The 67,995-nt window shown below is 28.7% G+C and overlaps 2 protein-coding genes across 9 annotated transcripts in view; both read right to left on the bottom strand.

The window, feature by feature from the left end:
- Window positions 1-13,970, bottom strand: part of LOC107444977 (autophagy-related 17) — a 56,463-nt gene extending 42,493 nt beyond the window's left edge. For 4 of the 8 annotated variants that reach the window (XM_071178943.1, XM_043049131.2, XM_043049136.2 and 1 more), the window contains exons 1-5: window positions 12,832-13,210; window positions 10,977-11,084; window positions 7,974-8,182; window positions 6,362-6,447; window positions 3,658-3,773 (exon numbers count right to left, since the gene is read on the bottom strand). In XM_071178943.1, coding sequence (XP_071035044.1) covers window positions 3,658-3,773; window positions 6,362-6,447; window positions 7,974-8,182; window positions 10,977-11,044 — 479 coding nt within the window. In that variant the 5' untranslated portion in view covers window positions 11,045-11,084; window positions 12,832-13,210. Of the gene's footprint in view, window positions 1-3,657; window positions 3,774-6,361; window positions 6,448-7,973; window positions 8,183-10,976; window positions 11,085-12,831; window positions 13,218-13,592; window positions 13,673-13,938 lie in introns of those variants that run through there. The other 4 variants (XM_043049135.2, XM_071178944.1, XM_043049132.2 and 1 more) reach the window with 3 other exon arrangements.
- A 12,872-nt stretch (window positions 13,971-26,842) lies between these two features.
- On the bottom strand, window positions 26,843-58,618 carry LOC107444979 (CYFIP-related Rac1 interactor B). The gene is made up of 10 exons (XM_016059272.4): window positions 58,173-58,618; window positions 40,217-40,301; window positions 38,495-38,616; window positions 36,946-37,051; window positions 34,419-34,555; window positions 33,561-33,635; window positions 31,772-31,974; window positions 30,579-30,705; window positions 28,131-28,201; window positions 26,843-27,002 (listed from the first exon to the last, which is right to left on the bottom strand). The coding sequence occupies exons 2-10, from the start codon at window positions 40,284-40,286 to the stop codon at window positions 26,939-26,941; spliced, it is 975 nt and encodes a 324-aa protein (XP_015914758.1). The 5' UTR covers window positions 40,287-40,301; window positions 58,173-58,618; the 3' UTR covers window positions 26,843-26,938.
- Between the last annotated feature and the right edge of the window lie 9,377 nt (window positions 58,619-67,995).

The following is a 67,995-nucleotide window of genomic DNA, read 5'->3' as shown; positions in this document are numbered from 1 at the left end:
AGCTTTTTTATGTGTAAAAATCAGTCGGAACTGTCTTCGATATTTTAATGTTGGTGCGGTCTTTGAGCTGCATAAGAATACTAAGAGGTTTCGACCTCAGCTCGCTTCGTTCCCCAACCTCAAGAACCTTAATTACTCGCACATAAAAATGTTCTCACTAGCTAAATTTTTTTTAATAAAAATTATCTCGCGTTTCGAGGAAATTAAAAATAAGACCTAACTAGGACCCAATCTTCAACAACAAATTCAGAAAAGTTCAACTTCATGGGCCTACATCTGTGTGTATTTAAAAATAAAAGGCAAAAAATCTTTTTTTGATAAGCAAAATAATTTATTTAATCATTTCTGCTCTGAAGTTCGAAACAATACAAAGTACAAACATTCAGCTCGCAGATGAGAAATATGACTTTGCTTTTCTTTGTAACAGCATCAATAATTGTTTCAAACTCGATTGAGAATAGTTTTGATAGTAATTTAGTGAACAAATGAATATTTTGATTTGGACCACGTATGAAACAGTATTTTAAAGTATTTATATTATGAACAGTATTTATTTACAAATATTTTTAACTAATTTTTTTTCCTTTATAGTAGCCGTAACATCTGTTGTAAAGTTAAAAAAAAACAAAGATAAAAAGATAGATTTGCACTAAATGCTCGTAAATATTTTCTTTTCTCCCAGCTCGCCTTAGTTGCTGAGCTTACTTTACTTGCACAGTGAAACCTGTTAAGTTGACCATCTCTATAAGTTAATCACCTATCTAAGATTTTGATGATCAAGTGCAAAACTGGTAAAAACAATTTATTATCATTTTTATAAGATTTTATTCTCTTATAAAACCATCAAATTGTAGTTCCACTTCTGATCAGTTTACGATAGTTTCACTGTAGTAGCTTTAATAATTTTCTAAACTCCTTTTATAACACACAGCATATACATTACCGTGTTTATCATTTAAAGTAATTATCTTTCCTAGTTATTTCGCAATTACTATAAATGTTTCGAAAGGTTTAAAATGTTGACATTTTCGAATTCAAAAAATTGTCGTTATTCAGTTTTCCTGATCCCTAAGTGCATTATGTTTCAATTAACTTAGTCATTTTTATTCATAATTTCATTGTTATAGTTAATTATTATTTGAAATTTCATAGTATATATTTTTGTTTTAAAAACAAAATCCATCTTTTGCGTTTCATCGTCATCATTGGGTGGGTCTTGGCCTTCTATGAAATATTTCTTCATGTCGTTCTCCTTGAGGCCAATTCTGATTATCATTTGCGTTTGGTAATACGAATTTTATTTTAATATGATAACTATCCAAAACTTAATTTTTATTTGTTTCATTTATTTATTGCATATTTGGTAAAATGAGGTGAAAAATAATAACTGTAACCATAGCAATACATATTATAGCTTCCTTTAAAAAAAATAATTGCATCATTTGCAACGGGCAAATCTAAGCTCTAGAGAGATATAAAAATTTTCCTATTTTTCGTGCAACTGTGAATAGATCGTGATTTACAAAAGTGAAATGAATTCACTAAAAAGCATTTAACAGTACGATATTTTTTGGAAACTCATTGTCATTCACAACAACTATTTTCATTCATCAGGTAAAATGACTTTGGATTTAATTTTTCTGAGTTTCAAAGCGAGTAACGTGTTCTCCGGAAGATAAACGATTAATAATAGTTGGAGTTAAAAAACATTTTCCCCATCATACTCTCCGTGCATTTTTCCATATATATCTTTGCGATTTCCTGAGTCTACGATTTGAAACATAAACATGGAAAAATTATAGACTCGATCAGTAAAACATATCAAGAATCCAAAACTGAAGCAACAACGTTTTCAACAACAACAACAAAAATGTCCTTTTTAAAAATGGTAAAGAAGCTGCAAACTTTCAGAATCATTTTATAATGGGAAGGGAAAAAATTAAAATATATATATATATCTCAGTAAGGAAAAAAAGTAGCCCATATTTAAGATTTGTAGCGTTCGAAAAATAATAAGTAGCCCAAAAAGTAGCAAGTAGCGAAAATTCAATTTTCAGTAGCGGGGACTTTTAAAAGTAGCCCAATCCGCTACTTGTAGCCCAATCTGGCAACACTGCCACTATTACGAGCTCAACTGGTAGGTGAAATTAAATACTTGAAACCATCAAAGTTGTTGACCTCAGAATCTTAAATCAGAACTTAATAGTTTAAATATTCCCTTATAAACTATCTTATATAAATTACTACTTTTTATTGTATTTATACAATTATTTGATCTAACCTAATTCGAGTATAGGGATTTCAGATTTGAAATTAGCTTTGTTTCTAAAGCTATGCTTTTTTTTAATGACATTTTTAGCCTATTTTTTGACCAAATGTACAAGTTTAAAAAAATTCTATACATAAAAACGCTACATAAACAAGAAGTTGTGTAGATATTGCGCCAAACTTCTAGGGGAGTTAATATGCACATAATGAAGATTAAAATTGGATGGGAATACATGCCCGGCAATGTCCTGGTACGCCGCAAGGAAGACTTCTCAATTATGACCTGTTCAGAAGCACCCCAAGAAACAGTTATTGGAGAGAGTTTTATAATTATTTGGAGCAATAACTTTAATGAAGGTTTTTTTTTAAAGACTTATGATGGATATTGTATGGGAGAAATTTTCCAATTCATTGTCATGAAATAAGAGGCTTAACTGCTAAATGAAAATTAAATCAAAAGCGTAAAAATATAAAATCAGAACAAATTACCGTTTGTGCTACTATTGTTGGTTTTAATAGCAATAAAAAAAAATTTTATTGATGAATATTTGTTGTAAGTATTCTGATTGAATTGCAGCATCTCTAATCTTATCTTATTTAGTGGCTTGGAATCCACTTTAGTGTAAAATGATTGAATGCGTTGACGCCCAGTGGCTAAGTGGTAGCGCTTTGTGCTCTTGTGTCACAGGTCCATGGTTCAATCCTCGGGTCCTCAGTGGGTTGATAAAATGAGAACCAAGCAAGCTTGGGAACTAAACACTAGGGGTTCCGCGTTTGGCTGACCACCTAATCAGAACATCTGGTCTTGCACTCTAAAGCCCAAGGTCAAGAAAACTGAGATGGACCAACACCTCCTAGAAGAAAGAAGGCCTCAGCACGGATCAATTTAGTAGTCCGATGTCACGAAGTTAACTGCGCAGTAGATGAAAAATAAGAAAGATGTCATTACGTTCGGGGTACTAAGCTGCACAGTGGTTGGAAATACAAAATATGTCATTACGTTTGGACTACTAAAGGATATTTATGGCAACCCATGCTGAGACCTGCTTGTTTCTAGGAGGTGTTAGATGGACACAGTAGGTCATGGTCCTCTTTGGGCTGCCGCGCCACTGAGTTTCATTGTCGATTGAATGCAGTGTTTTATAAATTATTCAGTATTTATATAAAAATAAAAAATAACTGTGGAATAGCAATGCAAAATGGCTATGCAAAATTATTAGCTTAATAAATGATACTGATTATTGCTAAATAGGAAACATCCCAAATAACTTCAAGTTTAAATACATACAGTTACATAATTATAGATTTCTTAACTATTTCAATAATTTCAAGTAATATCATTCAACAAATTTTGAGATAAGAAGATTTTTAAAAATAAAAAGATCATACTCTTTAACGTCTTCTAAGTTTGCTATGACTGCTGCCCAGCCTTGTTGTTGAAGATGCTGACTGTGAACTAATTCCTCGCATTCTTCTCTTCCTTTACTAGCCGATTCAGCAAAACGCTATGAATTAATGAATTTGTTTTGTAAGTGAATCATACAATTTTTATTACTAAATCAATTCTCCTCACTCATCTTTCTCTCCTTAGCTTAAACCAAAATATGCCATTCACATAAAAACTGAACTTTGATGAGATTAGCGAAATAAAATAAAAAATCTTATATCATAAGCCTCATTCCTAACGGAAGACACTTTATAATGAAAGTAGATTAATACATGAAAGTAGAATTAATACAATTTTCTAATGAAAGCAGATTAATACAATTTCTTTTTTTAGTTTTAAAGATGCAAATTCCTTCGCAGCAAAATAACTTGGGCCCTCATTGGGTCAATATTCATGAATCTTGGCTCAATAAAGATTCAAAGGGCTGTTATTTTTCCGATATTGGCTCTATATCGAATTTTCCAATACACCCGATATTTTACAGCCACTTTACCAATATCTGTCTTGTCAGATTCACCCCATATTTTATATCCATTATTTAGCCAATATAAGTTCTATATAGACCATTCTAGGACTAATGTTTTATAATTTTATAACCGTCATTTCACCCAATTTTATGGGTTTACGACTACTAATATACAACTCCGTAGTCCTACAATTTTGAACCCAATCCAGAAGACAAGGGAACTCCTGGATCGAGTATTGGGAGAAATTTGCCTTCCTGGAGGACTTTTTGATGGAGCTAACCCACAATTGCATTGCATGGAGAGGAAGACCACGAGAACCTACCACAGTAAGGCTGACGGCAAAGGGGCTCTAACCCATGATACGTCTACCACTGAGGATATTTCACGTCAGCACTGTGGTCCGTGCAAGCCGGATGCGGAATTTGTATCGACAGGGATTCGAACTCGGTTCGCCTAATTGGAAGACGAACACTCGATCCCCTGAGCCATCGCTGCTATGGGACCAATGTTAAAAAAAAAAATTCTAGACATCCCAATATTGATCCCTCGGAGCATGTTCTTATAGGGCCCATGTTGAGTCAATTTTGTGCCCAACTTAGGCCAAGGTAAAATTGTTGCTACAGTTGATACAGATACTGAGGGACTATAATTATCAGGTATACTTAGAAACAGACATTTTAAGCTACTAAAGAATTGTAAACAAAAAATTTCTTATCAATAAAAAAATTCTTTAAGACAAAAATCTAATTAAATAAAATTGTTTTGTGTTATTGTAATGTAATTGTTTTGTTGTTATATATACTTCACATTATAGCCATTATTAATAGCCATGTACAATGTATAGCCATGTACAATTCATAAAAACTTATATAATATTGGATCTAAATATGTGACTGGAGCACAGCATTTTAAAAATATGTTTCTAAAGAAATTTAAAAAAAATGTTACTAATATTTCAGTATAAAATTATGTTTTAGAATCACATACTTATTTTTACAAAAATAAGAAGAAGTATTTGAAAATAAGTTTTAAAAAAAAGCTGAACTTTATTATACTCATTATTTTAACCTTCTTTATCAAAACTATTCTACACAAATTTGATTTTCATTAATAAAAATGAGAACAATATCAAATATAATCAGGAGAAACGTAGGTGTAAAGCATTTTCAGATATTTTTAATAAAATAACTTAAAATAATGAAAACCAAATTGGCTTAAGTTTCAAATATATCATTAAATTGATGCCTTCTGATTTCAAACTAATTTTCTATTTATTTTTACAAGTTTTTTTTCTTTCTTAAAGTGAAAAGTTAACAAACTGACAAAATTTTATCATTCTACTTAGCCATATTTATTATCTCCAAATTAATAAGATATTTAAAAAAAATTTGCCTTGATAGTTCAAACCAAAAAGTCGTACAAAGATTTATGATTTTTGTAAAAATTTTAATGCAACTAAACATTTTATTATTTTAACTTCCTAAGTGTTAAATTTCTTAAACTATGAAACATTTTATTTTTACAAAAAAAAAAAAGTATTATATAACAATTTATTGTATTATAACCACTGATTATTGATCAATGCAACCAACAACAAAAAATTGTTGTAGTCGTATTCTACATCCAAAATAAAGTATTAAATAAGTTAACAAATAACACTGATTTCAGAAGTGAATGTATAAAAAAAAATTTAAATATTGGATAACCAAGAAAAAAAAAATTTATCCAAAGGAACTTTTTACATTAATTTCTAAATACAAAATTACGCTGAGGTTTAGAAATTCTGATTCACTTTCCAAAACCAGATACATTAGTAGATATCTAAAAAAAGTACAATGATAAATTATATTAATTTAAATCAAATTATTTTGGGACAAAAATATTTTTTCCATTAGTTACTAAAATAAAGTGAACAGTGAAAACTTTTTTGCAACTAACAAATTATGTTCCTTATGTTGAATTTTACTTTTTACATTATAATTTAATAGGTAATTTATACTAAATATACTTATGTTTTACAGTACACAGATAAAAAAAGTCGGATATTGTCCAATATAAAGTAAAAAGCATGAGTTTCCGACAAAGGTCCCACATTCATTTAATTTTAAGACAATAACCATATCTTTTCGTTGTAAGTTTATTACCTAATTTATAACTGACAATTTAAAATTATCATTACCTGCGCTAATGCTATACTAACTGTAGCAGTTGCAATAGTGGGCTGCATATTTGCACAATCATTCACATCACTTTCTATGCTCGACTCTAAATATTGAAATAAAAGATAATAATAATTATTTAAAAACGCTTTATAAGTTTACAAAATAAAATTAGCTAATGAGATTTTCAAAAATGGAAAATATTTTCAGAGGCTTTATCATAAAAACTAATTATATTATTAACTAAAAATTATACATGATTAACAATTAATTTAATTACTGATAAAAAGGAAATTTTTTCAAATATCATTGTCCAGCTCAACATAATTGCTTATAAATTATTTTTCAAATAATTCCAAATATAATAAATAACATTTGAATAGTTCCTAAGAAATTGAATTATAAAACTGAGGCTTCCTTAAAATTCAATTCCTCAAAAACTATTCAACCAAGTTCACTCAAATTTTGTATTTTGACAAGTAAAACTACAGACCTTAAAATTATGTAAAAAATTGCGTACTTTGCATACTACACATTTNTCCAGTTCAACATAATTGCTGATAAATTATGCTTCAAGTAATTCCAAATATAATAAATAACATTTGAATAGTTCCTAAGAAATTGAAGTATAAAACTGGGGCTTCTTTAAAATTCAATTCCTCAAAAACTATTCAACCAAGTTCACTCAAATTTTGTATTTTGACAAGTAAAACTACAGACCTTAAAATTATGTAAAAAATTGCGTACTTTGCATACTACACATTTTTTAGACCATTATTAAATAAAATAATAAATAATAATAAACAAATAACAAATATTTACTAACAGTTATATTTTGCATGGAATTATCTTTGGATAAATGAATTTTATAATTTTGTGCAAAAATGTTTAAATTCATCAAAAAAGTTTGCAAGATATGGCGAAATACACAAAAACTTCAATTTACATTAAGAGATCCAAATTTAGGACCACTCTTCTAACCAAACTATTTCAGAGATTGCTATTTTGAGATTTAGAAATTTAAATCCGTTGAAAAAAATATATTTTTATTCAGTGAAAGTACGCTTTTGTGTCTGATTTCGTAACGTAAAATACTGTTTCCACTAATTAATTAGCATACTTGAAATCACCCCCTCAAACCTTTAAAATTGAGTCCTAAAACCTGAAAGTAAGATTATTAGATCAAAAGTTATTCAGGGTGGTCCCTTTTTAACTTTGTGCACTGTACATCTAGAGTTATAGCACAAAATGTGTTACGCTGATGAACTTGCTTAAGATTTGCACTAATCACATTCAAGAAAATAGTTGCATTTGTACCTTGTTTCTTAATTAAACAAACATAAAAATAGTTGCCATCAATCATTACAAAACAAAATATTTTTTGTATTGCACAACTCACAAAATTATTTTTTTCAAAAAAGAGCAATACGCTAGAACTTACGGGGGGGGGGATAGTAACTATATTAGTTTCTTTACTTGTAAACAGGCTTATTTATAACCTAAACATCCTATAACATCCTATTTTATTTAACAATAGAAAAGATAGAAATAAGACATAACCTATTAAAGTAAATTGACTTATTATTAAAAAATATAGATATTGAAAATAAGTATTCAAAGAATGTTAATTACCAGCAGATGTATTTAAATGGGATGAATATGGTTCCATTTCAGTCACACACTTGCTGAATAAGAATATGGGATTGGTGTCAGTCCCAGCACCTTTATAATGTCCGACAATATTATCCGGCATTAGTTCTTCCCCTCCACTGCACAGTAGAACTTGTTTTTCTTGAGGAATTTTTGCACGTCTTGCTATCTCATTTTTTAACTCAAGTACTCTGAAAATGTTAGTCTTGCTTCAAATAACTAAGTTACAATAAACGAAGAGAGACAACATCCTTTTTTTTAACAAAAATATGCTAATACTAATAAGTAAGGCTCACACCAGTAGGGTAACATGGCGACTATTGTCGAAAAATTTTCTACAAATGAAGCTTAAATCATACACATGACAAATTTTTCGTCTGGAAATATGTTTAAAATTTACAAAATAGTAACGAAAATAAGTTTCTTGCATTGAATTCAATACATTTAAAAAAATTTGTTAAACTAATTTCATTGTTCTATGAGTGAAATGGAATTCAAATGTGTGCTATTCAAATGAAATAACAGAAAATGTCTGGTACAATAAATTTTAAATTTAAATAAAATTTTACATGTCATGCTATGTTCCACATTGTACTGACGGTAAAATTTTCCATCAATAAAATAATATTTTTTGTTCTATTAGAATTGACTTTATTGAAAATTTTATTATTTTTAGATAATTAATAGTTTTTTTTTTCCATTTATATATATATATTTGGTTTCAGCATTTTAATCTTTATGTTAAATCTATTTACTGATATTATTTTAGCTTTAGCTTTAATTTTAATAACTACTAATCTTCAATCATTATAGGCTAAGGAACAAAATTAGTTTTAAGGTGTTGCAGATGACAATTAATAATTTTTGATGTGTACCATAACATGAATTATGTAATTCTAAAGTTGATTTTCTTGAAGTTTCTCAACCATATTAATTTTTTGGACCACCTTGGGCTGAATAAGGTGGTCTTATTAAACCACTACATTTTCATTGCTGGTGTGAACCCTACTAATAAGAATTAAAAATACAAAAAAATATACAAAATGATGAAACAAAATTAGTATTTATAAGTAAGGGTGCACAACCTTCCTGAATAAAGAGCAACTTGTACAGCGGGTTGGCCCATGAAAGGTCACATGTCTAAGGATTTAGACATGTTGACAGCAATTATGATATTTATAATATAAGCTCCAGTACTTTAGACACAATTCTTTAGTCGACTTATTAATGTATTTGCATAAAATTAAACTGTTCTAAATATTAAAATTCCTTAAAAACTGAAGAATACCAAACTGATATTTAAAAAAAAAAAATAATACCTTCTGATGAAAATTAGATTTATTGAAAAAAAATAAGTTATGTTCATCCGATATATCATATAAAACAACAAAATATATTTTGCCATTTTTAAAATTATAAAAGATAAAAGATTTTAAAAAATAAATTCCTGATTTATTTATTGCAGACTATTTTCGTGAATTACTGATAGATTTTTATTTCCTTTTTATTAAATTGCAAAAGTTAATGAAACACTATAAGCCAATTTTTTTATTAAGTAATAAATTTTCAAACCAGTTTTATTATATTCTTATTAGCTTTAATTATATTTAGGAAATTTAACTAATTATAATCTAAAGAACATAATCTGATTTCAAAGTTTAAAAAATTTGATCAATTGAAAGAAATGTGAATGTTTTTTTAAGTTAATTATAATTTCTTTTATTTTTTATTTTCTTTTAAAGAAATGTGATATTATTATTTTTTTTCTTTTGAGAATTGTTCATTTCAGTAATTTAAATAAATTATTGAATTAGTGTGTAAAAATTTCTGGCGCGCACACGTAAAATTTATTTTTTACGAAACACAAAAGGAAAAAATATTAAAATTTTTTTAATGCAGTAAAATCTCTAATGAATGACCACTCTCTATTCCACAGTAAAATGGTTCAGGATGAGTTGTTCTTAAAAGGTTGGCTCCATTGACTTTTCAAGAGCGACCACTCTCTGTTCCACACTAAAATGGTCATTAATAGAAGTTGGTCATTCTTTGGGGTTACCTCCATTCACTTCAAAATTTTATCAAAGGTGCATGACTTTTCGCAAACAATTTTAATTTTAGACAGTGTCATTTCCTTGGAGCGGAAAAGCCTCGTATTGACGTCATGAAAACTGGATGGATGAATAAAATTTAGCGTCAATAAAAATGATCCCTACTGATATAATTTTGATTAAAAACAAATTTACCAATTCTGAATAAAAAGAACTATTTTAAATAGATCAACAATTTTTTGTTTCAGTTTGCATTTAATTTCATACGATAAAAATTAATTAGCTTCAAAAAATGAGAAAAGGTTTGTTTGTTTAAGATGCCTAGTTTTTTCTAAAATAACTTTTTTTCTCCAATTTAAATTTGAACTCTAAAAATAAATCATTGATAACATAGTCTTTAATGCACTCTGACTGAAATATGAGATTGTAGATCTCATTCAGACATAGTCAAAAAGAGCTCTCTAAATAAGAACCTCACATAAATATTTTGAATACATTTTATTCTACTTTGTTTTACATTTCTAATATTTTTTATATACGGTGAAACATGCCAAGTTGACCACCCTTGTAAGTTGGGCACCTACATAAGTTGACCTCAATTATCAAGAACGGAATTTTTCCTATATAATATAAAGCAGCAAAACCTTTGTAACTTGACCACCTGTCTNTTCCCTGTCGCTTGAAGGTTTTAATGGTGTGTCCTCAAGGTTTATTTCAACACAAAGTCTATGGAAAAAATTTTGTGACCCCCAAAAGTGACCATAAATAGAGAAGGTCTCTACGTAGAAGTGGTTTTTCCTGGAGGATTCCCTGAATTTTAAGCAACATTTTCGGGGAATTTTTGCAGGTACTTTCTTGGAGAATTATCATATCCTTCCATTGAACAAACATATAATGTAAACATATAAGAATATGAAGAAAAAAACAAAATTTTTACTTTTTTACTGCAAGACTCATCTCAAACTGCATCATTCTTCCAGAGCTTACAATGAAAACGTACAACATCTTGACAGTTGAGGTAAAATACTTTTATAAATTAAATAACCTAAAAAACAATTATACAATAAATAAAAGAGACTAACATGAAAAATTACACTCTAAGCATTATCAATCACCTGCTAAAAGTGAGTCACATAAAATGTCATTTGCAATAATGAACAAATATTTAAGGCTGCAGAATAAGTTGCATCGTTGAAAATGCAGTCAATACAGCAGCACGTGGAAATAATTTGAAATCAAACAACATTTTTCATCTATTTAGATTAATAAGGATAACTAAGTCACACACTTTGCCTTTACAACACCATTGTTTCTAGAAACCATACTTTGATTTAATATTACTAAAATATGCTTTGATTACTTTTTATGTTAAGACATTCTTTTATAGTTCCGGTTGTCAGAAGCTTTTTCCTACTACATCTGTTAACATTCTAAAAATTATTCATATTTTTTATTAAGTAATGTAAAATAGTGAAGAGTAGGTGACTAGTGACTCTAGCAGGATTAGCAAGTTTTTGAAAATTGATGGTCTTATCTGGTTTTAACCACGGTTTAGACCATCATGTCAAAATACCCTTTTTGACACAGTTTTTAACAATTGTCAAAAACCTAAAATTTTAGGGTAAAGAGAATTATTAGCTATTTTAAAAATGAAGTATTTATAAATAAACATACATATAAAATTACAAGTGATCAATCATGTTCTTCAATTATTTTGACATTAGGCAAACTCTCTTTCTGTTTCGACAATTACTGCAAAAAATCAATTTTTGTTGTAGAAAATGTTAAATATTTATGAATAAAAAGGCGTCAAATTGCAATTTATCAATTATTTTGTTTAACTATAGAAAATAAAAAATCAACTTATAAAAGAGTTATATTATATTAATAAAAAAATATGAAGGGCATTTCGAAATAAAATAACTCTTGCATGTAAGAGATCCTGAATAATAAAACAATCCTAAGACATATTTTTCAAATTATGTAAATATAAACATTTCATAATATAAAAAATGCAATATCAAAAAATTTTACAAAAGTATGCATCATTTTCTGCAGCAAGTAAAAACATCAGAGTAATGAAAGAAAATTTAAATAAATTTCTCAACTTACAATATGAGCAAACAAATATAAAACAAAATAACAACTGCAACTTAAAATTTTAACAAAATTAGCAAATGTTTAAAACTATCTCTTTTTTAATATTCAAATTGAAAACAATTTAAAAGAAAATCATTTTACAGAATAATAATAAAATTATGGATATAAATTTGAATAATATTCTATATTATGGTCACTTTGTAACAAAAATATTTCACAACAATAACATTAAAAACAGTTATTGTTTACATTTAAAACTTACAAGCAGTTATTTAAATTTTTAACTTTTAATGACAGAATGCTTTAATGAGTTTAAAGCTTAAGATCAATATAAAAAACAAACTGAGTAGGTAATAGTAAATAAAAGATACTTCAAAGAATATCTAAAAAAAAGTTAAATGGGAATCTTAAAACGTATTTTTAGAATGTTGGTTTTTAAACATTATATAGTATAATTTTCGATTTTTAAACATTTATTTTACTTCATCATATTAGATTTTGTCCTTGTATTCTTCAGTGTTTCCCAGCTGCAGTATACTTAATAAAAACACATAAACAAATATTGGCCCTTAATCTTTAGAAAAGTTAAACAAAAACTTTTGTGTTTTCGCATTACATTAAGCTTTGTTAGATAATACGTCTCTATTGTTTTTATATTAATTACGTTTTATTAAAAAATATCCAAAACATACCAAGCACACTTCCTTTTAATTACATTTAGTCAGACAGGGATCTTCCCGAATTCAATTTAAGATACGCAAATTTCAAAACCACTGTTCGAATTATCATAGCTGCTGTTCCTTAGTAACTATGAATAACAGCAAATGTGAAACACAAAGGAGAAGACATTGAACTTTTTGATCAGGTGAATATTCGAATTATGAAAAATTATATCTATAATTCGTCTTTTAACTTGTAAAAATGCTGAGAAATAGTAATAAGCAATGTTTTATAATTTCATTAATGCTCATCGACCTCCAGGATTCCTTATAAACTTCAACTCATCGATCAGCTGACGCCATTTTGTATGTTTACGAAACTTAACTACCCAAACATTGACGAAACTCTGCGCAGAAGCAGGATTTTCAAGGTTTTGTTTTGTTTATGCAAGAATAAAATATAAAGAAACAACAAAATTTAGCGCGACTTTCAAACTAAGCTGGTTTTATTTAATTTTTTGCATATCTGGAAATTACATAACAGAAGAAAAAACATTTATGTCAGTTCAGATTGAATGTAGATAACGAGTATTATACAAAATAGATGAAATTGCTATAAAAACTAAATTTTAGTCGGCCTAACGCTAGATGCAAATAATAGAAGATTTGCATCTTCGCTAAAATTTGTAAAGCGTAACAAATCTTAAAAGCGTTAAAAATGGAGTGCATAAAAGTTATTTTTTCTTTGGTCACAATAAAGTACACCAATTTTCAGAATTACAGAACATAATTACTTCCATAAAATTCTTTTGCAATATTATATTTAATTTCCTTAAGCAATAGTTAATATTTGGGTTCGTTTTTGTTTATTTCTGCCTTGCTGTGAAACCTAAAGTACAGTCATCGTTACAAAAAGGTAGTAGTACTTTATTTACGTATAAAGTAAATAAATTACGCTATGTACAATGGGCTATTAGCGATGGACTAGAACATTAGACTAGACTAGAAACATTCTATCACAATTTTGATCCTCTGCAAAGGGGGGTGAAAGGCACACTCCCACTTCGGTAGCCCGAGTATCGACGTGCCAAGTCGAGCACTTTACAGTAGAACAATTTAAAGAGGACCGATACCGCATACCCTCGGTCTTTCGCAAGTTGATCAAAAATGGCTATCCACTTTCTCACTGATCGTAACTAGTGATGCTTGACTTCGGTGATCTACTGGGAGCCATATCTTACAATCGGGGACCGAAATAAAATGGAATTTCACGAGATGACATAATCAACTCCTTAACATAATGGGTAAAATCCAAAATCCCGAAAGCGATAAACTTTGAAGGAGCATTCTCACTCAATACGATTCACGCATGCGTGAGCAGTTCGTCTTAGTTTCTAAACGCTTGCACGGGCCTCTAGAGCTATCACATGCAGTGTAAATGATCTTTAATTTAATTTAATTTTTTTGTTTTATTTAAGCAAATTCAATTTCTATGAATGTGTTAGTTGGTTCTCTAAATAGCAGAGCATACATCAACCAACAGGAGAACTTATGGTACGGAGAATTCTTAACTAAACAGGGAAAGAGAAAAAAAAATAGCGGTCATTTTTCTTTTGCTTACTGCACTGTACCATCCAGGTTACCATTGGTACCCGTCACGGATTCAAAAAAATAATAATAATAAGTGTATGCAGGCATTCCCCCTTTCCGCTAAAAAAAATAAGGCATTGAAGCCGTGGAAATTCAAAACTCACTTCTGATGATTCTACAAGAAATTGTTACGACAAAATCATTCTGATTTTACGAAAAATTGTACAGTGCGCCATTAAAAAAATAAGAAAAACGGACTTTTCTAGGTAACTTTTGATCTAATCTAATGTCTAACTAATAATCTTCACGTTCTTGGACTCAATCTTAATGGTTCAAGGAGGTGACCTCAAACATGCTAACTAATTAATGCAGACGATATTTTAAGTTACGAAATCAGACACAAAAACGTACTTTCTTTGATTAAACATACCTTTTTTTTCGACGGATTCGAATTTTTCTCCCAAAATATAGGGAGTAACAGCAATCTGAGAAATAATGTCTTCATATTTTGGTCATGAGAGGGATCCAAAAGTTTGAACCCCTGAAGTAATTTTTTTTTTGTATCTTGCTATACCTTGAGAAATGTTTAACCGAATTAAAAAATCTTTGCATACAATTATAAAATTTGTTTATCCAAAGATGAATCCATACAATAACAAAAAAAATTTTAGTAAATATTTGTTATTCTATTTAGTAATAGTCGAAAAAAATTTAATTGTAAGGTATATAAATTTTTACATAATTTTAAAGTATCTAATTTTGCATTGCAAAATACAAAATTTGAGCGAAATCGGGTGAATATTTCCTGAAAAATTGAATTTTAAAAAAGTCTTAATTTAAAATTCGATTTTTAATTTGAAATATTATTTTGTATTTTGCCATTTAAAAGTACATACTTTAAAATTGTGTAAAAATTTATGTACCTCAGAATTCAAAAGTTTTATGACTGTTTTTAAATGAAATAATAAAAAATAGAAAATATTTACTAAAATTTATTTTCTGCATGGATAAGCTAATTTTATAATTGTGTGAAAAAATGTTCAAGTTGCTAATAGTTCTCGAGATATGGCGAAATACGCAAAAATTAAAATTAACATTAGGGGGTCCAAACTGTGGGGATCAGAAATCCGAATCCACCGAGAAAGAAAAAAAAAAAGGAAGTTTGTTCAGAGAAAGTACGTTTTTGTGTCTGATTTCGTAACTTAAAATATTCTCTGCATTAATTAATTAGCATATTTTCGGTCACCCCCTCGAACCATTAATTTGGAGTCTTCGAACGTGAAGCTCATGAGATCAAAAATTATTCAGGGTGATCACTTTTTTTCTTTTTGGTGCACTGTATACACTTCTTTGTTGTATAAACAATATTATTAAGATACACATTTCGTGATCATTTAGAAAAGTCGCACATGAACATTTATGTAGGGGTGAATCGAATTGCTTATAATATTCCATATTTATGGTCTTCCCTTCCGACAATTCTAAATACTAAATAGTTTAAGGTAGTGTTTCCTAAAGTGTGGTACGCGTACCCCCAGGGATACCGGAAGAGTTTAGCGGGGGTACGAGTTCTTATGCGAAATATCTTGGAACAAACGAAAATTTCAAAATTTTTTGTTTATAAACAAAGATAGCCAAGAAAACTTCCGATTATGTATTTTTCTATTATCTATTTTTTGCAGAGTTAACAGGTAATAATTAGTGGTGTAAACAGCCAGTTGTGATTTTTAACTTTCGTGCAGTTTTTTTTTTTTAATCACACAAAAGCAATATCATACTTTTCACTGATGGAAATAAACTTATTAACAAAACTTGTGCCAAAAAAAAAATAATAATAAATAGATAAATAAAATAAACATATTTTTAAAAAATTACATTCATTTCTTTATTAGTGGTACACAGCGTTACGAAAAATTTAGATAGGGTACACAAAAGTCATAAGTTTGAGAAACACTGGTTTAAGACATTGAAAATAAGCTATTTCTTCTCTTTTTGTAACTTTTATTTATAAATCTGAATGTTCGGCTCACAGAACTTTAAATTTGTTTTCGACATCTCAATTCTGCTCACTAGTTGAAGGAAAACTATTGAGAAATGTATAACAAATTTTATGCATGTCTAATTAGAAAAATATATATATCTATTACATATTTTTTTACAAAAAAATAATTATAAATAGTTAATTCTTGGCTTCTTTTTAAGATTTCATTTCATTACTGTAGCTGAACAGCCGACCCAATTTTTGGGGTTTACGACTGCTTATGTTCAACTCCGTAGCCTTGTAATTTTGAACTCATTCCAGAAGACAAGGAAACTCCTGGATCAAGTAATGAGAGAAATATGCCTTCGTGGACGGTTTTTCGAGGGAACTAACCCGCATTTGCGTTATATGAATAGGAAAACCACGAAATCTTCCCACGGTTAGCCTGACGGAAAGGGGACTCTAACCCATGAATCATGATCCGTCTATCACTGAGGATATTTTACGTCAGCACTGTGGTCGGTGCAAGCCAGATGAGGAATTCGTATCGACCAGCCATCGCTGGGATTCGAACCCGGGTCACCTTATTGCTCTATCCCCAGAGCCATCGCGGCTCTTCTTTTTGAGATTGAAAATTTTCTGCGCACCAAGATATATTGTTTATGTTATAGCTAATACCTGGCTTCTTTTTTGCAAGCTAAAAAATTTTCTGTACACTAACATCCGTTACCTGTAAAGTTATAGACCATTGGTCATTTCCGAAACATGAAGCGAACGCTTTAGAACATTTGCGAAAACTAAGCTTTAAAATACTTAAAAACACCAGAAGAAATTATTTAGAAATCAAATTTTTTCATTTAATTATTTGGTAGAATACGATTATATTTGGTAACTTATAAATAGAATTTACAATTTTTCTTTTATTCTAACTTGAATATACATTAGGAATAACATTGAAATATTAGATGAATATTTCCATTCTCAAAAAGTTAACTTAACATTTTCTTTCACTGAGCTCTTTAGCTAAACAAAAAATTTAATAAAGCAAACCAAGTAAAAATTTAGCATGATAAATTATAACTCAGTTGCTTTACACTCTACACCTTTTGCAGACAAGTCATTCTTATTTTGCTATACGTCCTTCTATTTGACAAAGGTTTATAAACCTAAATTGAGCACACAAGCCTGCAAATGTATGCAATTCCAATAAACCATACAAGTCATTTAAATGAGTTGATTTAAAATAGTCTTCTCTGTGCCCCCCCTCTTTTTATGAAATAATTGAATGAAACTTGAAAGAAAGAAAGAAAAAATTAATATTATTATATATATATACATATGTTTTGCATTTATTTACCTTAACTGCAGTAAGATTATATATGGCAAGAAAAAAGGAAACTAATATTTAAGTTTTAGAAACTAGCCATCAGTCAATTTCAAAATTTTGAGAGTTAGGAGATAAAAGAAATTTTACAAATTTTCGCTGTAAACTTTGTTTCAATCAAAGCTTAACTTAAATCTATCGAATTTAGAATTTGCATTTTGAGAATAACAGAAAAAAATAAAAAATGCTTATTAATTTAATGTTTCTCAGGTCATTTTAAATCTACGATACACTTTTTAAAATTGAATTATTATTTATTTAAAATAAGTACTTTGTAGTTCTGTGGCCGGAATAGCCCCGATTGGTAGGACCTTGGACTCTGGTTCGAATCCCAGTGTATTAAATGGTGACTGGGGCATGCTAAATCTGTCGGGATCACAAAGTAAATTTGTTCATAGGTATTATTTTCTGATTACAAAAACAATGCATCAGTTACAAAATTACTACTGGATATTTTAAACAAAAGAGACACTAATTCCAAACAATGAGAAACAGGTACCTGGAATTTAACTCAATAAATATTTAAAAGGATAAACAAACGAACTTGAATTAATTCAAAATTATTAAAATCAAGCTTACTTGGCATTATAATTAACTTTTCTGGTGATATAGCTGTTCAGTCTTACTTTTGATTAAAATTAACTTTCATAGAAATTGTTATTAAACTAACTTTAATAATCATTTCCATGACCTGATCCCCTGCATTGCATACATTTTAAAGCTCAAAACATTTGGCAATATTATATCATTCATTTAAATAAGCTTAATAATATTAGACATATGCATCAGTCTATAGATATAGCGAGCTACCGACTATTTGGTCTAACGTGACAGATGGGTAGGCCAGATAACTATATAAAAAAAAAAGGATAAGGTAGGAAATTCATTTAAGTAACATTAGAGCAGCACAATAGGCGACGGCATGGGAGGATGAACCTAAGACACGCCACCACAATTTTGATCCTCTGCAGAAGGTACGGCTCCTCTGTTTTGGTAGCCTAACAACCTGTGCACGAAGTCCAGCACTTTACCGTAGAACACTTCAATGAGGACCAATACCAGACACTTTCGGTCCCGATGCAGGCTGATCAAAGTAGTCAAATACCCGCTTACTAACCACAGCCAATGATGCTTCGCTTCAGTGTTCTACTGGGAATTACTACCTCCTCCCATGTAATTAAAAACACATGTTACTCATTTTAAAATATTTAACATGTAATGATGTATAACCATGGGTGCAAGTTTGAAAAAAGGCCAAGACTGAAAATTTTTTAACTGAAATACCTAACATACACAATACCCCCTCGACATATGCAAACTGTCTAAGAAAGCTTTACCATAATACATCAAGTTTAAATACTGTACAAAAAATATTTATTCATCTGTCTTTTGATAAAATAACAACAGGACATAAGAAAGTAGACCAATAACGTAGACCTAAAAAATATTTTTATGGACAGAAAAAAGAAATAATTCCGATTTCCGTCTTCGAGTCAGTCTTGTTTCCGTCTTACTTCCGTCCGCGGACATTTTCGAAAGACGGAAATCCGTCCTGGGGACGGAAGACTTGCACCCATGTGTATAACTCGTGTAAATGCAAAAATAATTGCTACTTTGAAATTTATGACAAAGAACGAGTCGAGCTAAATTTTGCATACAACACTCATATATTTGGGAATTGGCAGCAAACCAATTTTTCATTTTTTTTCTCCTACAACGATTTTTTCAAATGGCCAATTTCAACTTCAATCATTTTTACTTGGTGGGATAGTACATAGAACAGATAGTCACGAGCCAGACACTAGGGGGGGGGGGGCCTACTGTATAAGAAAGCAGTGATATATGTTTTTTATCAGCAAAGTACGAGTTAATCATGTTGAAAGTGAAAATAAAACAGTCAGAAAGCAGGCTTCAAAATAAATTTACTTAGCACTAAATTAAAGCTTTTGTTTCTTCTTTTTGTTTTTTTACATTGAGAAATATATTCACAGTAAATGCTGATTTAAAAATATCTATATACATACCATAATAAGAATCTCATTTTAAAATGGAAAACATGACTGCTCATTTAAACAATGATAGCAATAAATAAAATATTTATGTTTGATATCTTACAGAAAAACAGCATTCAGAAACAACTGAATAGGAATAAACATCCAGTCAACGATTAATAAATTTAAAATTTTAAGGCATGTACAGAAAGTCTAAATTCAAACAACCATATATATATTTTAGATGATACTTAATCTTTACTATATAAGAAATCAAATATTTTAACATCATAATTTAATTAAGTCATTTCAAATCAGGTAACAAGCAATACATTTTTAGTTGAATTTTTTTAAATTTTAAGGGTACACCACAACAAAAATTGCTACATAATACCATCGATTACCAATTTATAATGTTATCTTCAATATCGTGTGTTCTAATTTTTTTTTTAAAAATGTATAGACAAAGTTTTTTTAATATAAATTGTTTTAAAGTAGTATAATATTAGGACCTGTGTAGTTATGATTTTTTTTTATAAGAGATCGCTTTATAGAAATATGTAGTGAAATAATTACACTTCACAATAAATAATTTGAAATATTAAACTCTGACTTTTGCATACATAGAATGTTCTTTGGTCCCACAAAGAAATATCAAAAAGTTTTGGATCAAAGCTAGTAGGTAAAAAATATAATAAAAAAGAGGATATAATTTTTTATTGGATTGTTATTTGCTCAGAGAAAACTTAAGAGTTTCTCTATGGCACTAATTTAAACTAGTGATTGGACAACCAGTTTGGTTTTATTTATTATTTTAAATCTACTACATGCTTGGACTTAGGTTTTTTGTTAATTAAAGAATATAAATTAAATATGAAAAAAATAAATAGAAAGCAAATAAAATAAAAATTTCTTAGCATCTATATTATATTATTATAATTTAATAAATATTTTATTTTCTTCATATTTTTTTCATGCAGAATGTTTTCTTGTGTACATATACGAGTGTGCGTGTGCTATATATACATGCTATACACACACTTATATAATATTTAATATGAAAACAATTCCCAAGGTTTTTTTAAATAGATATGTTTTAAAGGAATACATCGTAAGAAAATAAGTTTTATGTTATTCATTTAAGCTTAAAATTAAAATATAAAAAAACTGTTTAAAAAAGAATAAGACGTATAGATTTTATAATTTTTGACGTGGTGTCCCTTTAAACAACAATAAACAAATTAAAAGTTTTGATTATTGTCACAGAAACGTTACAATGTAAAAAGATTGAAAGAAATTTAGACAATTGTTGAAGAGAAGAAATATTTTAGATGGACAATGGAATAAATAACTTTCAACAGCAACAAAACATAAATATTTCAACATTTTAAAATCTGTAGAAAATCAACTTAAAATTTATAAGTAATTATAAACATTCAAGCAACAACAAAAGTACTTCAGCTACATAACTACAAGTACAGATCCAAAATTGCCCATAAGTCTAATCTTTTCTTCACTTTGTGCAATATTACTGATCTTGATACTGTTCGAAAATATATATAAAAAAAAGTTTTGTTCAAAACAAAAATTGAAAATGTGTGTCAGTGGCCCAATTTAAATCTAAACGTGAGATGACAGTAATGCAAAAGTGACTGTACAAAAACAACAACAATGTATAAGTAAATAAGAAGAAAAAATGAGATAGTAAGTATAAAAAATAAATACAAGAGTATCACAAACACTTTCCATAGTTAAAAGCATAATCATTAAGTAACACTGAACAGTCAGGTAAAACTTATTTTAAGTTTAACATTATTGATTAAAAAACAATCCACGAAAACTGAAGTTAAATGTAAAACAGAATCAAAGAGCACACACATACTAGAAACTATTTAAAATCAAATAATTGTAGCAAGAAAAAAAAACTTGTTACAAAAATAATCAATATTACTGGATTTTCAATTCTTTCATAAGAAAGCTTTATAATTTTATACCCAGAATGGGGCTTACTTTTTTTTAAAATAAAAATTAACATCAAAAATTTTAATGAAATAAATATATATAATTAACAAATTAAATAGATAGCTTATTCCCTTCTTTATTCTAATTAACGAAACAAATAGCAACAAAAAACATAAGTATTTCTTCTTTCCTGATGATGCATGTGAAAATGAAAAATTTGTCATTAGGAGTAAATCAGTTTAGAAGAGATTAAAAATAATATTGGTCAATTTTATCTTAGTCAAACATTTATCATACAGGTATTTTTGTTATATTTTTCTATGTGGGTTTGAAATATTAAATAAAATTATTGCATTAAGAATATTATAATTATATATACATTCTATTTATTTCTTCAATTAAGTACAAGCCATATTTCTTATTAAAAGTAAAAAATAGGTTTATTAATTTTATTCACATAAATAATTTTTAAGTATATAATTTAGGGTGAGTAAGTTAGATAATTTTATAGTTTAATTAACATTTCTTATATTTAAGCTATATTTTTGTTAATAATTTCTTCTATAACCTAAAATTTTCAAAGTATACATAATTGATGGCTATATTTATTTTGATATTCTTTTAATATATGTAATACAAAATTAATTAACAAAAAAATTTTTTTTTTTTTTTTTTTTTTTTTTTTTTTTTTGCAATTTAAAAATCATTTAATCATTAATAAGGCTTAAATTAAATCATTAAAAAAACTTAATTCAAATGAGTTTTAATTTGTTTACGGAAGATCGCTAGTATTTTTTCTCTTGATGTTGATAAAGTATGCATGTTCTTAATTGAAATGCATTTTTTCAAATACATTTCAATTTTCGCCTTTTAAACTATTTTGTAGATCCTTTGGATATCTTACAATTTATAACATTTTTCAATACTGAAATGAAATTGATCCAGAGTTGAAAAATACTTTTATGTTATTATGTTGCTGATTGGTAAAATTGAAAAAAATATATAGAGAGAGACAAAGAGAAAAAATCAGAATCCAGTTTTCTATAAAATAAAAAAGATTTTACTGTAAAATGACATAAGTATCATAGTAATAATTGTCCAAACATTGTCAGCTCTCCTACAATCATCTCATATTTTAGTAGTAAGAGACATTGTTTTTTAATTATAAATATATTAGTTTTGTTTCAAAAACAATATCTCCTATTTCGGAAACATAATGCTGCTACTTTTACACTAAGATACTAGTTTGCTGTTAAACTGACTTTGAAGTTAGTTTAAAAGCAAATAAAAGTACAATGAAATTACTTTATAAAGTAAAATTGCTTTTTGATAATATTTAATTTTTGCATGCAATTATATGACTTTCTATTTCATTTTTAATTATAATATGCTTACTTGCAGAATAATAGACTTGATTTGCATGTTGACTCTTTCATAACTTTAACCTCATAAAATCTGAACTGTTTTACACCTCTCAAGATTATTGAAACTGAATATAAGCATGTCAATAATAAAACAAAGCTTTATAATATGCAACATTTGGATGAGTTCTGTGGAATGGAGCATGCTCTGAATAACTTCAACCTTTAAGATGCTTTTCTGCTTGACAGCAGAGTCTTTAAACAACCCAGTACACTTACTTTCACGTGATATATTTCTTTATTTGGCAATATTTCTTTATTTAGTAGTATTTCTTATTTCAAGATTTTTAAATTATTTTGTAATGTAAATCAAATTGTAAAAATACAGGTGAAAATCTTAAATAATTATAGTTAATATAATTTTTAGAACCTAACATTACATCGATTAACCTGCATAAATTGCACCAGTTAGCTTCTTTAACTTCCAAGGCATACTTTATTTCAATTAAAAAGTACAGTCCTTACAACAATTAATAAAACATTTTCCATAACAAATTTAAATTTATTATTAAATCATTTTATGTATTTAGTCTTTTGTTTACACCCAAGGAAAGAAGTGTAGAATATTTATCTGCCGGCCAGGTGGTTAGCGTGCCTGACTGCGACCCCAATGGCTGCGCGTTCGAATCCCACTCTGGGCATGGATGTTTCAATGTGGCGTGGGTAATGTTGCTCGTCTCCATGACTTATGCTCACAGGTGCCCACTGGATAACGTTAAATGAGCAACACTACCGGCATCTTCTGAGGTGAAGAACAAAAGTTCAATACCTATTGTTATTGGAAAAAAAAGAAGAATATTTCTCTTCAGTGTCAATTGAACTTTTTCACTTTATGAACCACAATGATTTCAAGGATTTGGAGTACACTCCACAGACTCCATGTTACGCAGCTTATCCATTTTTAAAAATTTGCAAACATTATGGAGTACAAATACAACGAGCATTGCATTTTTAATAAATATAGCAATAAAGAAGGTGCATTGGAGGGCAATTAAATTAAGTATTTTGGTAACATTACTTTCATTGGAGGAGAAAGGAAGTTACTGACACTGCACGCAAACAAGTTTTTTGTTCCTCGATGAAATCGATACCTCACAAAAACAAATTAAAAGAAATGTTATATTCTGCATGAACTGAAAGATAAGGCTTTCTGCATTCTAATTTTTCATAAATCCTATCAATCCTTATTGCTGAATCTAAAGGTGGTCCTTACAAAGTTGGAGCGCCCAACCTGTAACGTCATGTAAAAAAAGGGGCAACCACAAACTATTTGTAGTTACAAATTTTGAGGTGGGTTAAATTTCATTTGTGGAATCAAAGTTTGTGCGCAGGCAGCCTAAAACTTTGCCAGAAAGCTTCAACATGCAAACAAGACTATTATTATTTATGAATAAGAAACATTGTGAGCTCTGATATAAGTACATTACATTAGCAGTATGAAGTGAGTCTAATCATTCCAAATAACAAATAAATAAGCTAAGTGGGGAAATTTGTTTATATTTGAAATGGAAAGCTATTCATAGTTTTTTCTTAAGCTGCATAAAAATTATTTCAAAATAGTCCCTTTCCAGAATTCTTAAAATCTTAAGATTTACTGTATGCTGCTCTTTTTTTTTCCTTTATGAATAGTTAAATAAGAATATCAATACAAATAAGTACATTCACAAAAAAGTTATAACATCCATTTTATACAGGCACACATATGTAACTTTTTTTTATGCCGTATTGTAATGAGTTTGAATAATAAAAAATATTCAGTGGTTTTTTTTTATTTTTTAAATGCGCTCATTATGCATTAACGAATGAATGATTTATGAATTTGAACTAGAAATAAAATTTCACCTAAATAAAAGGATGCACACAAATACTTAAAATCTATTGACCCATTGAGTTAACATATTTTAAAGAAAAATGGATACAATTGAACTATCACAGGGAAAAATTGTACTTAGTTAACGAATGTACAATTATTCTGCATTAAATTTAGAAACTGCAAAACAAAATTTTGCTAAAGATAAAGAGTAATAAATAGAACTTATTTTAGAGCACTAAATTATACTTCGTTAATAATCATAAAATAATTTTTTTTTTCTGAACTGGTTAGAAACACTTTTGATTAGTGGCAGCTAATCAACGATGAACTGGAATACTGGTGACATCAAACACTATTTTAGTGGCTGCTTCAATATTTTGTGACATTTATTTTAGATAAAATACATAACTTTAAAGAAATTATAAATCACCAAGTCACGTTGTCAGAGTAGAGAAATAATAAAATAAACAAAATATCTATGCTTGATACTAATTTTGAAGCTATGCTAAAATCTAAGCAAAGTTTTAAATATATGCAAGGTTTAGAAAACATTCTAGTTTTACACAAATAATGTTTTTATATCATAACTTCAAATATTAAACTATTTAATGGGTTTTCCATTCTAGATTATACATTCAACCAATTTTGCTCAAATATGGCAGGAAACATGCTTTTGTCTTTAAAAACCTATTTTTACTACCCAATATTTGAATGCTATGATGTTTGAACATTTAAAGCAATGTAAAAAATTAATAAAAAAAATTCTATTATTTTAGAGTAAAACTGATTATTTTTTTGCATCAATGAATATTCATTTATTTTACAGCTACATTGTCAGTATAGTTAGCAACAGACACTAATTTGGATTTCATAATTTCAAATTTTTTTGTATAGTTTATTAACTCTTTCCCAAACTGTATGCTCTATTTGGTAAAATTTATTTAAAAAAGATTACAAATCACCATGCATGTAAAACTATTTGTTTCTATACACTATTGACTATCGTTTTATAATACTACTGTAACACATTTGTTATTGTAAAACTATTGTTTTTAGCAATCACTAATCGTTTTAATTAACATAAAGACATCTCTAAAGCAATGTCAGTACAGTTACAAGTACAGTTTCACTAAAATCCTATACAATTTCATACCCAAGAGCAGAAAAGTGTTTAATATTTAGAAGTTCAGTATTTTTTGCCTGTGCCATAAAAGTATTTATTTGTTCACTTATTTTTTTGCCACCAACTCTGAGAGAGTTTTACAGTAAATTAGAATAAAAGATACTCAATATAAACCATATGGCACTTATTAGAATATTTTAATTTGTAAATATGTTGTTACCCGTGAATAAGTATTTGATTCGAAAAAAGAAAAATTGTTAGGTAAAAAAAACTTGACTATATGTTAAGCCTTACAATAGAAATAGTAGTTTGTATGCATCCTAGAAGCATGAAAAATGACTTTTTTTAATGAGATGAATGACTAGGACAATGAGATGCACAAACAAGCACAAGCTCAATGTATGCACACAAAAATATACATAAAACTCTTGACGACTCGTGTATTCGCTTGTTTCAGCAAATAACATGGTAAAAATAATGGTAAACAATTATGGTAAAAATAAATTTAAAAGTTAATATTTAAATGAGAAGTACATTTTTTGTCAGAATATGTAGAAAGCAATTGTTCTGCTGAGATTCAAAATTTCGATGCTTAACTCAGTTGAAACATGTGAAGATAAACACACCATGAATTTTTTTTCATACAATATAGCTCACATTCAAAAATATCAATAGAATAAAATCTATATTTCCAGTCAGTGTCACTTATACAAGTTTCAGACAACCATCTTTTTTTTATACTTCACACTTTACGAGTTCCTTAAAGAGAAATTTTCTGTTTGTTTTTTTACCCAAGAAACAAGAGACAAGACACTGGCATGTCACCTTTTAGATACCATAAATGAAACAAATTTTATAAAATAATGAGCAGGTGATCATGCTAACAGACTTTTGATATGCTTGGGTGTAGACTCATCATTTAAATGCCGAGTGGTATATCTGAAAAACAAAGAAACATTTTTTGTTCATCAGATAATTGAACAAACATAACAATATACAATAAAAAATTGTTCTAAATTGTGCAGGAAAAGTTCAGTTATCCAAAAAACTTTATCTAAGCTGAACTATTATACCCCAAGTGACAGATAGAAAAAAGGATAAATTAAATTTTTATAAAGCAGTTGCCTGCAAACTTTTGTTGATAGTACCTTTCACTATCGGGGTTTTTTTTAAAGATGCCATATAAAAGAGTTAATTGGAAATCATAAATTCAAGATACCCAAAAGTTAATTTTAGGCTCATAAATATATTCAAGCAATTCACAATTCATGTAATTATTACAATGTAAGCTATTCTATAGTAAGCATATGCATACAACATAAAAAGCTTCAACTAATCTTTTTATATTATTCCTTTAAGAAAATCTTTTTCTTACTTTATTATTCACAATTTTTGGTTTCAAGTATGCATAAATTAATATTTTAAGTTTCCCCTTAAACGGAACTGTAAGAAACATATTATTCCCTCAATCTATTTAATGAACCAATTGTAATTACGCAGATTTCCCTTTTTCCATGTGAGGTAACAAAAATCATCAGGATTATTTGGCAAGATTTTTTCCCAATTTTTATTCGGGAGCACTTCGATTTTTTGTCACTTGGCTGACTGTTCTCTTCCCAAGCTTAAGACCTGTTTTTATTCTATCTATCGTCAACGACAATACATATATACATATTTACATGCAATATATGTGCTTATATTCAATATAATTTATATAGAACCGTAGTAGCACAGTTTAATGTGCTGATCTGCTGCACAATATGCATGAATTTAAATTTGTTTACAATCCCAACTCAATCAGGCAGAATTTACATTTGTAAAATTTTGCAATATGTAATTAAAAATAATATGCATATGCAATCTACGGCGATTGCCATCGTGCTACAGTTTCTATTACCAGGTATATAATTTATAAAATAACAGCAATTAAATAGCTTTTAATGATTCATATTAAAAAATTGTTTGGCAAACATTTAGATTTTCACTTATTTTAAACTTGCCCAATTATATAAAGCAAAATTTTCAAAGCAACTAACACATATTAAAGAATAAGAAATTAAATCTTACCTTAAAGCATTTAGTAAACCCTCTACAACATTAGGTGGTTGATCTTTCAGTACTTTTATAGACCCTTTGACCTATAAGATATAGAACAAATTAGTTTCTATTTAATTTAATAATTTAGCTTACTAGTTATAAAAAGAGACAAATAACAGCTAATCCAAAACATAATTTTTCAAAGATATTTCTTTTTTTAAGTGAAGAACTTTGTGTCAAATCAGTTTAAAAATATTTCAAAGGGTTCTTCTTTCTTACCATTATTTATGATATTAGTCACTGAATAAATCTTATCTTGATATCTTATTCAGGACATAAATTAACTCAAATAAAATAAATATATATATTTTTTTTTACTAAAGGTTGCTTTTTGGGTTGTTTTTTTTTTGCCACTTAATTTCAAACAACGTTAAGAATTTCTATTTAGAGCTTTTTAAGTGTCTCAACTAATGCAAGATTTTGAGCTTTTTAATCACATTGTATTGTCTAATCTTGTCAACGTAACAAGAAATATTTGAATTGAAAATGTTAACACATAATTTGCAAAATGATATTTTAAATGAAAAATTAAAACTAATTTAGATAAACTATCATAATTAAAATCCTGAAAATTTGAGAGAATACACATCATGACTTGCAATGTTTTAAAAAGTAAGTCTAAGTAAGCATCTTAGAAGATGGCTAAGCTTGAGAAAAAAGGAGAGATAACTAGAACACTCCAGGTTTGTAGACATCATGTTTACTTAAAAGCAAAACTTCTAAGAGGTTAAACAATCAAGTTAATTTGATGATTGTCTAAAAAAATATACAAACAAATAAAAATAAAAAACGGCTTTATTCAACATTGACGTCATATTATGTAAACAATCCATTTTCTAATGACTATCTTAAAATTAGGCAGCTGATCGACAAAGACAAAGCCTCCACTAAAGTTATATTTCAAAAATAGTTACTTTAGTAGCCCCATAGTTTAACAAAAATGTCATTGGAATAAATAGTATCATCAGAAATATATGATAAAAGTCTAAATAGTATCCTCTAATAATCAAACTGGCTCATAAGGTTAAAAAAAATCTAAAGAACGTTCAGATATGTAATTTACGGCTCATACTTGGCAAACTGCTGTCCTGTTTAATTTCAAATTCAGAATTTTTTTTTTTAAATTCCAAACTGCATGCTTTTTGATTATGATTATGTGCCTCAATATACATACAAATATATATGAAAAACTGTTTATTCACGCTGATTTTCTACATAATGCATTTTTTTTTTAGGACTTAGTGGTGATTTTTATATGGGCTTTTTAAATATGGATATTTTATATACAATGCTATAATAAGCTATTTTTTAAATTTGAGTTATCACTTTTTTACGATACCAATGCAATGATTCTATTGCAAACACACAAAGCTTCTTGGATCCCCTTTCACAGTTTTTCGAGACAAAATTTAGGGGGATTAAAAAAAGTAGAAAAATCTCATTTCCAGTGATGCCATGGTGCTTTTCTATTCACTCTAAACTTTTTTTTATTGCAATGAATATAGCTTTAAAAAAATTTTTTATGTGAAATTAACAATTTACTTCCATAAACAATAAAACAAGCCAATATAAAAGTTATGTGAAGACCACTTAAAATTTAATTAAAAATAAATTCATTTAAATGTATTTTGCAAGGATTTGTTTTTAAAATTACAAATAAAGCTAGTAAAAATAAGCAATTGTTCAGGAATTTAAAAAGAAAAGATAGCAGAAAATACTGAGTCATAAAAAAAAAACTGGAAACAAATTTTACTTTCTAGGTTTCTGCTGTCAAAAGAAATATAAAACTACAGAAAATATATAGAAGCAGACATCAATGCAATTCAGCTTTCAAAAATATTATCAATTATAATAATTATTTGAAATATTTAGATAGAATATGTACTGTTTATTATATTTGAAATTTAAACTAACAGTTGAGAGATAAAAGAATAGCTACAAATCTTCAACTGCTAATATGAAAATGGCAGCCATAAGTTCTCAATTACAAAAAATAATCAGCTATTAACTCTGAATATAAATTGTGTGCCAAAGTTAAACCTTATTATGGTGTTATTGCAGTAAGATTCTTACGAGGATAATTAGTGTTCTTCTCCAAAACACTAATTATAGCAATTTAGCGAAGATATGAACGCCTAATTTAGTTCACTTCTTATAATTGAAACATAGATAAATTTTAACTTAATTTTATCTTTCTTTATTACCTTTAAGTTTTGAGTATAAAGAGAAATTAAAAAAATAAATAAATAAATAAAAAAATTGATGAATACATAGAAATTACTCTTTAAAAAATTAGCAATTTTATAGATCTTACTGTTCAGTTCACTGAGATACACTTAAAACACAAATGGTGAATAAGATTTAATAATAATAAGAAGAAAACAATTTGACAGCCAACAACAAAACCTGAATACCTACATCAATATGAGCAGATTTGGCAAAAGCTCCCACTGGATGCACATGATCATAAAGAATTATTAATCCAACCATCACTCTCAACACAAAAAGAATGGTTTCTTCATTTCTAAAGCGACTACAGAACTCCCTACAAAAAATCAACATCTCAATATACATATTTATATAAGCAAAAGATTTTGTCCTTGTTATCTTTCTTATAATACTTTAAAATCACACTGAGTCATAGAAAAGTAACTAATTCACCACAAAAGTAACTAATTCATTTGTCCCAAGCAAAATAATTCATTAAAGATTTATTTATTTATATAGCTGATTCTACAAATTTGGTAATATTTGTTTCTGATATTTACACCGTCCATTTCTTTCTCACAATTTTCTATTACATAATCTCATTCTACATAAAAATAATAAATTCAATTAAAAAAAAGTACACTTTGTTTTCTTAACATTATACAACATATAATTTGGCTTTCTTAACATTATTTAACACAGATTAAATTATAAGAGTTTTCATATTCTTTATCTATATGCATAAAAATATTACTTTTTTTAGGTATTTGACTTTAAACTTTTCTTTTTTTATTTTCAAGAAGGTAAAAAAACGGAGAATGATCCGAACAGCACTATTAAAGAAAAAAGTAAGATATATCAAGAATGATGAAAAAAGTGTCATTAAATGAGCAAATGATACAGCCCCTAAAAAGTAAAAGCAAAAGTGAATAAAGCAGGTGGGAAAAGAAAATTCTCTTACACACAGACAGAAGATAAGTTTTGAGGTATCTTCAGATAATTCAGCATCAAAAAGTGAAGTAGATGAGCAAAATTAAGTTTAAAAAGAGAATACTTTTTCTACCAGCACACCATCTAAGTTATCAATACAGTCAGTGTTATTACAGTACTTGTGAAATTTCATCCAAATTCATAGAAAGGGGACACTCTATTGGTAAAATTACGTAAAGTTATTCTTATTAGTTATATTTGTTTAGTTATTTTTTTCAGTCAAAGACAAAATGTCGAAAGACAACATTGTAGTAAGACTTACAATTAAACCATATAACTTTAAAAGGAAAATACTATATTATCACAAGAAGACTGAATAAATACTTGAACGAACGACACTGAAATTTCAGGTCAAATAAAAACTCCTAAGACAGTAATAACATTTCCTAACCTGTTTTCTATCGTAAATTTACCTGTTTTCTATCATCCTCTGACAAACTTTAACCATAGTTCCTAATGTTTCTGTTGTATTTTCAATGGGTAAGTCTTTGTTTTCAGCAACAAAGCGCATTGTTGCATCGCTTAAAACTTTCAACATTGGAGTGGCATGAGCATAAAACAGTGACATTTTGTTGGCTAATTCATTAGGTACTTCTAGTTCTTCGTCAATTGGCTCCTAGAAACAATGAAAATTTATTGATATAAGATACCTTTCACTCAACAGAGAAATAATTTCTTTAAAAAGTGAATTTTTTTTTATACCAAAAACATTGAAGAATTGTGCATTAAATACCTAGAATTCTGATTACTATTTATACTGAATATAACATCAGTTAAAACACAACAGTCATTTATATCTATTACCTTAGATACAATAAATTTATCTTGCTTTAAATTTTTGAGAAAGTTTTCAAAGAATAAAAAGTGATATTTCATACAAATAAAACTAACTTTTTTCGATTTTGATTTCAAATACCCTATAACAATAATTTTAGAATTGCAGTTAAAAAAAATAAATCCTTTGAAAATAATCATTCATTAGAGTAATAAAATAATTTCTTAAACTTAGTTCTAGGCTAAATCATAAGTTTATCAATCTATAAACATCATTTATTAAATTTTAACTCAAAAGGTTATGCTCCACCCTCAGAAAAACACTAAATAACCCAATTCTGAGCAATATTAACAAATTATAAACAAAATTACTAATAAAATAATAACAAAAGGTCTTAAAACATAGGATATTACAATAAAGTAGAAGTGCACACTGTCCCACACGTTATCAATTAAAATATAATTAATATTCATAATTATATTCTCACTAGACTTCTGAGAACAGTTTAATATACAATATGCAATACAATAATAATATTCTAAAATAGCAAACAAAGGTGATAGTTTCTCTACATCTATATACAGGGTGAGATAACACATCTACACCAGCATATTTGTCATAGAAAGTAAGATCGGAACACAAGCAGTGAGAAATTAAAAGGTAGTTTTACAATGTTACATTTAAAGAATTAACACAAAAATAGGAAAAGTCACTTTAGATAAAGTTTTATTCAAGGCAATAAGATTGATGTACAATAAAATTGCTCAAAAGAACTAGGTATTGCTCGAAAAGATGCTTAAAGAAATTGCTTAAAAGATCTTTTGCAAGCTGTAATACAGGCTTTACACCCACGGCATAGGGAGTGACATACATTTGTAAAAACAGCAAGTAATTTTTTTGAGCAGCTCTTAGAGCAATTCTTTGTTCATCAATTAAATCCATATTTTTCTTTTTGTACATCAAGCATCATCTCACAAATGAAAAATTTTCTGAAGTTCACATTCTTGCGTTAATTCTTTAAATTTTAAATGAGACAGTGGAAAACTATGTTTTAGCTCCTCACTACTTGTGTTGCGATCAAGACAGATATTGCTCATGTAGATGTGTTCCATTATCGAGTAAAATTTTGCCACCCTGTTCAGAATGTCCATCCGATCAATCTTGCTATCCTGTAGAAGTGTGTATGCATAGATAAATTATAAAATATAATACTACTATCTAGCTTTTTAAGTAAAATGAATATGAAAATCAATAAACTTTAGTCAAATTTAAATCGCAGAGTAAAAAGTGCTACAGACAAATGATGAAACATTAAGTCATTAAATTAAGTTGATAGAAGTATTAAAATTTTTAATAGTAAAAAACTAAATGAAAAAAATTATAGTTTTATGAATAGGTATAGAATATTATTGTTAAAAATATTTTACCTGGTTTGCAAGTCGTAACCTACTAACAGTCCTCCTATAGTAACTAAAATCATTTTGTATGGCTGGATTTGTCATCTAAATTAAAAAAGAGGTTTCAGATTCAAACATAAAATAAATAAACCACGTCTCTCAGAAATTCAGTTAATGTCAATGCGTTTTAATATCTACTGTCCAATTGAATAATATTTTGGAAATTTATGTTAGAGATATCTATTCAACTGGAAAAAACATTAAATAAATGCCTATCGAGAAATATCAAATAATTTAAAATCTAAAAATGTATTAAAAAATTTTTTTTATTGCCAAATACAGCAATTATAATTAGATTGAATTTTAAAAATAAGTTTTTGAAATACACACATAAAATATTATAAGAGGGTAATTTAAAAATTGTTGAGCATTATTTTTCAAGTTCAGGTATCCTTTCATTTCATTACAACTAACATATTAAAAAAAATGAGCATAAATGAAGTTATTATACTTTATAAACAAATTAAAAATATTATATTTTAAAAACAAATTATATTTTTATTAACTTATAAGGAAAAAAAAGATAAATTAGATGAAACCACAGGGTCTGGTGGCCAAAGTTAACAGGGGGCAGAGTCTCCAAATAATAAAAAAATGGGAACAACAAACATTAACTTAACACAGCTTGATGCAATCTTATGTAAAATCAATAAAAAAAAACTAGAGTAGATCAGCAGAACAATATTTTAACAGACATTTGCTGCCAAAAAGTTTATCTAACTACTGCAATCAAGAAACTGCAAAAAATTTTAAAAAAGAAATTTTTTTATAATGAAAGAAGCCACTTGAAAATTATGCAAAGATAAACATATACAGAGATAAAATTACCTTCAAGTCATCAAACTTTAGGACAAAATCTAAAATTTCTGCAAATTGTTTGACTAGAGCTTGTTGAGTATGTAAATGCTGAGCAGGAGGTAGGGGACCTGAGCATAATTCCCATAATATACGAGGTACCACATCGTCTAAAAAAACAAAAAGTGTGAATACTTATTTGATTCTGAAGATAAATAACTTTATAACACAATGAAATAGATAAATCTTAATACAGTTTATGATCTACAGTAAGATATTTTTTTTTTAATTCCTTTGAACATGATTAATTTGAAATACTATATTTAAAGCAACATTTCCCCAGAATTCCCAAAAGTACAGTCGGAGCCGGAGAGAATTTTGGAGGAGACAAGAGTTGAACGTTTGCATAACACTGAATCGGATTAGTTAAAAGTTAAGCTATTAGAAAACTCTTTATTTCCACCATAATATTACTTGAATGAATATTATGGGAAATAGTTAAATTAGATCGTATCAAATTGAAATGATTTTTTAACCTATATTTAATTTAACTATTGAAAAAAAAAAAGACACAGAAAATTATTGAAAAAAAAAAGGATATTAATAAGTAAATTATTAATAAGTTATTTTGTAATTTGTAAATTCGAAAACCAAATTTAATAAGCAAAGATGATTATAAAGATATGTTGATAAATTTAACACATCTGTGACAGTCTTATGTTCATGAATATTCATTAAAAAAACTTCTTGTTGTAAGATCTAAGGTAGGCAACATTAAAGAGCACAAAAATATTATTAAAAGCAGACAGCTGTTTCGGATGCTCAAAGGGCAACCTTCATCAGTGCAACAGAAAACACTAAGAGAACAGAGTAAATATATATAGAAAGATGACGTCACAAGAGGGTTTAGAGCAACGGCCAATAGGAGGGAAGGGTGAACGGAAGACGACAAATAGGAAGCAAGGAACAAAGAGGGGGGGGGGCGGTTAGTTAGGTTTTATCATAGATTTCCAAACAGGAGAAATATAAGGAACACTTGATAGGTCATTGACCAACAATTTGGAATTTTTGAAAATATGATAAGACTCGTAAAAATCTAAATCAAATATTGAAGAACAATTTTGAATGACTTTAGAAGAAGAAAAATTAAAATTATGATTAGAGTCCCAACAATGTTGGGCAATAGATGAGCGTTTAAATTCTTGTTTTTTAACATAAGCTTCATGTTCCTTGACACGGCACTTTAAGGCACGCTTAGTTTGGCCAATATATGACAGGTCAATATATATTAGTTTGGCCAATATATATTAGTTTGGCCAATATATGGCAATTAATTTGGTATATACCCCAGCTACTTTGACTGTCAATGGGCTGCTTGAGATTAGAAAATTTTATCTTATTAATGGGACTGAAAATAATATTAAAATCAAACTTCTTTAGGATATTAGCAACTTGCCGACTTATTTTAGGAAAATAGGGTAAAATGACTAAATTGTTAGAAAATTCTTTGGAAGGTTTATCAACATGTGATTGCTTAGTTAAGTTTTTATAAATATTATCAATAATGTTAGGAGAATAACCTCTGCCCTTTGAGCATCCGAAACAGCTGTCTGCTTTTAATAATATTTTTATGCTCTTTAACGTTGTCTACCTTAGTCTGTATTTTAGCACAAAGGTCGCCCACTTGTGTATTTTTGTCGTAAGATGTTTATATAAATACAGGGCACAAATAAGTAGACAGACTACCCTGAATAATTTTTGATCTATGCTCGGATCCTCACGTTCTGGGACCCAATCATAATGGTTTAAGGGCGGGACCTCAAATATGCTAATTAATTAGTGCAGATGATATTTTAAGTTAGGATATCACACAGAAAAACATACTTTGTCTGAATAAACATGCCTTTTTTTCAGCGAATTCAGATTTCTCACACCCTAAATATAAGACGTAGCTGCAATCTGGGAAATATGGTCCCAATTATTTTAGTTCAGACAGCTGTCTGAAGTTTAGGTTCCTTAATGTTAATTTTACTTTCTGCATATTTTGAGAACTTTCAAAACTAATTTTAAAATTTTTTTATCTAATTTTAAAATTTGTTTATACAAGGTTACTTCTATGCTAAAATTAACTTTTTGTAAGTATTTATTATTTAATTTAATAAAAGTTTAAAAAAATTGAAGTATATTTTCACATCATTTTAAAGAATGTCATTTTGCATGGCAAAATGCAAAATTTGAGCAAAATCTGTCAAATAGTTTCTGAGATCTCTAATTTTTAAAAAGTTGTACATTTAAAGGCTTAATTGAGAAATGAGATCTTTAAAATGAGAAAAATATTGTATACCCTTGAACAAAACAGAAAAATATATATAAATTCACAATAAAGATAATGTGATTTTTGTCAGAAATTTTTTTATTCAATTTTGAATGAAAATATTACTGAAATTTTTATTTAACTTATTCAATTTCTAATAAAATAGCACACATTTTTTTTTCAACTTCAAACCCAATAAAAAATTAATATTTTTAAATTACTTACGCAAAAAATAAATAAACTTACCAATTTGTTGAGAGAATTCATAAAATCTTTTTAACTTAGAAACTAAAGGAAGCACAGCTTCCCAAGCTCTTTGTTGGTACAAATCATTTCTTGGATTAGTAATGGCCTAGATAAAAAAATTGGAAAGATTATTTACTTAATTACTGCAACAAATCCATAACTATTAATTATTTTAATAGTATTTAGAATCATATCTATTTAAAAGAATATTTGCATTTTTAAAGAGAAATGTCACTTTATAAGCCAGGAGAGTAGAAAGAAAGTTTTTTAATAGGGAACAGGTTAGCAAAAATCCTTAATTCACACGTGTATGTGCTGTCATGTTTTAATATTCTTCTTGTAAACCTAACACATAGTGTTTCCCCCCCCCCTTCAAAAATAGACCAGTTAAAAATAAAAATTAGTTTCCTTTTTTGGACTGCACAGAACATAGTTTGCATCGTTAACTATTAAAACAAATTTGTCTGTTTATTAAGTTATAAGCATTTTTTTTTAATGTCTTTAATTTCAAGCTTTCTTCACCATTTTTAAAAAACTATGGGTCTGAACTAAAGACATAACAAATTGAATCTAATCTATCATGTTTTATTTGATAAATGTTTTGTTACTTCAAAATTATATTGGAAAAAATAAAGCGTACATAACTTTTAATGGTATATTATCATAATAGCCGAGATAAGAATTTCGTATATCATTTTCCTCATTCGGAGAAGCCCTCTAATTTTGAAAAATTATTTACTTATTTATAACAGCATATATGAAAAGATTTCTACAATATTTTTTTAATGTACAAGATTGTATGAAAATAAAGCATTCACACAACAGCCCTTTGTGGGCATGGAAAGTCAAAGAGGTAAAGACTCCACAATTTTGTGACAATAAAAAAATAAACACTACAGGAAGGATTTATAACTCTCCCTATCATCCCAATTTAGCAAAGCACTAGTTATAAGCTAATTTAATGATACCATTGTAAGTCAAAATGAATGTCCCAGTTTCATAGGTGTACAATGCAACAAATAAATTTATTAATTAAAAATAGGACTCATATGCAGAGGTAATACAAAAAAGCTCGTAATAGTCGCCAATAGATGGTGTTGAAAGTACAATCATGATCAGAGTTTCTGATAAAACTAAACAGGCAGAAAAACAACACTCATAGTAACACATTGTCACAATACTGCATTGGTTGCATACCTACTTGAGACAATGCACTTTTGCCTTGGCCACCATGATCCCCAGATCTTAATCTATGCGATTTTTTCCAATGAAGGCTTGTAAAAGGTTGCTCACGTTTATGTAACGAATCATAGCTCGCGTTTATGTGCCTCCAGGTTTAAATGACCATGACTAATTTGTAAAGCCGTAACCCAGCTGATATCGCTAGCATCGATATAAAAATGTTATACAAAGTTTGGAAAGAATTATATAAATGTAGTATAACAAAAGAGTTTCGCATCGAACATTTGTGAGGAGTAAATTCAAAGCTTTTTCAATGCTACATATAAATCAAAAACATGCTTATAATTATTTAAAATTTAATGCTTACCTCTCTAATTTCATTTACTGCTCCTTTATAAGTTTGGAGTTCTTGTAATATGTCTTTTGAATACTGTAGTACTTCATCTACAATGTCATAAGATTCTCGCTCTATTTCTGTGGGTTGAGCATCTAAAAATAAGATTATAAATCCAAATTCAATCAGCTAAATATAGAGAAAGATAACTTGACATGAGTGTTATCCAAAGAATAACAGTCAAATATTCAAGGTACAACATGGTGTTGTACCTTAAGACAATTTTTAAAAAATCCCCCCACCCAAAAAAAGTGAGGTACATGACAAAATTTGTTCAAACAAAATTATTACTTTTAAATTAGTACTTTCTGCATAAAAAAGTAAACAAATAAAAAGTTTAAATCGGTTCAAGGTATTAAACATCCTCCTACAGTATATATATAGAGAGAGAGATTTTGGGATTAAAAATCATTCATATACCTTGCTTCCTTAAATAAAATAAACAAACAAAATTTTACAGTTCCTCTGTGGAAAACTCAATTTCATTATTTTTTTCCACTGCTTAAAAATTAACTTTAACATCATTAACTTTTAACATCATTAATTTTTTAACCATATTTTCCAAATAAATATTTGTTTCAAACATGTTTTGGTTAATGAAAAATTTCTTTAAGAAATTGAAAAGTCAAAAAATTTAAATTTCTTGATACCTTGAAAGAATATCTCTACACTTTGGAATTTAATATTTTAACATTTTTTTTTCATGTCTAAATTTATTAAATTTAATTAAAAGAGTTATGGCTAGTGATGTAGTTTCTTCATCTATTTTTAGTTCATAAGTTGAGGAATGCAGATAGTGCATGCCTTAACTAAAATGAAATTTTAAAAAAAAGAAAAGCTCACTAGAGCATTTTTAAATTCTGGAACTTTAATTTTGCTATGAAAGATAAACCTCTGTGTTACCATAGTTCATAATCTGCAAAAAAAATCAGCTTCCTGTACAACAAAAACTTACTCAGGGCAACTATGTCAGATGTACAAATTGAAGCTAGAAAAAAAAAAAAAAAAAAAAAAAAAAAAAAAAAAAAAAAAAAAAAACATAATAAAGAAAAGAAAAGGTACCCAAATATTTTTAGGGGAAATATCTAAATTTTAATATCGCGATATATCATTAGAAAATAGCGATATTTCACGATACACATCGTTTATTTTTCAAACCTACGTCAAATTATTGTTTCATTTTTAATATTTTCGTTATCGAAATTAAAATTCCTTAACACTTACTCACGATAATATCGTGTTCGATCATAACAGATAATACTCACGATATTATCGTGGTACACGCTCTTCACGATAATATCGTGTTCAATCATAACAGATAATACTCACGATATTATCGTGGTACACGCTATTCACGATATATCGCCAGAATGTATCTTAAAATAGTATGATCGTCTTGTTCAAAAATATTATTATTAATTCACGACACACTGCCTAGGTCTATTGCACTAGTGAATCTCTGCACTAGAGCATTTATTACTTTTTATATCGAATCTGTTATTTCAATAATTTTTACTTACTAGTAAAGAAATTTATATGATATATTAAAATTGATAATCTAGAACAAAAACATCAAAACTATAACTATTTTTTTTTAAGTTACAGTTTTATTTGTATGTATTTTTTAGAGGAAAATTTTTTTTAAAAAAATTCACTAGTAATTATTAACATAAGAAAAAATATATCAAAACTCACTTTCAAAATCAACAAATACATCATATTTAGGATTATCATCTCTAGATAAAAGCCTTAACAAATTTCCCATGTTATGGATTCAAATCTGGAAAGAAAGAAAAAATACATTTACACATCTACCTTCATGGCAATAATGGAACACTAAATATTTATCAATATTTTTAGTTAAATACTACAAAGAAATTGCACTTTACATATATAGTTGATGAAAGTACAATTAAATAAGCTAATTAAAGATCTCTAAAAAATATAAAAACATTACAGAATCAATTAAAAAATTATCAATACATCTTTACAAAAAAAATTTGTAATTCACAGATAACAAGAAATTTTCGACAACTAATGAAAGCAAAAGGGAATTTAAATTTAGAACAATGGTTGCCAAAAGGTGTTCTCTGGAACGATAGGATTCAGTGTAAAGGTAGCAGGGTTTCCCTGAGTAGACTTTATTTAACCAGAAATTATTTTTGGTAAATTTAAAAACAAAAATGCCTAAATGTTTCTTACCATTTTTATACATAAGTATTTCTCATGGAACTTTACAATTCAAAATAAAACTATTCTAACAGAACTATTCAAATTCAAGAATAAATAATTATTTTTCTAAAACAACTATTCTAACAGTTTAAAACAATTCTAAAAAAAATTTTTTTTAAATATTTTATTTAATTCGACTAAGGTTATATACACACTAAAACAAGTGAACAAAAAGTCGCTGTAGATCTATGAATTCAACTGTCTGATGTAAAACCTCAATTTATAACTGTTATTGGTAAAACAATTTCATTCTTTACAATAAATGTTTCCAAATAATGTTTTTGTTTTTTTTTCAAGCATATTTACAGCTGCTAATGAGCTTTTAGTTTAAAGTATGAGGCGAGGCTCAGCCAAAAAGAAAAAATCGGCCTTGTAGGCTTCGTTCCATAAAGGAAAAAAAAATTAGGAAACGCTGATTTAGAATAAAAATTTATGGTAGTGCTAAAACATTAGTATGGCCATATCGCAACACGAACTTAGGTAATTTTATTTATAAATCCAATGCAACTAAACATCCATCAAATAAATTTAATAACAATTTTGTTTACTGCTTCGAAAGGAAAAACTTGAGAGGGATATTAGATTTACGATAACGAATTGAGAAATTACTTTTGCAGTTTGCCTATAACGAAATAATGCCTTTATTGGGTCAAATATACTTTTCATCCTATCTTAAACTACTGATGTTAAATTTGGAATCGACTGACTAGAAGCTAGAATTTAAAAATAAAACAATAAATTTAAACGAATAAGTCGAGAAAATTTCAAAAATAGTCGGAACTCGATCTGGCGTAGTCAATTATTCTTAATAAATTTTGTAATCATTTGCGAAAAACAAAAGCTTTAACTACAACACTGCACATTAAAATATTAACTTAATAAACGCAAAATAGAATTTAATAGTAAAATTCTGAGCCTCCTCCTTTTTAAAAAGAAAGATCTCAAAAATATGATTATTCTTCCGTTCATCCTACAGTATTTTGGAGAAAATTTTTTTTAACTGATTATGCACTGAAATGTTACATTACGTAGAAATATAAAAAGAATGAAGGCTATATGTCACGCACTCCCAAACACTTCCGCTAAGTGAACAACTCATAAAAGTGAATAAATCACAAATAAAAAAGTTCCGATCCCGAATACATTCGCTACCAGTTGGTATCTTTGAAATAAATGAAACAGCTTATTCTCTCAAAAATTAATTAAATACGTAGTTAACAATTTATGGCATAAGTTAGTAAAGGTTTACTTTTCAGGCCGAGATTCGAATATGAGATTATTAAATTAATCAGTCACTTACAGAAAAATTCGATGTCACAATTTAATCTTAAGGTGACTAATTGAGGAAAAAAAAGATCATTGGGAAAAAAATAAATTTTTTTTTAAATATTTGAGTGAATAGAAAAACGTAAATGGTCGAAACGAAAAATGTTTAATGCTAAAAAGCATTTTTTTTTTTTTTTAGAAATTGGAGATCTGTGCAAGGCGTTTAAAAAAAAGTTTATTTAAGCTCGGCTGGCACAACAGTTGAAAGGCTTCAAATCTATATCTGGATTTCATAGGGTAGTAAAAGTTAAAAAAGTTTTCCGAAACGTAAGACTACTTCTCATTTGAACATTCGAATCTGAAAATGCGTGGGTTCGCCAGTATTTTAGAAGCATATAAGATTTTTAAAAAGGTTTCGCGTAGTAAATTAGGTTAGGGAAAGTAATTAGACATTGATAAATAATACTGCAATTGAATCTTTCTATCAATTTAAGTGATTTGTGTAAAATTAGTTTCAAACCAAATTGGGGAAGAAAAAAAAAAAGAAAGAAAAACACGACTTGAACCTTGAAATCATGATTAATCCTATCCAAATACAAAGAATCCGATTTTTTGGATTTGAATCGGATATTTCATTTCATCAGTTATATCCCTTTTTTAACTATAAAACTTAATATCTCCAAAAGAACAATTATTTGAAAAACATGAAAGTAATTATGTCCATGCTAAACAAACTTTTTAAAAATTGTAAAAATGAAGGACCGATTAATAAAAAACTGAATTTACTCCAAATGTGTATTCCCCATTTCTTTTTTTAAATCTTTATTTCTTGAAATAAATAAAAACAATAAAATCAGTTTTAAAAAAATTTACAAATAACTGATGGGTATAAATCTAAAATATTTTTGACCCAACCCAAAATGAATTAAATCAAAACTCAGCTAATCCTGGATTTCAAATAATTTTTGTAGAATCATAATTTCATTTAGTAGAATCATAAATGAAGAAAAATAAAAACTCATTTATTAAAAACACTATATGAATTAAAAAATTAACCAAATTAAATAATCAAACTATTTTAATAAATAGCTAAACTAAATTAACAATAAATAAATAAAGCTTCCTAATGTGAAAGCGCAAAGCAAAAAAAGAATAATTCGAAACACATCAGTTCTCTTTCATGAGATCTAACATGTACGATTCTAAATAGCGGATTCACACGATCGCAGTTTGTTCATACAAGTGTTAAACGATGTTGCAAACGATATATGATTACAATTATTGGAAATAATAATGGCAACGAGGTTTGTGGAGCATAGCAGTAAAGAAAATGCAGTTTGGTACGAAGTGAAATTTTGATGCTCTTTTAGTCGACAACACGCTAAGCTACAAGTTTAGTCATGTATGGTTGCACGCACTTTAAGTGTCTATCGCAAATAAATAACAATATTGAACGCATTCATGAACCCGGAAGGAAATTCATAGTCAGTTTTGATGTTTTCCCAAATTTTTTTCAATTCAAATTCCACCGGAACAAGAAAGTAATTTTATAACCCATGACAGCATGAAATGCGATTTTTGCAAGCGTCACCTCATTATACTATCAAAAAACTTTTTGTTTTTCTAATTCAGGACTCTAAATAAAACAAATAGTCTTTTTTTTAAGCTTTTGAAATACACAGATTATTTCCTAAATCCTCAAAAGAAATCGAAATCCGCAGATTTAATTCCAATAGTCCTATTAAAATAATTCCTAATCATAACGCTTTGTGCATTGATTTTTATAAGTGGCATATGAACAGAATAAAATAATAAAGGGAAAAAAATATATAATTTCAAAGACTGTACGCATAAATCAATGCTTAGAAGAAATCATGTGTTTTTTGCCATCTATCCATGCGTCCATAAAAAGATTTTAATGACTTACAAAACTTCTTAGGAATCGGATTAGTACGAAATTAGTTTTAAATGATCTTAATATGTTACTTTATTTTTCTCAAGTTTGGGGAAATATCAGAAAATTTGTCAACAGTTTCAGAATTCTTCAAAATAAACGCATTAAAAAAAACAGACACATATGGGAGGGATTTCTTAGGCACGATGGACAATAATCAGACACGTACAACGGACATTTTGCAGTTGTTGGCTTTTGCTTTTTTTTTTTTTAATGAAATCATTCTGTTTTTATATGAAAATGTCTATTAATTAGTCCTAGAGTTCTTTAGATTATCCCCAAGAGGACAGCCTATATACCAGAGATGAGTTGGAACTCGCTTGCCCGTTTGACCTCAAAGAATTTTAATCCGAGACCAAGATGTACGTCGGATTAAGTCCTAATTGGTCTCGTCCCACGACCTTCGATGCCTAAACAAGAAAATTAGTCATTAAAACAGTTTCTATCACTAACCTATAAAACAAAAAAGCGAAGAGAAAAATCTAGAATTGAATGTGAAAGCGAAATGTCGAAGACGAATTGTCAACAACGACAAACATTCAAGTTTTTCAGCGTCTGCAACATTTCCAATAAAAAAACCTCTTTCTAAACCGTAAAATTTAAGAATTTATTGAGTTTATAAATTTATATATGCACGATGCATCGAAAATTACTTTTTACTGTAGAATCTGTGTGATTTGAACGTCGTAAGTTCGTCACACTCACATTTCGCTAAAACTCATTAATAATGAATGATAATTAAAGTTTACCGAATAGAAGAAAGGAGACATAGGGCCCTGAAGAGTTCAAGTTTATCCAAAGCTGTAAAATTTCCAAAATCTTGTGGAAATTAATAACTATGTTAAGTAACTAACGATATTGCAATCTATTAATCATTAGCAAGAACTGTTACCACCTTCTAAAAACTCCAAGTGTTCAGGCCCGGGTTAAGTGCGAAGCTAATGTGGTTGTAGCCCCAGGACCCTATATTTTTTTGGAACCTCTGAAGTTCATGGAGGTAAAATTTATTTTTGTAATTTTCGAAACATTTTTTTAAAAACTTTTTTAAGAGTAATGCCTCAAGATTCTCTTTGAGAATCATTAAAAGTTTTATGTATTTTTAAATGTAAAATTCGCCTGGGATCTCTGAATTTCATAAGAAGTTTTTTTAATATTTCTGAATATAGGTAAATTTCGAATAATTTGGTATAGGTAGGTCGTAGGGCCTCAAGTCACTAATTCAGGGGTGATTGTGAGTCCCAGTCAAAATTCCGGAAAATTTCTTAAGTTTTTTAAAAAAAAAAAAAAAAAAAAAAAAANCTGAAGTTCATGGAGGTAAAATTTATTTTTGTAATTTTCGAAACATTTTTTTAAAAACTTTTTTAAGAGTAATGCCTCAAGATTCTCTTTGAGAATCATTAAAAGTTTTATGTATTTTTAAATGTAAAATTCGCCTGGGATCTCTGAATTTCATAAGAAGTTTTATTTAATATTTCTGAATATGGGAAAATTTCGGATAATTTGGTATAGGTAGGTCGTAGGGTCCCAAGTCACACATTAGCCCCATCGTACCTTAACCCAACCCTGCAAGCGTCTGTAGCTGTAGGAGATGACCCCCCCCCCCCAACACTAGACTAAAAAAATGCCATGATACTTTAACATCTTCCTGTTAATAAACCAACAATTGCTGGATCAAATGATTAGGATCATTTCTGAAAACGAAGCCAATGCAATTAATGTTTTATGACTTTTTACATTTAAACCTACTTCCTATTATCTCATAAAACCACAAAGAAGCAGTACACTAGTAACAAAGAGGTGGGAGATGATAACAGTGATTAAATATACAAGAAAAAAAAGATGACAGAAGAAAAAAAAACAAGTAAACAAAAAAAATCCGTTACGGGTGAGGTAATACTTTGTCCTTAAGGCAACGAACCAACAGGTAATTAGAACTGCTTCAATAGTGTAACTTTAAGGCCTTCGAATATGAACAATACTTCAAAGAGTTAATTAGCAGTTTGGGTGAAATCGAGGCTTTTGTTTGCATCACTCATTGAATCTCAACTGAAAGCTTTTAAACAGTAGCCTTAAATAAGAAGACACGTGATAAGCTTCATTTCAACTACAACAAAAAACGTGAAGAAAATTTTCTTTTTAAAGATTTTTGCAGCTGTCCAGATGCAAAACGTTATCTTCATTTATTTAATGTTTATTCCTATTTATAACACCTTTTTTTTAAAAAATCGTAAATTGCTCCAATGTCTGAACATTAACTATTCAAAGCAAAATAAGAACTCTAACTATTCAAGTCGTTCCTAGCAAAATTATTTAATTATCAAAAATTCAATTATACAGATAGAACTACAAAATTGAAAATCAAATTTTTGGCCCTGATACGCCACTTTAGTTTTGAAATTTAAAATTGCGAAAGTAAATATTGGATTCTAAAACTATATAATAATTGTAAATAATATCAGTCTGAATTTCATAAGTATTTCGAGTATTTTGGAATAGTTGCTTTTCAATTCAAGTACACCTGGATGAAATTGTGTTAATTCCGTGCCCCAGTGTCTTTTGTAATTGAGATTTTTTTATATTATAATTCAGGGGTGGCAAAGCTCTTTAATAGTCGAGCCATTTTTCAAAATTTGAAATTTTTCGCGAGACGCAATTAAATACGTATTTAAAAAGTATGCAAAAAGGTATTAAAAATTTCTTTTTTACCGAAATTTTATTTATTGAAAACATATAAATAAAAGTACAAAATATGTGTATTGAATTTAAATATTAAAAATTAAACACATTTATTTTACTTCTCTTGACAATTCTTTAAAATTTGGTGAATAATTGGTGACAGGACTTCTCAGTAATTCTTTGAGATGCTCGTTAGTTAATACCAGGGGTCTGTCCAGACATTTTGTGAAAGGTCCGTTTTTCGTGAAATTGTGAAAAAATAACTCACGTTCTTTCAACCAGGGTCCGCTTTTATGAATTTGTGCAAATAGTGTCCGTTATTGCAAAAAAAAATTTTTTTCAAGGAGTTTTTAAATTGTATAGATTATGCTCAACACTGTAAAATTGTAATTAAAAAAATTAAATTTGAACTAAAAAATAAACAACAATTGCTCCCTCTAAATTAGAGATGCAACATACAAATATTTGGTATTTAGCCTATACTGCTGAACGCAGAATATTAATTTCGGACGAATAATGGAAGAATCGTCTGCCGAAGACAAAACTTAATTCGTTTACATCCATCTTTCTTGTTTTCTGCCCTGGAAAGGGTTTATTCGATTAACAAAATAAAAATGAAGATAAACAAATTTGTGAAGGGTCCGATTAAAAGAAAAATCATTTTGTGAAGGGTCCGTTTTTAAGTTAAAATATTTTGCGAAGGGTCCGTTAACGGACCCAAATTTCTTCTAAACAGACCCCTGAATACTGATTGGTGTTTGGATCTCACGAATTTTAAAGTGGAATAAAATTATTCACATAAGTACGTTGTTCCGAATATTGAAATAATTAGGCAAGCAGCCTATTATAATTCAGGATACTTCGATTCTGGTACAAATTTCCAAACTTCAGTAATCGACGTCGACTTATATTTTAATTGTAGAGCTTGATCGTCTTGCATCTCTATTAATTCTAATTCTTCAGATGCTTTTTGGGTCATAATTATATTGGAAATGGAAAGCACTAACCCATGTTAATTTCAAATGGGTTCAGAAAAATATTAAAATATAATAGCACAAAAATGAAAAGGGAACTCGGGTACATTTATCGAGACTCGAGAGCCACAAATAATCCTTCAGAGTCGCAGGTTGGCCACCCCTGTTAAATCTGTTCAAAAATTATTGGACAGCGAAGCTTTTATTCATTTTTTTAATATTCTTATAAACTTCTAGACTATGTTAAATCAGCGAAAACTATAAGCCCTGTCATCTCAAATTTTTATAAATTTTGGTAAGGAAGTAACTATATAAACAATAATGAAATCATAAGGCAAGCCGCCGTTAAGAAATAACTTTGTCAAGCTGCCATTTTTTAACATAATACAGTAGAACTCGTTTATAACGAACGAGAAGGAACCACAATATTTGCTCGTTTTAAAGGAGTGCGCGTAAAAAACGGATTCGAGCAAAATATCGCAAAAGTTTAAACATACTCACTAAATTTAAAATAAAATAATTCATGTTCTATTTCTTTATAATACAAACAAGTTAATTTATTTTGAACTGTTTTATTGTCTCTTTGTTGTGTTTATTGTTCTTCGGATAAGAGACTCGTGGCCGGAAAAACATCACTTGCACCTCTGCTTTCGACAAAGGTTCACGTGCTTGCGAGATTTATGACTCATAGAACTTTCGTCTTATTTAATAATCTTCTGAATGTTAAACGAATTATTTTAAGGAATTAGCTAAGCTGGAAAGGTTGATGTAAGAAGCAATTTTATGAATCACAAAAGTACTCCAACAGAATTAAAATTGCATAAAGTATTTTCGATTTGTTAGTTAAATCCGGGTTCATGTTAAATCAGTGCTCGTTTTATCACCAGGGAGAATTAATACATATTTTTGTATCTTCTGTCGAAGTAAAAATAAGAGAAATGTTCAAATAATTTCATTTTAATGTTAGGTTTTATATTACTGTATTTTGGTTAATTGCACAAGAACTATGCTATCATAGTAATTATTAGTTGCCTTTAACTTTAAAAATAGGTTGATTTTGAGATTGTTTGTTTGGAAAAATTGAAACCAACGAAATCTAATTTAGTTGTATTTATAAATATCAAAAATTAATGTAAAATAATTTTTATCTGTCATTACAATGTTTATTATCTCTTTTACACGCCACACAAAATTCTTATTGAAAATTCTGGAAAAAAACGAAGGAAAAAGAAGTTTCTCAACAACAAAAAAAAGCATTTCAGATTAATTTAGTTTCAATTTAATATGCAGGAACTCTCATTCAGGGTGTAAATGATTTTAATCAAATGATTAAAATCATTGATTAAAATCATGATTTAAATCAAATGATTTTTTTAAAAAAATCACTGATTTTAATAAAAAAAAACAATTTTGTTTATAGTCTTGAACATTTTTTGTATATTTTTCTAAGTTTCAAACATAAACAAGTAAGTAGACTGTTCTATATATTTCTCAGATCTCACTCATATAATTCAACATTTCTACTTTCAATGTGACTCATTTGCTTTTAAAAACAGTTTACATATTATATTTATAGTTCATTGAACAGTTTACATATGATTACAGCTATGATAGCAGCATGGAACATTACAAAACAAAAACAACAACATCATCAAATAATTAGAGCTAAATACAATGAGCTTAAAGGTACTGGATTAATTCGGCCAACTGAAGTGCGCTGGAATTCTATGTGTGATTCATTAGAAAGCTACATCAAGAATTGGTCAACTTTCATGCAAGTTTGTGAGGATAATAGGGATGATATCGACACCAATATCAGGTCAAAAGTCATGAATATGGCAATTAAAAGAAATGCAGAAGATATGCTTTTAATGTTAAAACCCATTTCTGTAGCATTAGATAAAATGCAAAAAGATAATTGTAGTTTATCAAATGTTGTCAACATCTGGAAAAATTTAAAGGAAACTCTGAAAGATTCTAATAATAATTGCTGCAAAATGTTTTTTACTAAACGATATGAACAAGCGTTAACACCAGCTCATTTCCTAGCTTACCTCTTGGATCCTAATTCTGAAGTACAATGTTTAACACAAAATGAAAAAGATCAAGCTGTAAACTTTGTTAAAGAAAAGTATGGAGAAACCTCCTTATTAAGTATTTTGCTAAAATTCATTGTACACTCTCCTCCGTTTAATGGAACTTTGCTTGATAAAGAATCTCTAGAATCTTTAAACATCTTGAAATGGTGGAAATCAATTGCGCTTCTAAAGAACTGTGTAGGTCAAAAAGAGTTTGATGCAATACAGTTGTTATGTACTGCAAAAGGAACAATGCAGGGATAGAGAGGATGTTTTCCACTTTTGGACTTGTACATACTAAACTACGGAATCAATTGGGTGTAGAAAAGGCAGCTAAATTAGTCCTTATGTTTAAATCTTTAAATAAAACTAATTAAATGATTGTTTAAATAATTTGATATTGTAGATGTAGAATTAATAATTATCACATATTGTTTGATAAACAATTTCTTTCTTGATTTGTAGTTTGAAATCACTTTGTTATTGTTTATTTCTAATTTCACCTTTTGCTTTTAAATTAAGAAATATTTTGTTGATAATGGTTAGTAATGTTTATTTCCAATGTATACCATAAGTAACAATAGTAATACAATACAACTTTAAATCTTACAACAAAATCTTACAACTTAAAACAAAATTGATTATATTCCATAGAATTGAAATTATAAAAAAATCATGATTAAAATCAAAAAAATCCGATTTTTTTGATTTTTTTAAAAAAATCATGATTTTTATACACCCTGCTCTCATTATATAACGACACCTAAACAATCGACAGACATTAAGAATTACGAAATTATTTGGGCGTTACAAAGGCAACAAAAATTGTAACACTATTCAAGATTATGATAAATAAATTTCTTTTTATATTCACAAAATGAATGTGTTCAAAAAGTTCTTTTTCGAATATTTAAATTTTTAAAACGTGTTTGCAAAAATATATAGCAAACTTTATTTTACATTGGAATTTTTTTTTTTAAACCCTGACAATGATTAATTTTTAAAGAGTTATGCTTCGTTCGCTACGAAATGATTTATTAAAGACATTCTCACCTATGTTAAACGTACTTACTTAATTATCTTTAAATAAGAAAATGTTTCATTTGCAGGCTAGTTTTTTTAACAGATTACACACAAATTAAAGATTTGAATACTAAATTTTGGTTTTAGATGTGAATATGTTCACATTTATATGTGAATTGCTGCTATACTAACCAGACCTGTTTACCCACCCCGCCTGCGGAAGAAAACGCAAAAAGATATTTAAAAAATTGGTTTGCCAACTTCAATAGTTTTGTATACTTTCTATAAAGTTGTTGACCAAAAATTTAACATATTTTTAAAATTGTTACTACATGGAAAAGTATTAAATTTTTAAAAAATAAAAAATGTTTTAAAATAGCAGTAGTGGAACACATCATTCTCTTTATTTTACCAGATTTTTGCAATCTCAGTGATATGACATTATATTAATTTTATACGAAAATTCTGTAGTTTATGTTCAGCAATTAATGATGTTTTGGCTAAGTAAAAAAGAATATTAATGCGACATTTAATTAAAGTTTTGTAAGAGTCTCTTCTGGTTCTGATTGATTCTTCAAATGTATATAAGCTTTAACAAGATATTAGGCTTTTTTGAGACTGAAACTGTTTCAATTTGGTCCAAACAAGTCTACATGTATAAAACATGTGTTCAATCCTGCGGAGATAGCTGGTTTAAGTTCTTTGCCATTTTTCTAATTTCTAGTTTGACTGATAAGTAAACGTTAAAGGCCAACTTACTTTTTTGTCAACTTATAATGGTAAAAAAAAAAAAAAAAAAAAAAAAAAAAAAAAAAAAAAATGAGAGCTACAAGGTTAGAATGAGTATTGAGCATTTTTCTGAAAGAATTGTTTTTCATGTAGTTATGTAATATCTATATCACAGAGTTTAAATAAAATAAACAAAATTAATTTACTAAATACTGAGAAAAATTTTTGACTAGTTCTTATCTAATAAAAACTATATGAAACTGCAAAATGATTTTATTTCTTTTTTAGCTTTTTAAAATAAATTTTATGTTTAATATATCTCTGATTATTAATGCTGTATGCTGCTACAGATTTAGTAATAAAATTATTTCATACTCTTTAAGATATACTGTGTATTTGTCCTGAAAAAAACCACTTGGGTTGGGCTTTTTTCTTCTTCTTTTTTAAAACTTGTCTTTTTTTTCAGCCTTGATACTATTTATGAAAGATTTTTGCAGTTTTTATCTCAAAAGAGTTAGTTTCATTCAAAAGATTTCCCATAGCGATGAGTACACCTTCATATACGATTAAAAATTCTTCGGGTTTTTTTTTAAATTGAAGTTACGATTACAAGGAGATAAAAGTTTACCCAAGACAAGCATAAAAATGAAGAACTAGTTTAAATCTTTTAAGACTTAAAATTGAAATTATAACAGCGTGACCACAATAAAAATATCCCCATTTTTGATAAAATACTATGTAAAAGCATAAATTCCAACTATAAATCTGCCTTTTAAAAAACAAATGGTGCCGGAATAAGAGTGTCATTGATATTCCCAAACACGCTCATAGGTAAGTGGCGTGTAAAGAAGGCAAATGGATAACTGCTTCATGCATCCAGTCAAAGGCTGTACATGATGGCAACTAAGGACACTAAAATTTTAAATATGCTACTTAGATTAATACTGGTATTACTTTTATTAGGAAATTGAAATTTTTCATTTGATTAATACATGACTAAAGTAAAATATGTCTTATAAAAAATGATTTTCAAATCAATTTAATAATGAAGTTTTAGATAGTTAAAATTTAAGTAACTTTTCCTTGAATTTAAGAATTTAATTCAGTGAAAATGATAAATTTTAACAAGAAACAATTTTTAAATAAAAATGAATTAAAGTAAAAAAGTAAAGGTATGAATACACACACACACATATATATAGTCCAATGTTTTTTCTAATATAATAGGTTTCCCAACCCTCTCAGAAATTATAGATCCATTACACTCAACCTTATAAGGGGTCAATATAAGAGGAGCTTGCCTTTGGCATTGATACATCTTTGCACACTATTGTTTCAAGTACAAGGTGGCGGATGCCTGGTAAAATGTTTATTAAAGCGAGAACTACACAACAGCATTTTAAGTCAAAAGATGTTACAAATTAAGTCTAACATTAAAAAGTAAAGTCCACTAAACTATTTCAGGGTTGAGAATCTCATGTCTACCTTGAGTAGAAAAAGGGAACAACTTTGATAGCAGAAACAATTGAATAACATTAATAATGCACAATAATTAGATTGATTATCAAACAGAGATATTGTTGAAGATTAGATTTTAGAATTGGAGATTGAACCACTAGATTAAAAGTAAAGTATACTCTCTGAACTTTTTATTGGTCAGTTGGCTTATTTTGCTGCTGATTAACTTTTCAATTTTACTATAATTAGTATTTCAACTCACATGAAAAAATCATTATGAATTATTTTTTTATGTCACATACATAAAATCTAAAATTTTTATTTATTGTGTGTAATTAAGAAAATAATAATAAATTTTACAATGAAATAAATTTGAAAATAAATTAAATTAATAAAACAATTAAAAAGAACTCAGCTAACAGAGGTAATTTTAGATCACAGGAGTTCTGATAATAAAAATTACATTCTAGATAAGCGAAAAATAAACATTGTGCTTTAAATAAAAAATTAAAAAATAGATTGCATGAATTGTGCACGTCTACAAAAATGAAACACTTTTAATACCCTAAATTAGGGTATTTCAATTAGTAATTCAAGTATTCAAGTGTGCAAACATAACAGTGCTATGTCCCAGAACCAGGGACACTAGAAATGATAAAAGACTATGGATGTAAGAATAATGTAACAGGCAAAATGATTTATAAAAGAGGCAATTCTTAAAAGTTTTTTTAATTTAAAATAACATATGTCTATCCTTATTGATTTTACTTAAATTATTAAGTTGAAAGAGAACATAAAAAACAGTAAAATTTGACTCAGAAAAAAGCTAAAAGAGAAAATTTTCTTATGATTGCTCTTACTATATATCACTTTATCAATTAAAATGATAAAAGAATATTTGTACTATGCTTCACTTTTTTTTTTTTTTAAGGAAACATTAAAAANTTTTTTTTTTTTTTTTTTTTTTTTTTTTTTTTTTAAGGAAACATTAAAAATAATTTGGTTTCGGCAGAGCAGGGGTGATTGTGAGCCCAAGTCAGAATTCTGGAAATTTTCTTGAGTTTAAAAAAAAAAAAAAAAAAACCAGTTTAAATTGAAAAATTAGAAAAAAATTAAAAAATTTAAACAAGTTTTTTTTCCTTTTTCTCAATATTTCTTAGTTTATTTAAAATACATTTAAATTTTTACACATACCTGTACCATTTACACATACCTATGATGACCTGGAGAAGTAATTAAAATTTACAAATATGTCTTTCTTTCTAGAGTTTGTGATTATAGCAACTATGTACTGATAAAAAATGAATATTGATCATGAATATAAGCTTATAAAGTATCTCTCTGGCTCTCCCTTACAAACAAATAAAATAAACTGTGTTTTTAAGTTCCACCTTTGAAAATTTGATTTCCGGAAACTTCTGTGATCAATGATTTTTTGAAACGTCTGGACCTTCGATCTCCGGAAACTTCCGGATCACTGTTAGCGAAAAATCCGGAATTTTTCCGGAGCGCAATCAGCCCTGGCAGAGAAAACGAACGAAATAAAAATATGATAATAGAAATAAAAATTCAAAGATAGTTTTGTCAGTTTAGAATTAAATAATTTGCATTCTTTTACTATTGGTTTAGGTAGTAAAGTCACATTAGAGCCATATAATAGGCTCTTAGAGACTGTCTAGAACTCTTCCGTGATGATTTGAAGACAATAGTGTTGCATATTCAGACTACACTACCATAATGTAGATCATAAGGTTGACAGTTTCAGTAATCATCTAGCCTCTACATCATACTCCAAAATTACACATGTGCTTTTTCAGGCTTTGAAACTGCTGAGTACTACATATTGAAGTTAAATCAGAACCACTAAGATGGAGAAAGCGCAGTCTGATTAGTCAATCAACCCCTTTAGCACAAGCAGTCCAGAGTAAGAGAAGACTACCACATTCACTAGGCAGCTCATTTCAGACGGAAAAAGAAAAATAAGGTCCTACTCCCTATTAGTCCTCAAACTAAACATTAACAATTTTTAAAGAAATTAGAATATAAAAATAGGTATGTAACAAATGTTCGTCCCCAATTTCAATACTTGGTTTTTTTGCCGAATATTTGGTCAAACATTCGATCGAATTAGCAGCGAAATGTTAGGCAACGCATTTTTTGAAAAAGTATTTTTTCAACAAAGTTTCACTTGGGGGGTAATCAAACAGAATTAAGAAAGAATAATCTAAAATCGTATTTCTTATGATATATAATTAGAAATAGTTTTTACACATATTTGTTAAGTTCTAAAACTTGTTAATTTAAGTTCTAAAAGACAAATGGAAAAGGTAAAACCTGGAGAATTAAAACTCTTATACTGAACCCAAGTTTACTACTGCTGATTTTTTTTTAAATTATATTCAAGCAAGTTTATTTTGTCATTTTTTCAACAAATTTTTTTTAAGAATTGATAAAAAATTTTTTGTTTGATTCATTTCTGCTGTTTTTCTTTTCTAATTATAGTGCAGCATTTTAACAGAGCATTTCTTACAGACTTAATTCTTTTATTGTCCCTTTTCTCATGTACAGAAAGACAGATAACAGGTATCCTAGAAAAGGAGTGATTAACAATGTTAAAGTTACATTTCAGAACCAAGGGAATTGTGTTTTTCTGTTATTTTTTTGCATTTTTGATTAACCTTTCTTTTTATCAGCAATATGATACAGAACTTTTTAAAGAGTGTTTCTGATCAAAATAATTCTTTTACGGCCACTTTTCCCCCCCAAAAATACAGCTAAATGAAAAAGTTAAATATTGAGATTTTTGTTTTGGTTACTATCTAGCATTTTCTATTTTAAAAACTTCTATTTTATAAAGGTTTTTAATATGACGCAACAATTAAGGTTTTCCTATTAGACTTCATTCCTCGATTTTTCTTGAAAATATGGTAAATGGAAGACATACATGTGTAGCAATAAAAAAATTTTACAAAAATTAAGATTTTTATTCCTTCTGTTTTGCTTTTTGTATATAATCTTTTTTATGGGAGATTTCATGATAGCACTACATTTTTAAAAGTTAGTTCTGATGGACTATATCGTTTTTAATGCTTTATGAATAATTTTTTTCAGAAAATATTATTTCTAGCATAGAGATTATTAATATTATGTTATTTTTTATTAAATATTATTTTTTAAATTATTTTTAATATTTTTTGTTTTAGGAATTGAGAGAATATGTTTTTTTTTATTCTATGTGCCTTTTTTTTCTTTTCAACTTTACCACATTAGCATTTTTTTTTTTTTTTTTAAATACCGGCTACTTAGTTTATTACTTATCTTAAATATTTCTAATTATCTTAATATCTAATTATCTTAAATATATGTTTTTTCTCTCCTTTACCTCATACCAATAACGTAGCTAAGTTTTGTTTATTTTTCAATAATGACTCAATTTATTTATATATAAAACCAGGGTTGGAGTTTTTGCCGGCAAAAAGGGTTTTTTGCCAGGACAGTGGCAAAAACCTGGTAAAAACCGGCAAGAACCAACTTATCTAAATTGTTGATTAAATATTATTACAAAATACTTGAAACAAATTTAAATCAATCATAAGGAATAATAATTTNCTATATCGTTTTTAATGCTTTATGAATAATTTTTTTCAGAAAATATTATTTTTAGCATAGAGATTATTAATATTATGTTATATTTTATTAAATATTACTTTTTAAATTATTTTTAATATTTTTTGTTTTAAGAATTGAGAGAATATGTTTTTTTTTTATTCTATGTGCCTTTTTTTTTCTTTTCAACTTTCCCACATTAGCATTTTTTTTTTTTTTTTTTAAATAGCGGTTACTTAGTTTATTACTTATCTTAAATATTTCTAATTATCTTAAATATATGTTTTTTTTCTCCTTTACCTCATACCAATAACGTAGCTAAGTTTTGATTATTTTTCAATAATGACTCAATTTATTTATATATAAAACTATTTATACTTATTTATAAATTTATAAAAAATCATTCATAATACTTATTAATGATTTTTAGAAAAAAATGTTGCTATTCGATTGCAGAATATTCGCCATTCAGCAAAATCAATACACCCCATCCCTAATTAAACCCTTATATATATTCAACTGCAAACTTATCTTTATCATGCATAAAATACACAATATTATTTTAAGTAATGGAATTTTAAAATAGTTACCAGCAATCTTTTTTTTAAATGAAAGAATAGAATGTAAGAGATACTAAAGATGTAAAGAAAGAAACAATATGAATAAACTCTCTCCGTAATTCCTTACACAAAACATGTGTCCCAAATATATAATCACTGAGCAATCATTGTGAAAGATTGGTGTTTGATATTCAGTGGTGAAATTAAGCCCATTTAGCTTCGGATTGATCAGCAAAGACAGTAGGAGAAAGCATCCACGGGCATCATGTTCAGAATGCATTTCTACGCCTACTTAATTTTTTTTCTTCCAGATATACAATGCTTAGTTACATCTTGAACTAAACGTTTCAATTTAACATTAAAATATTATTCACATACTTTGCTAAAGAAAAAAAAATGACTGATGAACAATTAAATCTTTTCTCATTGCATCATAAATTAATGACATACAATTTTGAGATAAAACATGCACATAAAAATAGTAAAGTTTTTTTACATTTATTAATCTATAATAATGTTTAGTATACTTTCAAAGGAACTATATAATTACCAATTCTTTTACAACTTATGAAACAGATTTGGAGTTAGATTGAACATGCTAATTCATGTAATAAATGTTGAAAAAAAATTTCCTTAAAATTTTTTAATTGAAGACATTTATTCTAAATACATTTATTACACAGTTAATTTAATTTAATTTCAAACTAATATTTATAAGAACGGGAAAAAAAGAATTTGAGAATAAGTACACATAAAAGTCATTATAGCAAATATTACATATAAATTAGACTAAGTTTAAACGAATTAGTTTAAAAATACAGAAACATCGGATTTTTTCCTATTTAGGAACATTAACAAAAATCCAGTAAATATCGACGAATCATTGATTATCGAAAGATTTATAATGTACTCAATTATATCTAATCAATAATCCCACATAAATATAAGAGAACACTTTTTCGTTTAGATACATCAAATATTCATTAGATGCAGAACTTAAAGAAAGCATTTTTATAAAGTAGAATTATATAATTATTTAACTTGGAACAATTACAATTGCTAAATATGATAGAAACACATGCTTTTAATACATACATGCATATCCAAAATTTTGATACCCAAAGAAGGAAACAGATCTAGTCTTTTAATTATCATAGCGTAAAACTATTAGAAATATCCATTTAATTTGTATATTTCAAACAATGAAATACGGCTCCACGGGCAGATTCATCTATTTCCGAATCCCACAACTCGCACCGCAAAACACATTTTGTTTGACAGAATTCTATCTTCCCTATTTTTCTAACCTAGTAGTAAAAGTTGTAGTTGCTTGCTTTACAGTTCAAATAGGTAACGCTTTTAATTTGGCTTTCGGACATTTCGTTAAAAACTGGTGCTGCTAAATAAATGTGATGCATTCTGCGTCATTTGTGAGAAAAAAGTTCAAGCCCTTGGTGAATATTGTACTGTTTTTGCTCAGATGCTCGTTATGAGTAAATGACCCGAACGATAGGCAGTTTCGAAAAATTCCAGGGATTCGCGATTGAAATGGGTTGCAGGTGGCGTAAAGCAGGACTCTCTACCTATGGCAACACTTCACTTAACAAGTTTTTCCCCCTTATTAGCGCGTGGAAAGTCATAGAGGAAGGAACTACGTTAGTTTCTCTCTTGATTTTCAGATTCGCGATCGCAACACTCGAATACGCCATCTGGGGAGAGACCGGTTTCATGCCTTTAGCCCTTCTCCCTTCCCTCTCCTCCTCTTTTCAGTTGTATAGGAATGTACTACGATATTTTNTTGACAAGTTTTTCCCCATTAGCGCGTGGAAAGTCATAGAGGAAGGAAGTACGTTAGTTTCTCTCTTGATTTTCCGATAGATTAAAATCTTTTAAGTTGGAAAACTACATAAAACATAGTTTTAAAGGAAAGCATCGCGAAAATTTAAAAAAATATTTTTATTAAATAAAGAGGAAAAATATTAAGAAAAAAGAAAATATCGTAGTACATTTCTATACAACTGAAAAGAGGAGGAGGGGGAAGGGAGAGAGGCTAAAGGCATGAAACCTGTCTCTCCCTAGATGGCGTATTAGAGTGTTGCGATCTCCAATAGTGGTTTCGTGAAATTAGGAAGATATTAGAATCGTGCGTCAGCACCAAAAAAAACAAACAGTCATCTTATTGTCTTAAACGAAATTAATTGCATTTCTTTATAAGTATTCTTTGTTCACTTCCTTTACACCCTATTGACGGAGATGATCTGAAGGCATGGAAATACTATTTTGGTCCTCTATAGATCTGCAGAGGATATGGCGCTCTCCTGCATTGATAGCCTGATGACCTGCCAGCGAAGTCGAGAACTTTTCCATTGAACAGTTCAACGAGGACGATATCGCACATCCTCGGTCCCTTAGTAGTCAAAGTGGTTACCCAGCCCTCACTGACCACTGTCAATGATGACAGACTTCGGCATTTTTTTGGGAACCGAGTCTTTCCTATCAATCCACTGTGGGACTCAAATTAATTGAATAAAACAAGAAAGGCTCTAGAATTCTATTTTCCCTCACTGAATTTTCAATTAATCGATAAAACTAGACTAGAGAATGAATTGCTTTATATTTTTTTTATTGTATGCTCTGTTAAAGCTGGATACATAAGTTTTAGCCGAGGTGTCATTATGTAACGACTCGCTCATACCAGCACTCTTTGCGCATTTGTAACTCATATTTCTCCTCAAATCTAAGTGAATCGAATTAATCCTCTTTATTTCTAAGTAAACCGTCCCGCAGACACGGTTGATCGTTAAGACACGGTTCCCGGCAGATCACCGATGTCAAGCATCACTGGCTGCTGTCAGTGTGCGGGTGGGGGACCACTTGGATCAGTCTGCGTAGGGACGGAGGGTGTGCGGTATTGTTCCTCGTTAAACTGTTCAACCGTAAAGTGCTCGACTTTGCGTGCAGGTCGTCGGGTTACCGAAGCGGGGTGCCATCCTCTCCACAGAGGATCAAAATTGTGATGGCGTGTCTTCGGATCATCCTCAGGAATGTTTCCCAGACCGTTGCCAATAGCCCATTTCGCAGCTCTAGTGCGACGTAAATGAAAACCGTCCCGCAGTGGACTGATCGTTAAGACACGGTTCTCGGCGGATCACCGAAGTCAAGCATCGCTGGTTGCGGTCAGTGTGCGGGTGGGGGGGCCACTCGGATCAGTCTGCGTAGGGACCGAGGGTGTGCGGTATTGGTCCTCTTTAAACTGTTCAACTGTAAAGTGTTCGACTTCGCGTGCAGGTCGTCGGGCTACCGAAGAGGGGGTGCCATCCCCACTGCAGAGAATCAAAATTGTGATGGCATGTCTTCGGATCATCCTCAGGGACGTTTCCCAGATCGTCGCCAATAGCCCATTGTGCAGCTCTAGTGCAATAACGTAAATGAACTACAACGACAAAATCGAAGTGAACCACTTCCAAAAGCAGCCAGAAGATACATCTAAGAAACAACGTACAAAAAAAGAGAAGGAAATAATATGATTTCAGTAAGCATCCGCGCGCACTCTCCTCCAGAGAATGGAGCAAGCCCCACTATTTTAAATATAACTGCACCGTTTTTGATTTGGGAACGAAAAATGCGTTCTTTTTATTCACTTTTCCAAGTTACTCCCATCACTGCACTGTTACACCCACTTCATTCGTATTTAGATTATTTACGGTTTACAATTTATGAATCGGAAATCTCAATATTTGTACAATATGTTTGAATCGAGTTTCAAATTCTTCAGCCATGTTTGGAACAAGTCAGATGACATCAAAGACCTGATAGAATAATGCATTATTTTATATCGTACAATATGCGAATATTCAAATTCAGAAGTCCCGCAGTGGACTGATCGTTAAGACACCCCTTATGAAAAAATCGAGGTATAAATGAGATATAAACGAGGTATATTTTAAAGGTATAAAGGAGGTTGTTATTTAAATACGTCGTTAAGGTTGAAAAGAGTGCAAATGAATACCTCAAAATCAACCTCAAATATACCTTAAATATATCTCCAGAGGTATACATGTTTCAACCTGAGGTGTTTAATTTTACATCTGTGGAGAGGTAGATATTTACTACTTTAAAGTGTTTCATTTTCAACCTTAGGCTATTACTTATCAGCCTGAAGTATATTTTTTTACACTTGTGGAAGTATTTTTTCAACAACCTAAGGTGTGTCATTTTACACTTCAGGTTATTATAAATCAACCTCAGGTGTATGTTGTTCGACCTCAGGTAATTATTTTTCAACCTCAGGTATCTAATTTTATGCTTGTAGAGGTATATATTTTTCAACCTAAGGTGGGCCATTTTACACTTCTGGTTGTTATAAATCAACCTGAAGTGTATTTTCAACAATTGGAAAGGTTATTTTTAATTAGCGCCATGTGTTCCATGTTCTACCTTAAGTTATTATTTCGTAACCTCAAGTATATATTTTTGTATTTTTAGAAGTATTAATTTATCAACCAAAGATGTTTTTTTTAGCACTTACGAAGGTGAGGTGTTATACGGACCACCTAGTTTATTAATTTTTAGACTCACTATATAAAAAATATAATATATATATAAAGATATTATATATATTATATGAAGAATAATGTACATTACATTTTTTTCACTAGTAGAGATCATTTATCAACCTGAAATTTTTAATATTAAACCTTCGGCAGTAATTGCTTCTTTTGTTAAGCTATAAAAGAAAGTTTCAAATGCATAATTCTTCTATAATTTTAATAGATTGATTTAAATCATCTTAAAATAACACTTATCCAAATTCTACAGTTAGTAAAAATTATTTATGGGAACTAATACTCATATTTTTAGTAGATAGTTGTATAAGGTGCTTGAATTTTTAAAGCTATAAAACTACAAATTTAAATAATTAGTCAGCTGAAATTCAAATTTCTTTTATTTAAAACTAAAATTTCATTTCCTTTACAAACCAACAAAATTATTTTAAATACTGTTTCCGTCTACATGTTGAAACTTGTAATTATTGGAACCTAAAAGGAAAAAAAAATACGAATTAGTAAGGAAGTTATATTTACAATAATAGTGGCTGGTTTTGAAATATTAAAATATTAGAATTAGTTTTTTTTTATGATTTAAATTAACTGGATGAAATTAACTTTCTTTTTCAGATAAATAGCATTACTCTTCTGCCATTTCAATTCAATCCTCGTAGCTAAAAAGCATGACAGGTATGACAGCCAAAAAATAAAATACACTGAAGACAGTACTACCATTAACAACATTTACAGAAATTCAAATACGTAATTCCAATCTTATTTTGCAATTTTATCATTTTTTATTTTTCTATACATCTGGTAACATTAACTCGTAAGTTTGATGATTAAATTTTCTTTCTTTGTTTTTTTACAAAGCTTTAAACTCAATAAACCAAGTCTATATTTTTAAACATTTTGTGTTGTCAGACTTCATGAATCTAATAGCTTTTTTTAAATTTTTGACATTGATTCTGAAAAGGACTTACGTTATTGTCAATCACATCAGAGTTTCTTAAAAAATAGTTATTTTAATATTTTTTCATCAATGTAATCAAGAATCAAAAATCGATTAATAAATTTAAACTTCAATCGAATAGAACAAATTACAAGCTGATAAGGAGAATTTATTTTAAAATTGTGAGTAATTTTTATGTGAAGAAAATGTCTAAGAGAGAATGATTTGAAATAATACTTTTAAAATAAGTTAAGAATAATATCTTCTATATAACTTATAATACCGAGCAGAATAAAACCAATAGTTAGCTCTTACAAACACTTGTTGAAATATAAATACACATCCCATAGGATGAAATTCTAAAAAATGCGTATTACTTTCAACAATAAATGTTTTTATTTGCAATTGATTTTATTCAATTCAGGATTAAAATTGCATACTATACTGACTTATTTCTAAAAAATTTAAGATTTCCGAACTTCGCAAATTTTTGAAGTAGTGAAACATAAACAGCTGCATAAAAAAACCTTGAAACAAATTGTCATATAAACTTGAATCGTAATTAGCTCAACTCATTAAATCAAGAAAAAACCAGGCAACAGCTTCACTATTATAAATTTATTTTAGAACTAAATTATTTGATTAGTTTCACTTTACAGAAATTAAACTTCCTGAACTTCCGTTGAATTTCAAACAATGCATGCAATATTGCTTTCTAATTATGTGCTTATTATTTATTCCTTATCATAACATTTTTTATGTAAATAACGTTTGCATTTTAAATGAAACAGTCACGCCTCTTGTTTTGATCTATGTTTTACCCCTCTATATGGTCATTTTTTACTACTAATTTATGCTAAAATATTTTTGGGATTATGATTGTCTTATAGAAAGGAATTCATTTAATTTACTTGAGATTTGATTCTTAAGTTCAGTTTAGAGTCTTATAAATGTTAGATGATTCTTTAGTTTATGAAATGATTCTTTAGTTAAGAGTCTTATAAATGCAGACGGTACCATAGCCTCTGACGAATTTTATAAGCATTTATTTGCTATCTAAAATAAATTTATTAAATAACTCGTGATAGATTTTATAAAATGTATCCTTTGAAAAGTAGCCAATAGGAGGTAAATGATACAATCCCTAGTAACCTTAGCATTATTTCTCTCTTTTCTACTTCTCGTGCTTAGTTTTTAACATTGTTGAATCGTCCTCCTCCTAGCAGCTTGTTTCTGAATAGGTCATAATAGGGAAACGACTTAGACAAAGAATATAAATAGGGAAAGAAGGCTAGAATCGATGGACATAATGTAAACCGGTCCCAAGGCTCGGTGCTGTCCTTGTGTATTAAGGAAATAGCAACATTTTGGGGCACAGTTGAAGGGATTTTTGAAACTGGTTTTCTTCCTCTTCTCAACCACAACTAGAGCGTGGAAGAGATCTCTATTTGTTCTGCCTTTTTGAGCTATTTACATGCAGTACTGTCTTAATAATTAAGACATTTCTTTGATAATCAATGCATTTATATCATCCATGTTGATTAAGTCTGCTAAGTTATTTTATTGGGAGTATAAATTAGTTCGGTCCGTTTTCAAAAGATGGCTCTGTCTGTTATGAATGTTTCATAGAGACAGCTGGTTTCGGCGCCTTCAGAGAGGTTAGACATCTGTCAATAATATTCAGTTTATATCGCTTAGTGTTTCATACAAAAACCCTGTTTTTCACTTTGTTGAATGTGTCAAATTTTGTGGTAACAAAGCAGCATTTGTGGGAGGTTTTATGTTTCTGCTTTAATTGGAAGAAAAGTGCAGCTGAAGCGCATCGAATGCTTGTAGAAGTTTATGGTGACAATGCTCCGATGGATAAATCATGTAGGGAATGGTTTCGACGTTTTAAGAATAGTGAATGGTGTTGTATACTATGAGCTGCTACAACCTGGCGACTCCATTACGGGTGATCGGTATAGGCTACAATTGATTCGTTTGAGACGTGCATTACAAGAGAAACGGCCAGAATACGATCGAAGACATCACAAAATTATTCTTCTGCATGATAACGCTCAGCATCACGTCGCAAAAAATTATTTGGAAACTCTCAAGTGGGATATTTTACAGCACCAGCCGTATTCGCCGGACATTTCTCCTTCTGATTACTGGTTGTTCCAATGGATGCAGCACGATTTGACACCGGTTCACTTCTTTCGCAGGAATAGAAAATTGGCTCTTAACTTGGATCGCCTCAAAAGACGAGATATTTTTTCGTGATGGAATTCGAAAATTGCCTCAGAGGTGGGAAAAAGTAGTAGCCAGCGATGAACAATACTTTGATTAATCTGTTCATTCCTTTTATTCTGAAATAAATGCATTTTTGACCACAAAAAAACGGACCGAACTAACTTGTACTCCTAATAACATAGAAAGAAATAATAAAATGGCAGTTGGTGGGAGACAGCGTACTCAAACGTACATGTAGAGTTGTCCAACAAAGGGTTCACAAGGGACTTACATCCTGTTTACCTTTCATGCGCAAGTGCTGGATCGTAATACATATGATACTCTGCTAAATATGAGTATGTTGCTCTCCCTGTAAGTTGTTTTTCTGGTATAGCATGCAATTCCCCGTGTTAGTTTAGTTTTCAAATAGCTCGACTTTTTCCTTTCTATATTCTTTGCCTTAGCCGCGTACAACATCACCTCCAGACAAGAGTTTCTATGCAGTTGTGATGATGCGTCCGAACTTCCTTAGTTCGGTGCAACATTTACGTATTTTCCTATTTTATTTATAACGTTTTTAAATTTGTACTTTTCAACAAAAAATAAAACTAAAAATATCTTTAAAAAAAACTGTTGTTTTAGAAGCGAAATTAATTTCAGAGTTGAAATTTCCACTCTCGAATTAGGCAAGATCAAGTAATTGTACAAAAAGTTAGTTCCTAAGTAATATTTTTTAAGAGAATTTTTTTTAAATGCTATCGAAATCTAATCCACCTTCTTCACATGCGTGAGTTTGTTATGATAAAAACCTTAAATCCGTTCGATTGCCTGATGAAATTTGGAGGTGCTTTCTAACTTTAGCCTTTTAACTTATAGTTTGCCTACAGTAAGAACTCCCCTTACCACAAAGTCTGAGGCCGTCTGCTGCTATGGAAATAAGAATAGCGCATTTCAGGCAGGGTAGCTTCTCTTCATTCTAGGGTTAATAAAATAGACAGAAGAAAAAAATTCCCTTTCTGTCGCCGACCTAAGTCAAAACCTGTCCTAAACAGTAACCCAACACCCCTACTTGAAATAGTTATGCCTCGTTACCATAGTCTCTGCCACGGGACCAGACGAATGACTAGGGTAGTTCATACTTTAGACAAACTATATTTCTATTTTCTCCTGTAACAAACAGGCTTTGCTATTTTTATTCTCCTTTTTCATAAAAGTGATTCATTAAATATTGATAACGATCATTAACTATTAATTTTCCAACTCCCAATAGGCATACATTTTTGACTTACTTTTGATAAAGATTTGAAAAACGTGCATTAAGATTTGTAATCACATGTGGTCTTAATGGAGAATTCGGCTGCGAAATTACGCTGTATATCAATAATTTTCCAATCAAGAAATAATCCTGTAAAGCACTGTTTAAATACAAACTCAACACAGAACATTTTTCGAATCTTAACCTGAAAAATAAATTTAAAGTGTGATTCTAAAAGCATTTGCTTATTGCTTAAAAAAGCAATAGAAAATAGAATAATTATCTTTCAAACCATTTCGAACTTATTTTCTTTTTAAATAGGTAGCATTTTTTGTGATAAGTTATCAAATTGGGAAATTTTTTTTGTTGAAAAAGTTGAATGTTACCCTAAATTATCTTAAAAATTGAAAATAACTATAGAAAGGACTGTAATTTCAAAATTATACTGTGCATCAGTAGTTTGCAATTAACAGATAACTTTCTTTAATATACATGAAATAAAATATATTGTTTAAATTTTTTTATTATTCTTATTAGTTTTAATTTTTAAAAAGGTATGCATTCGTACTTCCTTAAAAGAGATTTAGTTGGTTACTGAAAAAATAAAATACGAGTTAAAAAAATGGTTTCCTCATATCAACGTATGCAAGTTATAATATTTTTTTTACATTTCAACTTTAAATCATTTTTAAATTCTAAATCAGACTTTTTTCTTAAAATTGCATTCCCAGTTTATATTTTCTTCTATTTCTTTGCTTAATTTTTTAAATTACAGTTGAGAATAATGTAATTTTACTATAAAAGGTGTATCACACAACTGTACAATAGTGTTATAATAGTACTATACAATAGTTTACTGTAGAATATTGAGCAATCGTCATTCGGAATTATGAATAATAATTAATTATGCAAAGTTTTCCTGAATAATGAATAAAATACTTTTAAACAAGAAAAAGTGTGCAAAATACTGTAATTGATTATACCTGTAATTAACTACTAATAAAAAAATCGATGGTAATAAAATACTTGTACTCATGATTACAATTAGTCACAGTAACAAGTAACAATATTTTCTAATAAAAAGTAGTTATGACCTCTTGTAATCACCACAGAAAGCGATTATTTACCCAGACCCCGAAAACAATCAAATAGAGACAACGAGTGCAGGCCATAGATATTCGGGGAAAAAACCCGCCAAGCACCAAACCGATGGCTCACATATTCCAAGAGTTCTAACAAGCATCCGGGAATGTTGTGTTGATCAATAGAATGATCAATTTTTTGATCAATTTACGTATTTCTAATAGTCATTTGAGTCAAGTAATTTGAAAATTTGCAGAATATTCATGAAAGATTTGAATTCAAAATAATCTTTGGGCATATATAATTTTAGCAGTGCATTTCATAATGAATAAAAGTAAACCGATTGAACTGAAAAAAGTGCAGAGTAGTATCCCTAGCTGGTAAATGCGAATTCTGCTCTTAGAGATATCTCTGTAGGGTTTATCTCACAAACCAAAGTGCTGACGTCAGGAATCGTTCAATTGTAGCATCGTTCACAGCATAAGAAAAATTCACGCAAGTGAATTCAGAGATTGGAATAAGAACTTGATTAGTGGAATGAAACCCGAAAAAATCTCACCAGTCGGGCTTCTCGTTCTGATCCTCGAATNTTTTTTTTTTTTTGCTTTTTTTTTTTTTTTTTTTTTTACCGTTAGAATGACCCTTAAAATATTCTCAGGGGTAAATTGAGCACGGGTTAGAATCCTTTTAAAATCAAACTAATCATTGGGCTTTTTCGTGGTTTTCCTCTGAACTTAGTGCAAATAGAAGTTAGTTCCATCAAAAAGTCCTCCACACAGGCTAGTTTATCCCAATGCTTGATCTAAGAGTCCCCTTGTCTATTTAGGTTAGGATAAAAAAAGACTACGGAGGTGAACATTGGTAGTT

The sequence above is a fragment of the Parasteatoda tepidariorum genome, chromosome 3 (assembly GCF_043381705.1).
Source record: "Parasteatoda tepidariorum isolate YZ-2023 chromosome 3, CAS_Ptep_4.0, whole genome shotgun sequence".
NCBI classification, from domain to species: domain Eukaryota; kingdom Metazoa; phylum Arthropoda; class Arachnida; order Araneae; family Theridiidae; genus Parasteatoda; species Parasteatoda tepidariorum.
This window is presented reverse-complemented; position numbering and strand designations above follow the sequence as displayed.

Excerpts from the sequence above, each read along its gene's own strand:
- LOC107444979 (XM_016059272.4), bottom strand. The coding sequence starts at position 40,286 with ATGGGAAATTTGTTAAGGCTTTTATCTAGAGATGATAATCCTAAATAT. Across the intron at positions 34,556-36,945 it reads TGAATTCTCTCAACAAATTG|ACGATGTGGTACCTCGTATA; the intron begins GTAAGTTTATTT and ends TTGTTTTTTTAG. Across the intron at positions 33,636-34,418 it reads TAAAGTTTGATGACTTGAAG|ATGACAAATCCAGCCATACA; the intron begins GTAATTTTATCT and ends TTTTTAATTTAG.